The sequence below is a fragment of the Gossypium raimondii genome, chromosome 7, assembly GCF_025698545.1.
Source record: "Gossypium raimondii isolate GPD5lz chromosome 7, ASM2569854v1, whole genome shotgun sequence".
In the NCBI taxonomy this organism is placed as follows: Eukaryota; Viridiplantae; Streptophyta; class Magnoliopsida; order Malvales; family Malvaceae; genus Gossypium; species Gossypium raimondii.
Genome location: NC_068571.1, coordinates 36549799 through 36621887, shown reverse-complemented (window position 1 = coordinate 36621887; position 72089 = coordinate 36549799). Strand labels below are relative to the sequence as shown.

At 32.8% G+C, this 72089-nt stretch overlaps 6 protein-coding genes and 1 long non-coding RNA gene across 7 annotated transcripts; 1 reads left to right on the top strand and 6 right to left on the bottom strand.

Moving 5' to 3' along the window:
• Positions 1-1670: 1670 nt before the first annotated feature.
• Positions 1671-2644, bottom strand: LOC105793563 (fasciclin-like arabinogalactan protein 12). Its single transcript, XM_012622461.2, has one exon. The coding sequence runs from the start codon at positions 2580-2582 to the stop codon at positions 1863-1865; it is 720 nt and encodes a 239-aa protein (XP_012477915.1). The 5' UTR covers positions 2583-2644; the 3' UTR covers positions 1671-1862.
• A 20943-nt stretch (positions 2645-23587) lies between these two features.
• LOC105793589 (DNA polymerase II subunit B3-1) lies at positions 23588-26022 on the bottom strand. The gene is made up of 4 exons (XM_012622479.2): positions 25409-26022; positions 24893-24977; positions 24041-24082; positions 23588-23900 (listed from the first exon to the last, which is right to left on the bottom strand). The coding sequence occupies exons 1-4, from the start codon at positions 25937-25939 to the stop codon at positions 23827-23829; spliced, it is 732 nt and encodes a 243-aa protein (XP_012477933.1). The 5' UTR covers positions 25940-26022; the 3' UTR covers positions 23588-23826.
• A 98-nt stretch (positions 26023-26120) lies between these two features.
• Positions 26121-28021, bottom strand: LOC105793574 (pentatricopeptide repeat-containing protein At5g18475). The gene has a single exon (XM_012622467.2). The coding sequence runs from the start codon at positions 27782-27784 to the stop codon at positions 26213-26215; it is 1572 nt and encodes a 523-aa protein (XP_012477921.1). The 5' UTR covers positions 27785-28021; the 3' UTR covers positions 26121-26212.
• An 8960-nt stretch (positions 28022-36981) lies between these two features.
• Positions 36982-39499, bottom strand: LOC105762145 (carboxyl-terminal-processing peptidase 2, chloroplastic-like). Its single transcript, XM_052633920.1, has 9 exons — positions 39418-39499; positions 39264-39297; positions 39050-39118; positions 38679-38796; positions 38174-38214; positions 37977-38085; positions 37777-37874; positions 37583-37679; positions 36982-37509 (listed from the first exon to the last, which is right to left on the bottom strand). The coding sequence occupies exons 1-9, from the start codon at positions 39497-39499 to the stop codon at positions 37312-37314; spliced, it is 846 nt and encodes a 281-aa protein (XP_052489880.1). The 3' UTR covers positions 36982-37311.
• A 412-nt stretch (positions 39500-39911) lies between these two features.
• LOC105793600 (pentatricopeptide repeat-containing protein At1g62930, chloroplastic-like) lies at positions 39912-41943 on the bottom strand. Its single transcript, XM_052633237.1, has one exon. It carries the CDS (start codon positions 41386-41388, stop codon positions 40129-40131), a length of 1260 nt encoding a protein of 419 aa, XP_052489197.1. The 5' UTR covers positions 41389-41943; the 3' UTR covers positions 39912-40128.
• Positions 41944-45215: 3272 nt separating this feature from the next.
• Positions 45216-46315, top strand: LOC128042605 (uncharacterized). The gene is made up of 2 exons (XR_008198097.1): positions 45216-45452; positions 46041-46315. It is a non-coding gene; the product is annotated as an uncharacterized LOC128042605 (long non-coding RNA).
• A 19209-nt stretch (positions 46316-65524) lies between these two features.
• On the bottom strand, positions 65525-66796 carry LOC105793610 (uncharacterized). The gene is made up of 2 exons (XM_012622484.2): positions 66415-66796; positions 65525-66338 (listed from the first exon to the last, which is right to left on the bottom strand). The coding sequence occupies exons 1-2, from the start codon at positions 66728-66730 to the stop codon at positions 65617-65619; spliced, it is 1038 nt and encodes a 345-aa protein (XP_012477938.1). The 5' UTR covers positions 66731-66796; the 3' UTR covers positions 65525-65616.
• Positions 66797-72089: the final 5293 nt, after the last annotated feature.

Here is a 72089-nt window from a genome sequence, read left to right as displayed (position 1 = left end):
AAAAGGGAGAAACCGAAAGGTTTCTCTATTTTAGGTCGAATTTTGGATGAGATTTTGGGGGTTTTAACTCTATATTCGTGTTTTACGCGTTTAAATGATAAAAAAGACCATTTTTTGAAATTTATGGCCACCGAAGGTGGCGGTCGCCGTCGCTGAGGACCGGTGGCCATGGCGGAGCGCTGACGGCCTTGTGGTCGGACTTAGGGAGAGCCAAGAGAAAAAAATAGGGGGAAGAAGGGATTTTTAAAATTTTTTTTTTTTACTTATATAGGCATATCAAAACGACATCGTTTTAGCCTGGCTTCAGAAAACCCAAAACAACGTCGTTTTGGAACTCAACCGGAAAACTAACCCGTTTCCCCTAGGATCCACGAGTTTTTTAGGGGAAGGGATATTTGCAGCTTTGATCCTTTCGCTTTTTTTCATCTTTTTAATTTAGTCCTGTTCATTTTTATTCGTTTTAATTTTTGCCCCATAATTTAAATTCCTATGCAATTTAGTCCCCTGACCCACTGTGAACCCCTTGGGGAGTGACATCTGTCAATATGATGGGGATAATTGCCATTTGACCCCCTAAATTTTTCTATCTTATTTTAATTTAATCCTTTATATTTTGTTTCCTTGTAATTTAGGCACTAAATTTTGTTATATTTTAAATTTAGTCCTTTACTTCCCTTTTTCTTATTTATTTTTCAATTTATGCTTTAAGTTCTATTTAAATTTCAATTTAATCCTTCATTTATTTAATTACGCTTTTTATTTCTTGTTTTTATTATTTTATCCCTAAAATTTTATTATGGTTTTGATTTAATCTTTTTATTTAATTTTCAATATTTTAATTCCTTATTTATATTTTATCCTTTAATTTACATAACTTGCATTTTATCCTTAAGTTTCTTAATCATCTCATTTTACTTCTTTTTTGTGTTGTTTTTTTATGTTGATGTTATTATTAAATGATTATTTTTCCTAATTAATATTTTATTTTGTCATCATTAATACTACACAACCATGATCATAACATTATCATACCCTTTTTATTATTTCACCATTTTTGGTTATTACTAGTGTTTCATTTATTATTTTACTATTGTTACCATTATTAAATAGTATTATTAATCGGCTAAAATTATTCGGACTACCATATGTTATTATTTTGTTATCATTTTGTGACCACGTAAGTTATTCTATACTATTTTTGACATTTTCATATTATGCAACATGTTTAAATATTCGTTTATTTTTATACCAACACTTGAATAAATCAATCGCGTATTGCATTAAACGTCATATCTATTTTTTTACCCAATGCACAAAAAAGGAAAATTTTAAAACCGAGGCAACGTTCTTTATTTAGAGATTCGAGAAGTTATGCTCTAACTTACGGGGTTCAACTTTCTCTTTGAACCTAAATAACCTAACATCTTTTTTAAAACTAAAAACACATGAGATTTAAATAGTAATTAAATAATGAGCAATCTTATTTTCGAGGATCCGAGATGTCATACTCTAACTTACATGATATGACCTTTTCGTTTTGGTTACCTCAAGATGAGAAGATCCTAATTACAGTGTGGTTACATAGCCAAACAAGTTCAAGTAAATACAATTCTTTATAATTATAAGAGAATATAACTACTATATTAGTAATTTCATTTTCATACAATTACTTTGTATTGTCCAAGGAGACATTCAAATCAAATTAAATATAATAATAATAACAATAATGATTCACCAAAAAAAACAAGAAAACTTGCACGCACAAATCACAATCTTCAATAGCCCATGGAGAGAAGAGAACCATGGGCAATAAGAGGTCCCCGAATTTTCCATCACGAAATCCTATCAAAACCCTTTTATTGTCACAAAGAAAGTGCAAAAGCTATAACACTAACTACAAACAAAGCTAAGTTTTGCATGGCAAGGCTCGAAGCTTTGGATTTCCCATCAACGTCAGCAGCCTTCCTAGACATTCCCGGTGCCGGTGCCAGAGCTGAAGACCTAGCAGCGAAGACTTGCAAAGGTTGAAGCACCTGATCGACTCGATAAACAGCCAGCTGACCATCGGTATAAATGGTATCACTAACACTGGTTTTCGTCAGCCCTGTCTTTAGAACCACTGTGTTTCCCGAAGTGGTGACGTTGAGAGGAAACTCACCGTCGCCGCTATCTCCGGCTTGTGTTCTCATAGGGTTGCTAACTGTTTGGAATTGGGATAATGGGATATAACTTGGGATGACGTGAAATAGCACCAGCTGAACCCTTTGTTCATCGTTGAGTGAATTCAAGGCACCAGATTTGAGGGCGGAGAAAGCCTTATCAGTGGGGGCAAAAATGGTCTTCCCATCATCTGTGTCTTTGAGCTCGCCAATGAGACGGTCGGAGACTTGGGTGGATTTGAGAAGACGAACGAAGACGGAGTATTGGCCGGCTTTTTGCAGGATTTTGGTGACGTCTGGTGGACCAGGTGGTGCGGGAGACTGAGCGGGAGCTTGGGCTGAAGTTGTTGAGCAATGGAGCTGGAAAAACAAGAGAAATGAGATAGCGAAAAGCGGGATCAAATGTTGCTTCGTAATCGCCATTGTTGAAGGGGTTTTGGTATGTGTGGGAAATTGTTGATTTGGCAATGGAAGCAATGGAAAATGGAATGGAATATAAGGAGAAGAGGGAATGGATAAAACACTGTTAGAGCAAACCATTGATTGCTTGGAAAGAAAGTAAAAACAGAGGAGATTTGGAGTTTGATGTGTGAACCAATTAATATTAACAATGATGTAATGATTGTTTATGTTTTTGCTAACATTAAAATCCCAACGATCACAAATTTGTTAAAATGTAACTTTTTAAATAATTATATTGAATCTGTTAATAATAAAATTAAAATTAGAAAATATTAAAGGACTTAAAAATAAATATAATTAAATTTATTTATATAATTAAATATTGATTATAATTATTTTTTCTCTTGTAGGTGTTGGTGTTAGATTTTAGGTTTTAATTTCGAAATTTAGATGATTCGATATTTTTTATTTATGTTTAATATTTATTTTAAATATATTTTTATTTTTATTTTTATTACATAAGATGTATACACCAATGGTGTGTCAAACATTCTCCTTATATTAATACTAGTTTTCTATCCCATGCACAAACTACTATTTTATTTTATAAAATTATTATTTAAATAATATCATATTAATTAAAATATTAATGATATAATATTTAAAAGATATATACAACTTAAAAATATACTTTTAAATTATAAAATAATATTTAAAACAAAAAATGTATGCAAATAATTTTAGTTGATAATTTCAATAAATATAATTAAGAATCATTGTTTCTTTTAGCTTCGTCAATGTCACAAATAGAATTTAAAATTTATTGTTACAATATTAATATAAAATAGTATTCTAAAATCAATTTATTTTTGAATGTTTTAACTTAAATCCGAATTTATATTGTAAGAGGCTAAGAGGTAAATATTTTAAAAATAGTCATGAAAATATCACTATATATTACATAGTTTTCTTATCCGGCGTTACATGGATTTACGTGTGTAAATAATTCAAAATATAATATGTAGTTTTTAATCCGTGCAACGCACAAATAGTTCAAAGTTTTAACATATGTGAGTATTTTGTAGATATTAATATTTATTTTAAATTAATGTTTTTTAAAAGAAATATAATTAACAATTGTATTTAATTTGAGATATGATTACATGTCACCATGAGTTTTAACTAAAATTGAGTCAACATTACAAATAAAATGAGTAAAAAGTATGTTAAAAATGAAAACTTGAATCTACCAAAATTCTATTAAATTGGGTAGTCTTATGTGAGTTGAATAAAGAAATGGAACTCCTGATTCCTCCGTATATGTTGGGAGTTTAAAAGTTTGTAATATAATATAGAACACCTTTATTTTAAAAATATAATTCATAAAACAAATTGATCGAATAGTGTAATTTTGACAGCATATATGTGTCAAAAGTTTAATTAGGTTTCTAAAACCTTTATATATTGTAAATAAATTAAATATATATATGGGTAATATGCTAACTTTTGTTTTAATGTTTGAATATCGAATATATTAACATATATAAGTAACTATATTCTTTTTACTTGCAAATCAAAAATGTGTGTATTTGATTTGTAATTTTGATAAAAATGTTTTATGATAAATATGTATATATGCACGTCTATATGTTATGGGTCTCGGATCAAAGCTCGTAACTAATGTATGAGCATTCCGTTGAGGTTAACTGATTCAATAGGGCTCATTCGACCTACTTGAAATGACTCAATTCGTGAAATATGGAGAAACCCATCTACTTGAAACCTTGATGGCCCAGTGAAACACTTAAGCAAAATTAGGGCTACATTGGTAATCTTAGGGGATCATGTAAATCTCTTAAGGATCTCAAATTGTAGATTGACTTAATCTCGACCGTCAATGTAAAGTAAACTTTACCGTTGGATCTGGAGGAGCTCAACTATAAATAAAGGTATTCCCCACATTTATAATCATCCCATAGAATCTCGATATATTTTATTCAAACTTAGTGAATATACTTTGACATAGAGGTGCTCATGGGTTGGGTCGGGTTCAACAAAAATTTTAGGCCCGTTTGCTAGGCCCAAAAATGGGCCTAAAATTTTGCCAAGCTCGGGCCTGACCTGCCCGTATTTATTTTTTATATAATTTTTAAATATATAATATATAAAAAATACTAAAAACCCAAGCGGCCAGCCTATGAGCAGGTCTACTTTAAGAGCATTTTCTCAAACACCTTGTGGGTGTTGCTTTCTCTTTTGTCTTTGAGTTGTTTTTGCTTTATTTTCGGTGAATTAGATAATTTCTGTTGAGAATTTTCACTTTGCGAGAGTTAGGTTGATTTAGATGGATTTGAAATCAAAAAATCACTGCACAAATTGTGAAACTAAAGTTCTAGCCCCGTGACATATAGCTATATTTATTAGCTCTGTAACCTTTTTTTAAAATCTTATACTATGGTTCATAATTTTGCGTTCAAACAATCCACACATAGTGGCGGAGCCAAAAAAATTATTTTTGGGGTGCCGGAATTAAATTGTATATTTTTATGATAGTAAAAATACAATTTTACTATTTTAATAGTTTATATATTTATAATTTTTAAAGGACTAAATTATTTTTTTTCATTTGGAGGCCAAAATGTAATTTTATCATCATTAATTTAAAGTTTTATAAATTATAAATGACCTAAATGAAAATTTTTCCATTCTAGGGGCCAAGACCCTTATCAACCCCTAGCTCCGCCACTGTCCACACATTTATTAATAAATATTAATTAAATTTATTGTGCATTTTATTTAATTGTGTATTTATTTTTCAACTGTGTTTAATAATTAAAATTTCTGCAAAGAAAATAATAGATTTTGAATATTTATTATACATTTAAATATAGTTAAAATTGGATCACACGTGTATGCCCATGCAATGTGAAAATATTAGAAGATAAAATTATAATGAAAAGTGTAGGGAAATAAAGGTTACAATATACTGTTTTAAAATTGCATTAAGTAAGATTTGTTGAATACGAATTACATGTTATGAGAATGAATATTTGATTGGTGTGCAGTGATGTTCTCAAATGCGCATATATATATGAAAGTGAATAAATAAAAAATAAATGTAAAAATGGAGAGAACGTGAATTGGTGTAAATATAGGGTATCGATCTTGTTATATTATATATATGACATCAAAATATTAAAGCATTTTAATGAAATGAACTGAAATGATATTTTATATAACTTAAAAAGTCTAATCATTTAAATTATTAATAGAAATAAGGTACATGCAGGGATTGGATTGCTTGTAAATACTAAAATATGCGAGACCTTATAAAATGATAATATATTAAATTATAAGTAAATAAAATTATGTATTTTACCCATAACTTCCCATTATACAGTTTTACTTTCATAAAATTGGTAATGGGTAAGAACAATAGACATCCATTATTATAATAGAGGAAATAATAACTAATACATATGATCATATTTAAATTATGGTTGTTATGTATTCAATGGAGGTATATAAATATATGATCATTATAATAAAATTGTTATGATATCAATTTAAATTGTTAAATTATTAAATATTTTGAAGAGATAATTTGGTTAAAAATTATAAAATTATAGAAAAATTGAGATGCGCCACTTGTCATATAAGTGTGTAATAGTTAGAAATTTATATTAAAATTGAATAAAATGTGGATTAAGATAAAGGGTATGGGTTTTTGTAATATAATTTTAGAATTCAAAGATCTTATATATTGAATTTAGAATCAAATATTATTGATTTGATTGCACGCCACACCATAAAGAAGCAAGTTGGTCCTATGAAAATGGGTAGTGGTTTGGAAGGTGACACCATTGCCATCAATGTTAGCCCTTAAAATTTTGCTGCCCTTTCCCTTTCTTTGCGCTCTCTTTCCCTTTTCTTTTTATAAATACATACCTCATCATTATCATCTCTCAATAATACAAATATATACATATATTATGTATATTTTTGAAAATTATTTTCCACAAATGGAAAGTAAAAGAAATGCTGGTACAAAATTAACCTTTTTCTATTTGTGTTTAGGGTTTAATTTATTGGTCGCAAAGGAAAACACAGTCACCATTTGTTCTCTTATTCTTTCATCATTGTTGCTTTGTTCTAAATATACAAATTCTACCTTCTTTTAACAAGTCTTACATGTGTGCGTAAATATTATATTTTCTTTATTAAATATAATTTTATCGATATCAAATTTTAGTATTAAATATATGCAATATAAGATTTATACTTACAATATAATGTAGGAAAAAAAGTTAAAATTACATAATTTCACAATCTTAAGTTAATATGAGAAAATGAATTAAGTCAAATATTTGCTAATAATAAATATTATTAAAATACATTAATATTATTTTTATTTAATAAAGATAGTTTCGTAAAGTAGCATTGCATTACAGTACATTATTAGAAAAATATTGAATGTACCAAATATATTAATATAATTTTTTTAAAGATTTTAATCAATACTTTCCAATACATTCCAAATATAATAAAGTAATTTTGACATTTCAATCAGTCATATTTCAAAATTATATTCTATTGAAATTGCAGTATTAAAAAACACAAAACACCTCCTCCTAGTGTCAGGGACCGCAATTCAAAACTCGTGATCATCGCACCAAATGCATTTGATAGAAGTCTATTGTGTAGATGGGGGTCATTTGGCCCGCAAGAACTGGCCCAATTCGGTAAGCTGTTAGAGAAGCCTGTCAAGTTGAAGCCTAGTTGGCCCGATAATAAAGATTTGGCAACTTAAGTTATTTTGGTAATTAATCTTAAAAGATTGATAGAATCATATCTTGTAAAGATTTGATTTGATATGGCATATCTTGTAAATTCTTAAAATCAATGGATATAGTTAATCTCGTCTGTAGATGTAAATGTATCTTGACCATCGGTTTTGGGGGAGCTCAACTATAAATAAAGAGTCTCCCCTCATTTGTACTCACTCCATTCATTGTTTCATTTTTCTTTGTGAATAATAGAATATAAAGAGCATTTACTCAAGCACTTTGTGTGTATTTTTTCTGTTGTTCTTTCGTTGCATCTTTTGGCATAAATTATTTTCCGCTATACAAATTGGTGCCTTGAGGACTTTTAAAGGAATTCTCACTTGAGTAAAGGCTAACCTAGGCGAGTTTAGACGAACGAATCGCCTAAAACCACACGAATCGCATAGAAAAAATTTCAGTGTGTAACTGTGAGAATATGTGAGTTAAAATTTAGAAAGAGCAACAAACAACAATCATTAATAATGTGTTGTTCACCTTTTAACTCTTTCAATCTGTTACTTTTGCAGAAAAATGGAGACAACAACCACCAAACTCACATTTATTGCAAATTTTTTATATCTGAAGGGAAACTCTTTTTCATGAATCTTGTATCTGATCATGAAAGGAAACTCAGGCAATAAATCAAAAAAATAAAATGAAAATTTGCTTTTGTTACAGCTTTAGCCATTTTTTGTTCTCAAGGAGAAGGATTTTTTTTTCCATTTTTTCTTAGCTTTAGACTCTAATTAGATGAAGATTAAAAATAACAATAACGGTGAGAATAATTATTGTAGTAGTGAGAGTATTATTATAATGATGAAATTAAAAAGGTGATGAGATGTATGTTTTAATTTAATAATAGTGATAATGAGGTGAAAATAGAAAATGATCATCTATATCAATATTCAAATGTGTATACACAATAAAATTAAAATATTGTATCTATATTAAATAATAATTAAAAATATTAAAATCATATCTTTATAAAATTAAATTATTTATAATAATCCGTATATTAACTAATAATTAAAATTATATTTTTATAATAAAAATATATAAAAATAAAATGCCATTATATAACAACATGATTAATAATATCTTTTTATAATTATTATATTTATATTTATATTATATAATATTTAATTTTATAAAATCCACTTTCAAAAATAATTCATAAAACCCAACCCCAAAATTGGAATGAATAAAAACAAAAATTTTAAAAAGAAATTAAAGTGGTAAAAGCATTTTCACCTAAGTGGCTTTTTTCATTAGACTATAAACTTCCAGTAGAAAATAGGAGCTCCAATGGATTAAAACACACAAAAGTGAGTTGTAAATTAACCGAGCTTAATAAATACAATTATGTTTATTTTAAGTCTGCTCATGTTTATTAGAAATTTTAAAATTTTTGTTTGTGTTTGTTTATTTAAAATTATGTGTATTCGTATTCGTTTGTTTAAGTTAAATGAACAAGTTCGTGAACATTAAACAAACATATATAATTGAACATGTTCATGAACAATATTTATAAATAATAAATAAACATATATATTATTTTTAGATATAAAATAATCAAATATAAATATTAATAATTATATTATAAATAATAGCAAATAAGCACACAAACCATAATAATTTTATTAATATATACTAATGGAATAATAAACAAGTTTTAAGCAAACATAAACGAGCTTGTTCACGAACATGAATGAACTGAACAAGCTTTGTTTGTGTTCGGTTCGTTTAATAAACGAGCCTTAAAATCTTGTTTATATTCGTTTATTTAGCTTAATAAATAAACATAAACAAATAAAATCGATTTGTTCATAAACTATTCATCGAACGCTTTATTCATTTACATCTCTACACAAAAATAACCACGATTTGCTATCTAAACCGAAAACCAATACATTCCCCAATATTCTATCTTACCATGGGTTCTTTTGAATCTAAGTGGAGTCAGTCTTAAGAATTTTCTTTTGTTCCCAATTGAAGTGAAGGCGAACCAAAATATGTTTTGCACCCATTTTCATTTTCATTAATTCCTAATCGAAGGAGAAGGATAATGAATTTTTGAAGGTATTAGCTCTTCTTATTTTATCGTTATTTTTTTGGCTCAGCAATAAATTTATTTTATTAAACAAAAAGGAAAAAATTATAATACCCTAAACCCGACTTAAATGAAAAGGTTAAGTTTAGAATGTTACGACGTCTTACCAGAAAAAGTCATACGTAAAGCAAGACTTTCACCATCGTTATATAATAAAACAACCACTATCCAAAACACAGTCAAATCCTAGAAGTTAGAGACAATGCAAAACTAATCATAGGTTCACACACATATATAAGTCCTATAGGTGACCGAGTCCTACGCCTGTCGGCCGCTTATTCCTGAGAGTTCCCTGAAATTCATTCAAGCAGTTAGTGTGCTGCATTGTAAAACGTAATATAAACAGACTAAGCTATATACAAAAATTCAAATATTATTGATTATTCGGATAACAATTCGGTCTACTCAAATAGATCAATAACTTAATCGGATCCAAGCACAACAATCCTGATGCATAGCAGATTGATACAAATGCACGTATAACACCAATACAATTATGTGCACACGTCATACAATACAGATGCAGATGAAATTTCCTATTCCATCCGCTACACGCCATCTCCATCCACCTTACCCACCAACAGGTATATAATACACATCCATCCCTACACACTTCATAGTGTCGATATGACACGTTGCAATGTTTACAGTCTCACTACCAGATCAAATAGTATCGTGGGTGGTTTGACCACCAGTTCATTACAGAATACTTCCTTCAAACCATAACTCCCGCCCCATGCAAATGCATAACAGATAACAGATATCAATACGTATTTCAGATGTAGATAAAATTACACATTCCAAAATAACAGAGTATAAATAAAACCAGTTTATGGTCACAATAAAACAGATCATCCAGTTCAATACAGTGATGCCTATCTTATAATAGTCTACACTCGCCTCATACTATAATTACGGCATTACCGAAGTTGGTGATTTGGGATCATACGCCCAAATAGTGGTCCGTTTCACCCCATACAGCTTGGCACACGACCATGTGGTTACCTGTGTGCCCTAGTTATCAATTCAGTGAGTTACACAGCCTGGACACACGTCCGTGTGCTAGCCCGTGTACCTCACATGACTCGGCACATGCCCATGTCCCCTACCCGTGTGACTCCAAGTCTAAACTCAGGGAGTTACACAACCTAGACACACACCCGTGTGACTCCAAGTCTTAACTTAGGGAGTTACACGACCTGGATACACTCCCGTGTGACTTACCCGTATGACCTCAAATTCGAACTCAGAGAGTTACACGGTCTAGACACACACCCATGTTTCTTTCCCGTATGACCTACACGACCTGCACACACGCCCATGTGGCATCGACAACCTCATTTCTGAAGGAGAAAAAAGCAGAAAAAGCAAGGGTTTCAGTACCCACCTGTTACACATCGCTATAGAGGCACCAACTTGCAAATTCCAAGTCTAAAACAAGTTTCAAACATTCAATTCTACAAAACCTTCACAAAATACGTAAGTAACAGCAATCGAACTTCGTCGAAACTTTCAACTCACTACATGAAACTGTTGAAAGACTACTTACCGCGAATTCCCAGTACCCATTCAGTTCCTAAGTAAAACAAAAGGTGTTAGGCATCTATTGAATCTTTCTTAATGCATAGAAACACAACGCACAACAAGTTAACAAACCTCGAGATTTTTGAAGAGTCCTCAAATCGCACAATAACACAAAATGACAAACAATCGACTCAACTTACCTTGAAGCACACCAGAACAAGTGATAACACGATCTAATGTAGCAATTTACATAGGAAGAACAAGACAAAAGAGAATTAAGAAAGATGTAAACGGGAAAAAAATAGAAAAAAAAATTGGGGAAAAATAGAAAAAAGTGTCTATTAACAATATAATAAAGTATATTTAAAATTCAGATCAGTTTTATGGGAAAAAATGCAAAAAAAAAAAATACATCCTTGTTGCATACATAGTGACTCAAACACGAAACTAGAGAATAGATAGGTAATTGACCAGTGAACCAGCATGCTCATTCTTGACACAAAAATGCACAGAACTAAACTTAAACAAGGAATCCTAAGCTAAGGGTTCAAGTAAGGAACTTAACAAAATTCCAAAATTTATGTGACTCAAACCTCAGATCTCAAGTGAGCAAACAAAAAACACATTCATCGACACAACTTAGAAATAAAACTCAAATTTTGGGGCATTACAAAAATTCTGTCATACGAGATTGAAGCATCCAAAGAAGGAAACAAAACACCTTAAACAAGATGCAAGAGACGGACACCAAAACATATGGCAACACCGGCTTCACCCCTCAACGTCCCACAAAAAAAAAAGCATCACCAAGAACCTTTCATAATCAATACCTGCATCTTAAGCCCTTCCACCATACTCAAAATTCATAGCCATATTTCCAGCAAGACACCAAATGTAACAACCCATTTTTCAGTGGGGTCAGAAACAGTGGTTTCGGGGCCATCAAATCCGACAAGTAAGTTCGTAAATATTATTATTTAATATTTACGAGTCAAATATAGTTTTTAAAATATTTTTGATTTGATAAGTTATGCTATTTGAATGATTAATTAAGTTTAAGTGGTAAAACCCTAAGGTCAAGTAATTTTAAAAAATGGTGTATCGGGACCTCATTTCTATAAATCGAGCCGTTAATATTTTTATAAATATTTACAGAGTGTCATTAAGGTGGTATTAAAATTTTGTTGGAAAATTTTAACGTTTCGATAGTTAATTAATTAAAAGGACTAAATCATAAAAGATGTAAAATTTGATCACTATTAGATTTAAGTGATTAAATGGCTTAAGGAATAAAGATAAAAGGACTTAAATGGTAATTAAACTATGGTCAAATTTTCCAAGCGGTGGTGTCATGATTGAATCCACTAGATTTTGGATTGATTGTTCTTTTAGTCTTAATTAGTTTAGGATTAAATTGTAAATAAGTTTATTAAGTTAGAATTTAATTTAATTGAAGGACCAATTGTGAAATTAAACCTTCCTTTGATGGTAATTATGTCATATATTTATGCGATGGACAATTATGGTCAGGAAATTGGTGTTTTATTTGTTTATTAACCAAGGTTAAAATGGTAATTTGATAAATTAAATTAAAATAAAATAAAAACAAAAGGTTAATTTAATATAATCTTTTTTGTTTCTTCTTCAACAACCAAAAACACCATGGATGTTGAGATGAAGCTTTCGGCTATGTTTCATTTGATGCATGTAAGTCCGTTTTAGTCCCGTTTCTTTTAATTTTTATATTTTTGAGATCGTTGCAACTAGGTCCAACTTGCCCGTACCTTCGATTTTGAAACTGTTAAAGATTTTGAATGTTTCCATTGATGAACCTTGTGATTTTAGATATTAAATGATGAATTTAAAATGTTGGTTGATATTTAAAAGTATTTTATTAAGTAATTTTTGATGAATTTTTCAATTAGGGATTAAATTGTAATGTGAAATTTTTACATAAATGGGCTGTTTTGGATACCGTGAACATTCATCTAAGCTCAATTTTGGGTAAAATGGTTAATTTGCATGTTTTGGGCACAGGGATTAAATTGAATAAAAGTAAAACTTTAAGGGTAATTTTGTAAAAATGTCAAAAATGACTAAATTACATTAAATGAATTGTTTTTTGTCTAAATTAATATATCGAATGAAATTATTAATTTAAATCAAGGTCGAGTAGAAAATCGGGGAGAATGAAAAATTATCAAAATGCCCTATACTTTGACATTTATGCAATTTAGCTAGGTAAGTTCGTACGGTTAGAATTTAACATCAATATGAATTTTTTTGAGTAGATTAACATAGTACAACTTGTATATTTATTTTTAATTATTGATAATTAATTGTAATTTGAGATATAATATTGAATTTGATTACTCAGATTAGATTGAATGAAGGATAGAGTACAATCGAGATTTGGTGTGTTACAGGGTATTGGAGTGGAGATGATTATGGAGTGATGTATATTCCTATTACCCGAGTAAACTGAGGTTCAACATTTGTTGCGAACTCTCGTGTTATGTACTCTGTTTGGTGTGTTGGTTGGATAAGCTCTTATGAGCATTGGTGTGTTTGGTTGGACTGACGATGTACTCTTGTAATCACTGAATTTTTCCCGAGTAGGGTCTCGGGCCGGACTGGTCTCATATGGGCCCAACGATTGGGCCCATTAGGATTTAATTTTGGAATTGTCTTAGTCCATTTTTAATTTCTGTTTTAAATATTAATAATAAAGTAGTAATAAAAAATCTCAAAAAAATATAAAATGCAAAAAATAAAAATTACATTTTAACCCCTAATATTTTGTAAATTACATTCGAGCCTCTAAACTTTCTATAAATTACATTTTAACCCTATATTTTCTTGAAATTATATTTTTGCCCCAGAAACTTTGCACCCGTTACATTTTGGTCCTTCGGGCATGTCGACCACCCCAATCGGTGTTCTTGCGTGCCCCCTCCACCTCTCTGCCACCAAGACAAACAAAAAGAAGACAAAATTGAAAGATTAAAAGGAGAAAATTGAAGAGAAAGAGGGGGATTTTCGGATAGGAACTAAAGAAAAAAAGCAAAAAAGAAAAAAAAGCAGAAGAGCAAAGAAACTTCAAAAAAAATCTAGAATTCGGCTGATTCCTCCTGCAGCCACCGTCGTCGCAGCGCCACCGTGTCCACCGCCCCACACCACCATCGCCAACACCTAGCAAAACAAAGCAACAAGCAAAAAATATAAAAACAATAAAAAAAATAGCAGCCAAAAAGAAAGAAGAGAAGAAAGAAAAGAAAAAAGAGAAGAAAGAAAAGAGAGAGAGAAAGAGAAGCGGGCGCGTCGGCCACCGCACCATCGGGCGGAGGGAGCGTCGTTGACGGCGCAAAAGGGCAAGGTTCAGCCCGAAGAAGAAAAAGAAAAAAAGGAAAGAAGAAAAAAAAGGAAGAAAAAAGAAGAAAAATAGAAAAAATATCACAATCGGGTCAACCCGACCCGACCGACTCGACCCAGCTCGCAGAACTGACCCGACCCGTTGCAGCAGCCTAAAACAACAACAACAAAAAACAGCAGCAGCCCCCCAACAGCAGGCCAACAGCAGACCAGGCCCAATCCAGCAGGCCTAGCAGCCAGGCAGCCAACAGGCCAACCAGCAGCAGGCCCGTTCCAGCGCTAGCAGGCCCCAAGCCCGTTCCAGCAGCAGGCCAGCATCCAGCCCGACGGCCCAATCTGTAAAAAAAAAGAGAAAAAGAAAAAAAAAGAAAAAAGAAAAGGCCCAAAAATTTGAGAAGCCCATAACTTTGGGCTTTTGGTAAATTCTTAATCTTTTTTTAATTTAGTACATTTATTTAAATAGTATCCCATTTTAATTCAATTAGTATTTTATGGTGTTTTTGAAATATCATTTTGTCTATTTTATTTTATAGTTTTAAATTTAAATAATTTCATTTTTAGAATAGGAAAATTTATTTTAATGCATAAGGCAACGCACCGGTTTAATATCAAGTCATCGAATTCATCGCTATGTTGGGTGAATATCGATGGCTTGTGTTAAATACGGGACGGCCTTCTAAAAAAATATCGAAAATATTCAAAAATTCTCGTGTTTTAAAAAAAATTCTCGTGTTTTAATAAGATCACGATTAAATATTAAATTCAATCGGCTTGACACTAATTCTTCGATTTCATTGCCATGTCGGGGTGAATATCGTCGATTCGTGTTAAATACGGTATGTTTTTTAAAAATTCCCGTATTTTCACAAAATTCCAATTTTTAAAATTTTTCGTGTTTTCAGAAAATTCCCGTGTCGCCAAAAAAATTTTCGTGTTTTCTAAAAACTTCTGTGTTTCATAAATTTTCCTGTTCTCAAAATTTCCGATGATCAAAAATTTTTCGTGTTTTCTAAAAACTTCCGTGTTTCAAAAATTTTCGTGTTTTCCAAAATTTTCTTGATTTCAACAATTCTCGTGTTTCACAAATTTTCGCGTTTCAAAAAAAATCGTGTTTTCAAAAACTTTTCTCGTGTTTCAAAATTTTCGTGTTTTCAAAAATTTTCGTGTTTTTAAGAATTTTCGTGTCTCTAAAATTCTCGTGTTTTAAATTTTTTTGTGTTTTTTTAAAAAAATAATTGTCTCAAAAATCTTCGTGTTTTAAAAAAAATTCGCATTTTGATCGGATCGCGATTAACTATTAAATTGAACTTGTATTTTTGAAAATTAAGACGACACGCGTTTAACGAGATACCAATTTTGGGAGTCGCGAGGGTGCTAATACCTTCCTCGCGCGTAACCGACTCCCGAACTCTATTTTTCTCTGGATTTTCACGTAGACCTAAAATTACCTCTTTTTTAGAAAAATTTAAAAATAAATTTTTCTTCAAAAAAAGAGAATTCATTAGGTGTCCGATCACACCTAGAAAAAAGATCGGTGGCGACTCCTTTTTTCAAATAAAATCGAAACCCCGTTTTTAAATTTTCAACAACCACTTCGAGTAGCGCCCGTACTCAAAATTTTTAGGTCGCTACAATTCTTATCCATAAGTCTTTATTAGTATGGAAAATCTTGGTAAGATAATTTGTTTAATGAATTTTAAATATTTGTTATTTATTGAATATTAACCTGAACATAAATGAATTCATCAGTCGAGATTGTGGATGATGTTTAGGTTTGTGCTAAGTTTTTGGTTGCATTATATCATGTTTAATATTAATGATATACATTGAAATGATAATTGGCCAAATGTAAATATGCTTATGTTCATAAAAATGGTGGTACGATTCAAAAGGTGTAATTTCTTATAAAATGGTTTATCATGTGATTGACCCCAAATGAGTTATATACATAAATGCACTAACTTGTGTATTAATGATGGTGATTAGGCTTATGTCAAGCTTGAGATTATGATTGATGTATATGCTTATGTCTGGCATTATACAAATGAAACGGTAAGAAAAGGTAATGAAACAGTAAGTTCATAATTGAAATATGATATGATGAAAAAGGATTGATGAATTGAATAATGTACTTATATATGAGAAATTACGTATGTTATGGTTGAACTTACCTATGTTATGAATAAATATATTAACTAGTTAATTGATGTTGTTATTTAAGTTTATGCTTAGTAAATGGAATGGAAAGTAAGTAAAGGAAGTTAATCGTAGTTTTATGAAAAGGTTAGTGATGGTGTAAAATATTTTATAAAATCCTATTATGTTATAAATGAAAATATATATGAGTATATGATATTGATAGACTTACTCATTTATGAGTTGGTGGTTACGTGGTTGATAAATCTTGAGGCATTGGTATAGTTTTATATTTATCATATAAAGTTCATTATTGAATTAGAATATTATGTTTAAAGTTTGTACGAGCTTACTAAATATTCATTGCTTACGTAGTTGTTTATCCCTTACTTTACAGATTATCGGAGGCTCGATCGGTTTGGAAGCTCGTCAGAGAGATCTATCAAACTATCCAGTAATTATATCGGTTGATTTTGATGTCTTGGTTATGGTTATAATGGCATGTATAGGTGGACTTATATCTAAAGTTTAGTTGATGTTTATGGCTTGTAATGTTGCCTTAGATTTAAGGTACTTATGACGTTCTTGATGCCTTGTTGGTTGTGGTTGATATGGTCCATTTGATGTATGTTTAGAAATAACCAAATTTGGTATGTGTTAATGTATCTTTAAATGACCAAAGTGGTATGTGTTGTATCGACCTCAATATGGCCAAGACACTATATGCTTTGGAAAGGTCTTGAATAGATGTGCATGATTGAGATATGTTATGCCTAATATGATAAGGTTGATATGTGTCAATTATGTTATGTATTGGTATGGAAACAAGTCAGTTGGTAAATGGTATAAATGTTGTTAAATGTGGTGAAGTTATTTTTGATATGGCATGGAAATAGTATTGAGATAAGTTAGGTATGTATGGTTAAGGTTTGAACAAATATGCTCATGTATATATATAAGTTGATACTTGATGATTGAGGTGTCTTTTGGCATATTGGTTGTATGAACATTTGGTATGGAGATTAGTCATTCTTTGCATAATTTGAGTATGTTTAAAGGTCTTGTATACATGTAAAAATTTCTTGTAGGTTTATGCTTGAAAGGGTGAAAGAAATAGCTTGGAAGTGACCATTTTCTAGTCCACATCGGTGTGTGTCTCAGTCGTGTGTGGCTGAGGAGCAAAAGGAGGAATCCGCCCGAGGAGGTGCTCGCGTCTGGTTAGCTAGTTGGTGAGGCAATAGCTTACCAAGGCGATGATCAATAGCTAGTCTGAGAGGATGATCAGCCACACTGGGACTGAGACACGGCCCAGACTCCTGCGGGAGGCAGCAGTTGTAACAGCCTGATTTTGACCCTAATCAGACAAAGTGGTTTCGGGACCACAAATTCGAGTCAAAAAATATTTTAAAATTATTATTAGTATTTTTAGTATGTGAATTACAGTGTGTGAAAATTTCTTATGAAAATTTGATCGTTTGAGTGCTCAATTTGATAAAAAAAAGTTTAATCGCGTAAAATGAAAACTTAGGGATTTAATTTAAAAGCATCTATTTGTTGATGTCTTTTTAATTAGGAGGTTTAAAAGTGCAATTAAACCACTATATGGATAGTGGATGGTTATGGACAAGACTAACTTTAATGTTTATATATATTATATTTAGTGAATAAGGTTAGTTAAGTAAATAGCCTTATATTACATTATATGTTAATTAAAAATACATAAAATTAGGCTAGTTATCATCTTCTTCACCGAATTTAGAAAATAAAAACAAGGTTTGGAAGCTTGAAACATTCCGCCATTGTTGAGCTTAATTTAAGGTTAGTCTTTGTTCAGTTTTTGATAATTTTTACGTTTTTGATATCGTTGTTTTGTGTACTATAAGACCAATGCTTTAATTTTTGAATTTGGTGTTGATTTTGTGATATGCCATTGATGAATGCTTGAGCTTTGTGATAGTTGATGATGAATTATGAAAGATATGTGAAAGATTAAAATGTTTTGTCTTTGAATTTTTGGTGAAATTGAGTAATTAGGGCTAAATTGTGAAATTAAATTTTTGAGGGAATAAAATGTGAAATAAATGAAATATGTGGATTTGTATGAGCACTAGGGATATTCAGCCCTTGTATAGTGTAGACAAATTTTGTGTATTTTGTGTTTTATGCAATAGGGACTAAATTGTAAAAAGTGTAAATGTTAGGGGCAAAATAGTAATTTTCCCATTTATGTGTTTTTGGACTAAATTGAATCTGATAATATTTCAACTAGCTCATTTTGAATATATTTAGATCAAGAACCAAAGAAATCAGAGTTAGATCGAGGAAAAGCTAAAGTCGTCGACTAATCGTCCGGTTTCGATTTTACACTGTCTGAGGTAAGTCTATTAGCTATTTAATTTTATTAAATCAGTATATATGTATGTATATCAATTTTATTTTTATTGAGTTAAAATTAAAAGTATATAAATCGAATTGAAAGTATGAAATTATGTACATATATATATGTGTTAGGTTCAAATGACTATGAATATGCAAATATGCATATAAATGTCCTTGTAATAAATTTAGGTGTGAATATATATATATATATATATATATATATATATATATATATATATGTATAAATTATATTTGAATAAACATGTATATACATGTAAATTTTGTTGTATTGAATTTAGGTATGGAATTACATAGGTATGTGATATATTCAACATATGTATGTATATGTAAATAATATTTGAATTTAGTTAATGTTGTTTGTTATATATGTTTACAAGATGTCCGAATAGATATAAATATATGTGTATAAAATATTTGTATAAGTTGGATCGAATAAGCATGTATACTTATGAATAAATACTTATATTGAGTATAAATATGAAATTATACTTATATATATATATATGTTAAATTGAATATGTATGTGTATATAGGTATAAGTTCTTGTTTGAATATAAGTATAGAATTATATATATGTATATATATTTGTTAGGTTCGAATATGTATATATCTATATGTATAAGATCTTGTATTGAAATGGTATATGAAATTATATAGGTTATGTGGTATTCGAATGTTAAAGCTACATAGTATATTATAAATTAAATCTTACGATATTAGTAGTAGAATCTAAAGTATGAGGTTATATATAAATATGTTTTGGTTGAATTATTGAATTATCAAGTTAGATTTGGTGATTAAGATTTATATATCCATGTGTTTTAAAGATATAAGTTATGAATTTTGAGCGGAATCTTTATGCATGGATTTTATATACATATATAGTTCAAAAGTAAGATGATTCAGACTTTACATCTTGTAGGCTTGATGTCGGTGAAATGTTTCAGACTTTACGTCTAGCAGGCTTGATGCCGGTGAAATGTTTCAGACTTTACGTCTAGCAGGCTTGATGCCGGTGAAATGTTTCAGACTTTACGTCTAGCAGGCTTGATGCCGGTGAAATATTTCGAACTTTACGTCTAGCAGGTTGATGCCGGTGAAATGTTTCAGACTTTATGTCTAGCAGGCTTGATGCCGGTGAAATATTTCAGACTTTATGTCTAACAGGCTAATTGTTGGTGTACTGAATCAGGTTTTAAGCCTAGCAGGCTAAGCACCGATGAATCTGTTTAAATTATGTGAATGTTCAGATTCATGTGTTTGAAAAAGTTGTGCATATATTCGGCATAGGTGGTTGATAAATGTATATATATATGCATCTGTTATATGTAGTTGAAATGTATATATATATATATATATGTATGCATTTGGCATATGAAATTGATGAGTATCCATATACGCAATTGGGGATATATATATATATGTATATGTGTATAAACATTTGCTTATAAGTAAATGTTGAATAAGAATGCATTTGGTTATATGCATTATATATGAGTTAGGTTAAAAGTTTATGATTGGTATATATATATATTTACAGATACTGAAATGTGATTGGTATTTTGTATAGGTTTGATTATATGTACATGTTAAGTACATATATGCATTTGGATATATGCAGTGATAAATACATATATACATTTGGTTATAATATTTGTTAAGTATATGTATATATATGCATTCGCTATTCATGTTCAAAGTGTATATACATTTGGAGCTAATATCATTAAGCATATATGTATATAAGCATTCGGCTATTCATGTTTATAGTGAATATACATTCGGTTTTAAGAGTTGATAATTAAGTATGCATTTGACTATATGTAATAGTTAACATATATAGTATTTGTGAATTCATTAAGTGTATCGAAATTACATAATTATTTATATAAGTTTTGTTATGCTATAGACTCACTAAGCTAGAAAAGCTGACTTTTTTTGTTTATGTCTTTTTGTTTTATAGACTTAAAGATCAAGCTTCAAGCTCGGGGATCGTTAGCAAGTTCATCACTCTATCTACTGTCTCGGTATTAAACTGTTTAAAGTTTAACTATGGCATGTGCAGGCTAGATAAATGTTTTGGAAAGTCATACTTTGATATATTGTATATGAAATTAATAGCCATATGAAAATGGCTTATATTCTTATGCTTTAGCTCGATTGTAATATTTTTGTTTTGTTTTAAATGGTCAAAAAATAAGTTTAAAATTTTGCATGTTTAATATTAGACCTAGCTATTTATATGTAACAGTTAAAATTATTAAATTATACTGAATGTCTGTTCTAAGTTGTGTTTTGATTAGTAATGCCTCTTAACCCTAATTCGATGACGGATATAGGTTAGGGGTGTTACAGCAGTGGGGAATTTTTTGCAATGGGTGAAAGCCTGACGGAGCAATGCTGCGTGGAGTTAGAAGGCCCACGGGTCATGAACTTCTTTTCCCAGAGAAGAAGCAATGACGGTATCTAGAGAATAAGCATCAGTTATGACACGACCGTGTGTCCCCTGTAGTTTCTAAAGATTTCAAGTCAACCAGTTACATGACCTGGCACAAGGGTGTGTGACTTGGCCATGTGGCACAAGTCAGTGAGTAACACGGGCTAGAACACGGCCATGTGTCCCTATTTTGAATGTTACACGACCTGAAACACGGGCGTGTGTCTCAGCCATATGAGGCACACAGCCATGTAAACCCTACAGTTTGAAAAATTTTATCTTTTTTTATGAAATTCTAAATGTTTCTGATTTAGTCCCAAATCATTTCTAAAGTGATTCTAAGGCCCCGAAGGCTCGAATAAGGGACGTTATGCATGTGTTTGAATGAATTATGTTATGATATATGAAATTTTTAAGAATGAAAGTTTTTAAGTTATAATTTTCCCTGTAATACTCCGCAACCCTATTTTGGTGACAGATACAGGTTAGGGGTGTTACACCAAAGAACACCTTGAAATAAAAGTTAGTGTTGTGTGATGACCATTCATGTAGCATGCACATTTGGTGAACCCTCCAAGATTTGTGAACTCACAGTAAGTGGCGAGCTACCTTGTAACGCCCTCAACCCGACCTGATTCACTGGATCCGAATTTTGAGAGTTATCATATAAAACTTAACTGTTTAACAAAATCAGCTCACAATTTTTTACTTCTTTAAAACATTTCCTATGGCATTCCAATTGAAATTCTTAATATATGATGGCAAATAAAATGCCCTACCTTGTAACCGCTCGCAAGCTGCCACTTTATAATACCCCTTAGGCCTATTTTAGGAGGGGGAGCAGATTGTTTTACATCAGTAACTTGAGACCTGCACCCTAGAAAAGATCCAAGCCTTCGACCCATGACCCGGCCACGAGAGGACAACAAGGCGAACTAGATTACAAAGCAAGGCTACAAACCCAACTCACAAGAACCTTGCGCGAGCTCATAAGGTAGGATCCCAGGTACAGCTCGCAGAGCCAACTCACAAGAACCTTACGTGAGCTCATAAGGCAGGATCGCAGGCACAGCTCGTAAAGCCAACTCACAAGATAAGGTTACAAACCTAGCTCACAGAAACCTAGGGAAGGCCGCAGTCTCACCTCGCATGTATCCAAGGAACTCATAGGAAGTGCCACATGCTCCACAGGCCACCCACACACGCATCCAGTAGATACAGAGCTTGCCCTGAACGCCAGTCCCAGGAGCAGAAAAGACCGCGTGCTCCATAGACACGTGCCCAACAAACCTGGAGATGTCAATACTGGAGGCAGTAGAATCAAGATAAAATAATGAGGCCCTATCATGAGTTATAATAGTACCAGTAATAACATATATAAATACTCGGATACTCATATCAATAAGACACAAGCAAAATATTACTCAACAGTGTTGTTGTATAAATACAAAAATAGAGGCCAAAAAGGCCAATATCTATGCTTCATTACTTACACCGATTCAATGCGATCACTAAAGTTTGTACTGTTAAACGTGGAATATACTTTGATAATTGGCGTTATTATTATATAACTCAAAATGGACAAATGTCCTTACAAAGATCCAATTCGACCATTATAGTTTGTTGTTATATAAACAACCTTAAAAGAGATGGGCCTCAATTTGTGCGATTCACTTGATCAAGTTGGTAATGGGAATTATTGTTATGTAAACACATACACTAGGATCAATGCCCTTGCCTTCAGTTCCATCATTGTAGTTGAAAAGAATTCTCATAATATTTGTCATCATAGAGATCCATAAAATATACCCTTCCGTCTCATTAAATTTAACTTATTTTTCTTTAAAAGTTATTATAAACAAAACTTTCAATGAAATAATTTTAAATATTTTTTATAAAATCAAAATATTTAAATTTTCACTGAAAATTGTGACATATTTTATTGAAATAGAGGGACTTTGTATTCGTGTCATGTCAATTGGGCTGGGCATTGGCAGAAATGTAAAAGCTTTACTACTTCCTATACGGTTCAAGCACCGATATAATTCATTGGAAATCAAATTATAAGAAACTAGACAGTTTTTTCTTCGTTTTAGCACCAAGGGTTGGGGGGGCAAAAGACAATTTCTTTGTGATCAGATCTTTCATCACAATCTTATGATATAAAAGCAATATATTACGTGCATCCCAAAACTATGCTAGAACCAGGCAAAAATTATCATTTACGACTAACCCATCATATCTTCATCATTTTCATTTCACCATCTCAAAAAAGTACGGACATGCAGTAATTCATGTTAGCGAAACATTGGCATGCAGGCGAGCTCAGAGATCAAATCCCGTGTTACCGAAACAAGTTACAGTACAGCACCAATATCTTCTTCCAACTTACAACCATAAACAAGCCAATGATGTCCTAGTTTGCTTAAAAGCAGGCCAGTGCCTTGATCATCCAAGCTCCTATCCCTCCCCTGTCTCGGCTAAATTCATCACTTTTAATGCATCCTCAGCTTTTTTTTTCTGAGGGACATAATCTGGAAACACCAAAAAAATTTCCAGCAATTGTAAATAATCATGGAAAAAGCTGGGAGAAAGCTGGCAATGCGGATCAGCATATGTAAAGGGAACAAACGGGAGGAGACTGTAAACAAAAATAAATTACAATTAGCAATACCTGATAGAAAGTCATATCTCTTCTGTTCATGGACAACTGTTGCTGCAAAATAAAGAGAGGAGCATCTTAACACAACCGCAGTTGAATACATTTAAACCTTTTTGCAACAATAATAGTATTAATTTCTTTCAAATTTGTGCAATAAGAGCAGTATGGATTTGCCCAAGGTCCACTTTTCAAGAAATGAAGAGTATAATATCATTCAACTATATACTTCGTTTAAATTCAAGACGAAAAATGTATAACTGAAACGTCTTAATGAAACTTCAAGCACCCCATAACATGTACATTCAATCACAAGAAATGGAAGGAGATTATGTTGTGCAAGATATGTGTTATTCATACTGATGCAGAGAAATGAAACAATTCCATTTGAAAATCAATTGATTTCAGCTTACGTTCGCCTACATGAGCCATATTAAAATATCAGAAGAAAGAACCGAATCTAAACATCCAAAATTTTCAATTCAAATGAGAGAACAGCATAAGGTAGATTTTGATGCAATACAGGAATCACCAAAGTATAACCCTAAGCCACATAAACCAATTTTAAACTAATGTTTCTATAAACTCATCTATAGAAGCTTTCATTCTGCTGACCAAACCATGAGAATCCATTGGCAGTATCACATTCCATAAGAATCCGACTTTTTTAGCTCAGAAACATTATTGTAACAATAGATATTAACCGAAAATGCATCCCAAGCTTCAATCCTGGCAATAGTTAGTGTTGTTTGAGCAAATATGTGTAAGGTCGAGTAAGTCAAGGCTCATGCTAATATTCTACAGTAATGTCAGATAGAACCGGCAAAGGAAACAACATATACAAGGAGGATTCAAAAAGGAACGTACATAGGTGCTTGTAACTAAGTGATTTCTTGCGATCTTTAATGGAGCATTTGTATCCATCTTCGCAGAACTTTTCAAGAAACAATTCCTGCAAAAAAACAAAAATACATTTAGACAATAAACAATATGAAACAGAGTGATAATTACCTTTGGATCAAACAATGCTCATACCATACCAATTCCACAGAGAAGAAGAAACAACATGCAAAACACCAATTTTTTTTAAAATTAAAAAAACAACAACAATTTTGAGCAGAATTAAAGCAATGATTTAAGACCAACAATTTCAAGATCCCAACTTTTCAAAATACATTTAAGGCATGCATTCAACCAAACATAGACCCCATAAATGACAGCAAACGATTATCAAGTTTTAACCTTGGAGGATAAACACATTGGGAAAAAAAACCCCACTTTATGACTTTAAAGACTAAAAAAAAGGAAGGAAAAGATTCAAAGGAAACCCTAAAGGCATTCAGGAAAATAACCCCAAAAAAGGGGGAAAGAAAAAGGAATTACCGCGGCTTTGTTAACAAGAAAAACAACATCTTGAGAAACAGCCATATGTGAATCTTCAGTCTTGATTATCCTCTTGATTCTGTTCATTGGAAATCTACACACCTTTGCTTCTTCTTCTTCCTCGTCTACTTCTTCCTTTCGCTTCCTTTTGCTGTTGGGTTTAACGTTCTTGTGGGAGTTGTTTCTGTTTTCTTGGGGTTCTGATTCAGAGCTTGAAGATGGGTCGGCAATAACCTGGGACTTGACCGGGATTCCATTGCTGCTCTTGTTTTTGCTTTTGTCTGGCTTTGATTCGGGATTTGGCTTTGATTTGGTAGGTGTTTTGGAGGCACTTGCTTTCTTCTCTGGTTTTTTAATGGATTTTTTTGTGTCTTTGTCAGCGGTTCTGTTGCTCTTCTCCTTATTCTTCTTCTTCTTGTTCTCTTCTTTGGGTTTCTTGGAAGAGGAGGCCATTGCGCTCTCTCTCTCTCTCTCTCTCAGATTCCGGAAAATCTCAACTCCGAACTCCATGGATCTGATATCTAAGGCCATTATGTAGATTGGGTTCTCTCATGGGCTTAACTTTAAATGGGCTACGAAACCAATTCGTGAGTGACAAAAAGTTGGATTCCCTTTTAAAAGAAGTCTTAAAAATCCAATTAACTGCAACACAATTCAGATGGGCCCAGCTTCAATATATTGTACTCTGAATTTTAGACAAAAAAAAAATCTATAAATCGGTAATAGTTAAGTATCACCGAGAAAAAACATGGACGTATCACTAAATCAAATGCTCAACAATGATAGTTTTACAAGCACATGACGCTAAGCAAAAGTAGCACCAACATGAAGATTATGAGTACATTCTTTTATTACTAACTCATCAAGTAGTTCAAAAACAGGCAGCAATTTCCTATCTCTGCAGTTCATTTCAATCAGAAACTCCCAACAATGTGGTTCTGGTTTAAACCCCGTTTCAGCCAATCCAAACAATGCTGTAACTGCATCATCTACCATTCCGGCTTTACAAAGCTGAATCAACACCTCATTCGACGTTGCATAATGTGGGAAAAACCCCCTATCCAACATCAGACCCAACAGCTTAGCTGCCTTTTCCATTTCATCTTTCTGGCATAATGCATTCAATACAATTCTGTAACTTGCTTTGTTCAAGTAAACACCTTCGTATGGCAGCTTCTCGAGCATCTGAAGCACCTCATGGAACCTACTTTCTCGGCATAACCCACCAAGTAATACATTTAAAGTAACAACATCGGCTTCACATTTGTTTTCCTTCATTTCCTTAAGCAATGACATCGCCTCATCGATTCTACTAGCCCTACAAAGGCAATTCATCAATGTAGTATAAACAATTGTATCAGGTTTCAGACCTGTGCTCTTCATCTCAACAAAAAGTTGTTTGGCTTCTTCCCAACTTCCCTCCTTGCATAAGCCATTCATCAAAGCAGAGTAATTGAATAAATTAGGGCTGCATCCATTGTTTTTCATAAACTCTATTATCTTTCTCGCCCGATCGACTTTTCCTTCACGACAGAAGCCATTAATTAACAAATTATAGGTTAAAGCATCAGGCAATATCTGATCCTTACCAACCATTTCCTCAAACAATTCGATGGCTTCCTTAAGTCGTCTACTTTCACAGAGACCGCCTATCAAGGTTGAGTAAGTAATCAGACTGGGATAAGAAACCTTAGATTTTTTCATCTCCTTTACAACTTCAGACGCAGATTCAAGGTCTCCATTATTACAATGATGTTTAACCAAGATGTTAAAAATGCAGGTATTGGGTCTCAACCTGAGAGATTTCTTGGAGTTCAACAGAAAATCTCGAGCCAAATCAACCTGGTTCGATTCAATCAGGAGATTAAGACAGGTACTAATAGCTTTCAGTGAAGGTTTTTCACGAACAATGGGCTGAATTGCATTGAACATCTCAAGTACCTTATCATGTAAAGAAAACCTGGAAAAATGCTTCATGAGATTGAGGAATATACCTTCATGAAATCTACAAGTTTCATAGCTCATTTGACGAAGTAATGAGTCAACGGCCTGAAACTTCTTCGATTGAGCAAGCTTGTGAAGGATGGTTCCATAGGTGGCACTGTTATGAGTAAAGCCTTTCTGCCGCGACACCTTGTTAAATATTTGTAAGGCCCGTTGTGGATCTTTCTCACGCTTGATCAAGTTGATGGCAGTCTCGTGAGAGATAAATTTGGGTTTCCTTTGAGACTCAGTAGAGGCAAGTGAGGGTTGTGGAGGAGGATCTGGTTTTTGGAAGTTGGGTTTTAGGAGTTGTAGGGGGGAGATCCATGGAAGTGGAGATGAAGAGGAAGAGAAGCAGCGCTGCTTACAGAATGAAACTCTAACCAAATTCATGACAAAATGCCTCCACCTTTACAAGTCTTCATCATCCGGGGAACACAACATTCGAAAAGAGAAACACGGCGGTGGAAGAACTCAGAAGAGAAGAAAAAACCAGAAGGAGGAAAGGAAAAAGAAGGCGATGGCGGCAATCGTCGACGATTTCGTACAAAGAAGTTACGGGTGGAGGAAAGGATAGAGGGGAAAGCCACAACGGCGTGAATGGAGAAGAAGAGCAAAGAGCATGGTGGAGTTGTGGGTTTCAATTCATTAAATGAGATGCTTGGTCCAGTCCATTACAAATTTACAAAGGGCCCAATAAAACCCAACCGAACCTTAAAATAAAGAACAAATGCTGCTTCCATGAAGTGATTAATTTCATAAATAATTTTTATTTTTATGGTGTAAAAATCAATATTTTTTATTTAAATTAATGAAAGCAATTTAAAAGTTTTATATAAAAAACATTTAAATACCATATAAAATTTAATTATTTTAATTTACTTGAAAAATATTTTTTAGAAATATTTATAAAAGACTTTGAAACTATACAAAATTATTGTAAAAGGTATAATCAAACTAATTTTATCAAAATAAATTACAAAATAAAAATTAATATGGAAATATTGAGGGCCAAAAAATGAACTGTTTAAAAATTCAAAATATTTGGTTGAATTAAAATGATCTCACCCCTAATACTTGCGGTGTTTATCACCTCAAGTGTAACTTAAGTTTAAATCTTATTAATCGCATTACTGTTAGAATTTTATATTTCTCTTATAATTCACTAAAAAAATAATATCTTCCAATATCAATAATGAAAATTCTCAAACATATTGCCACAATTTTATAATTTAGCAATTCAACCAAAAAAACTGAAATATACTATTTGATTCTTTTCCAATACTCTTTTCAGTTTTCACTAATATATAATATATTACAAAAAGCAAATAATTTTAGGGTTTTCGTTACAAAATTTAAGAAAACACTTGAAACGATTTGTATAATAAAGCTATTTGTGGCAATACAATGAGTTCGATAATGACGTAAATAAAGTAAATAATTGGGGAAAGATAAATGTGAAAATTGAACTTCGATAATGACAATGTAGAAAGATCGCAAAGAAAAAGAAAGAAAAAAATAGAAAATGCAAATTTTACGTGGAAACTCTTTCAGGAAAAATCATGGGCAAAGGAGAAGAAAATTCACTAATGTCGAATTCGGATGATACAAGAGAAGTTTCGACTACATCTATTTATAGATTGAAAAAGCCTAATTCTATTTAATGTAAAATATATTATGCTAATAAATGCTAAATATATTATACTACTAAATCTTCTAGAAATAAAATATATTTTGTTTAACTTGACTTGCAAGCAATCTCTTAGATTTTGTTTAACTTGACTTGCAAGGAATGTCTTAAAATTTGGGTCAAACAACTTTAACAATCTTCACCTTAACACGAATTATTAATGAGCAAGTTCTCCACCTCTTCCATGAAATCCTTTAAGGGTTTTATCTTCAACGATGAATACCAATCAAGTCTAAAAAATGCTCAAACTTGGTTATAGAAAGTGACTTAGTCATCATATCTGCAGGATTATCATGAGTACTAATTTTGCTCACAACAATATCACCACTAGCAATAATATCACGAACAAAATGATATCGAACATCAATATGCTTTGTTCTCTCATGAAATATTTGATCTTTTGCAAGGAAGATGGCACTTTGACTGTCACAAAATACTGTACTGATTTGAAGGTCTTCATTGAGTTTACTAAAGAGTTCATTCAACCAAATAGCTTCTTTACAATCGGAGGTATTCATTGAGTTCACTCAGCTTCAGTGGTAGAGAAAGCGACTATAGTTTGCCAAGTGGCTTTCCAACTGATTGCACAACCTCCAATTGTAAAGACATAACCTGTGAGAGATTTTCTTTTATTAAGATCTCCAGCAAAATTAGCATCAACATACCCAATGACTCAATCTCTAGTTCTTCCAAATTGTAAGCAAACATCAGTAGTACCTCATAAGTATCTCAAAATCCACTAAACTGCTTTCTAGTGTTCTTTACCAGAATTTGTCATGTACCTACTAATTGCACTGACTGCATATGATAAATCTAGACGTGAACAAACCATAGCATACATAAGAGATCCCACTGCACTAAAATATGGAACATGTGACATGTAGTCAATCTCATCATCTAATTGTGGAGACAAAGTCGATGAAAGTCTGAAATGGGCTGCTAATGGAGTACTAACAGGCTTAGCACTCTGCATATAGAACATGCAAAGAACTTTATCAATGTACCATTTCTGACTTACATACAATTTACTTGCTTTTCTATCTTTGAGAATCTCCATACCAAGTATCTTCTTTGCTGCTCCCAAATCCTACATTTCAAATTCTTCACTAAGCTGAGTTTTAACCTTTCTTATCTCTCATTTATCTTTCATTACTATCAATATGTCATCAATACTATTTTTCTTAAAATAAACATAACTATAAAAGCTACTTCTTTTGAAATCATGAGTAGTCATAAAAAAATCAAACCTTTTATACCACTACTTCGGTGACTGTTTCAAACCATAAAGGGACTTTTTTAGCAAGCAAACATAGTTCTCTTTTTCTGATACTGTAAAGCCCTCTAGTTGTTGCATGTAAATGTCCTCCTCAAGTTCTCCATACAAGAATGTTATTTTTACATTTAACTGTTCGAGCTCCAAATCATACATAGCCACAATACCAAGAAAGGCTCAAATTGAACTGTGCTTCACAATAGGAGAAAACACATCTGTGAAGTTCACACCTGGAATCTGACTGTAACTATTTGCAACAAGTCTTGTTTTATATCTGGATTCTTCAACTCTTGGAGTCTCTTTCTTTTCTCATGAACACCCATTTACAACGAACAACCTTCTCACCTTTAAGAAGCTTCACAAGATCCTATGTTCTACTCTTGTGGAGTGATTCTATCTCTTCTTGCATGGCAAACATCCATTTTTCTGAGTCTTCATAGCTAGCTGCCTCAGAATAAGTTATGACTCTTGATTTGCATCTATATCTTCAACCACATTTAAAGCGTAAGCAACTAGATCAACCTCGGCATACCTCTTTGGAGGTTTAATTTCTCTTCTAGTTCTGTTTTTGGCAATAGAATATTGTGGTGAACAAATGACTTTGTTCTGAATTTCTGTACTAACTTGAGGAGTCAACTCTGTTGTAGATATTGGATCAATTTGAAGCTCCACCTGCTTTTGTTGTTCTTTATTTGAAGAGTCTTTAAGAGATAAGTTAGGCAGCATAGCAGTTTCATAACAAAATAACATATATGCTAATCATAACTTTTCTATTTTTAAGACACCATAGCTTATACCCTTTTACATCAGCCTTATAACCAAGAAAAACACATTTAATTTATCTCGGTTCCAATTTTCCATTATCAACATGAGAATACACAGGACATCCAAAAATCTTTAAATAATAATAATCAGTAGGATTACTAGACTATACCTCTTGTGGAGTCTTTTTCTCAATGGCAACGGATAGAGATCAGTTGATCAAAAAATATGCAATAGAGGTTGTTTCAGCCCAAAACTACTTCGGTAAATTAGCATTTAACAACATACATCGAACCTTCTCTATGATCGTTCTGTTCCTTCATTCTGCAACGTCGTTTTTTTGTGGAGTATGATGAACTATCAAGTGTCTCACGATCTCTTCTAATTTGTATAATTCGTTAAACTCATTAGAACAAAACCTTAAGCCATTATCTGTGCAAAGGTGTTTTATCTATTTTCCTGTCTATTTTTCAACCATAGTTTTCTAGGACTTGAATGCGGAAAACACATCGATAAGTGTTAGCATATAATTAGCTCCACCTCTCGAAGACACTTTAAATGGTCCCCGAAGATCAGAATGAATATAATCCAATGTTCCCTTCGTGTTATGGATTTCTTTGGTGAATCGAACTCTCTTTTTGCTTCCCAAAAACGCAGTGCTCACAGAACTTCATTTTGTAAATTTCGTGCCCATCAAGAAGTCTTTTTTGCTCAATTCTGTCATGCATTTCTCACTCATATGCCTTAAACGCATATGCCAAAGTCTAGTAATATCATCATCTAACAAGGAAGAGGAAGTGACGGGTGCATCACTAGTAAGCTGCTTAATAAAGAATGATGGGAAAATGGTTCGAGAAGGAGAGGGTCTGTTTGATGTTGTGAATGAGTATTTCACAGATTTATTCACATCACAATGAGGAATCCGAGCCATATTTTGGAGGGGGTATGCACATGTATTAATGATGAGATGAATGCTTCCCTTACTGCAAGGTATACATGGGAGAAAATTTATACTACTTTAAAAGCAATGGCCCTGACAAAGGGTTTGGGTTCGGATGGGCTTCCCGCTATGTTTTACTAGAGCTATTGGCATATCGTGGGACAATATATTGAAGATTATTATCTTGGAATTTTGAATGAAGGTATGTTCCTAGTCGATATTAATAAAACGTACATTGTTCTTATTCCTAAAGTTACAAACCCTATGAGCATGCAACAGTTTCGTCCTATTAGTTTATGCTCGTTCTATATAAAATTATTTCAAAAAATGTGGTTAATAGATTTGAAAAAGTGTTGAATTTGTGTGTGGATGAGGCGCAAATTGCATTTGTTCTCGGTAGGCTGATTACGAATAATATCCTACTTGCGTATGAAATTCTTAATGCGTATAGAAGGAAGAAGAAGGGAAAGAAATGACACTTTGCTCTAAAGTTGGATATGAGTAAGACCTATGACAGGGTGGAGTGGAGTTTCTTGGAAAGAATTATGTTAAGAATGAGTTTTCTAGAACATGGGTGGATTTTAACATTCACTATATTAGTTTTGTCTCCTACTTTGTGGTTTTGAATGGTGAGGTGAGTCATAATTTTTCTCCTAGAAGGAAGATTAAACAAGGAGATCCCATTAGCTCGTATCTTTTTCTTATATGTTGTGAAGGGTTTTCTTTCCTTATGCGAATGACAATCTAAGATGATTTAGTAAGGGTCAGCGAAAATTAGTTGAGGGGGACCACAAGTTTCTCACTTATTTTTTGTTGACGCTTATATATTGTTTCGAAAGGCCACAGTTGGGAGAACTTTGGTGTTAAAACAAAATTTGGAGGAGTGTGAGAGTTTCTTAGGGCAATTTGTTAATTTCAATAAATCAGTTATTTATTTTAGCTCAAATGTTGATGAGATTAATAAGGAACGAATATCGAATTATTTGGGTGTTATGACCTCTTCTGAGCCCGAGTGATACATAGGGCTGGCTAATATGGTGGGGTGAAACAAAACAAGATCTTTTCAAATATTGAAGGATTGTATAAGGTATCGAATTGAGAGCTGGTGTGTTCGGCCTTTATCACAAGGGCTTTTTGTTACTAGCCTCTTTTTGCTCTGAACTGAAGAGTACTATTAGTCGATTTTGGTGGAAAAATCATGAGGGTTGAAGGGGATTTCATTGGTGTGAGTGGGCAAAATTATGTGATTTTAAAGAAAATGGGGGTTTGGGGTTTAGAAGTTTGGCAAAGTTTAATGTCACTCTATTAGCAAAACAATGATGGAGGTTGATAAAAAAAATCCGAATTCGTTGTTAGCGCAAGCTCTTAAAGCAAAATATTATTCATATACAGACTTTATGAGTGTGAGTTTAAGAGCTTACCCATATTATACCTGGAAGAGTATCTGTGCTGCGAAGGGATTACTTAATTTGGGCCTGAGTTGGTGTGTGGAATTTAATCCAATATAAGGATTTGAGAGGATGTTTGGATGCCAGGGATGCCAGAACGAATAATACAAAATAATGAGGAAAAATCATCCATTATGTTTGTATCGGAGCTGATTAACCACCAGAATAGGCAACGGGATGAACAGGAAATTACTTGTGTACAAGCCCATTTTTGCCCGGGGCCCAAAACCCACACATTAAACCCAACTACCCCCAAACCCAACAGCAGCCCAACACCAAATCAAAGAAAAAGAAAAAACCCTAGCCACCTAGTTCTTCAGCCTCCAGCGCCGCAAGTCACGGCCACCTGCCCTTCTGACACCACCCACCGCCACCAACTCGCCTACTTGCGTGTCAATCACCTGCAAAATGGAGCAAACACGCAAGAACAACAGAAAACGCAAGAGAAATAGTAAAAATAACATGTAACTTGGGCTATAAAAAAAAGCCAAATGTCTTCATTGTGGAGGGGGTTTTTTCATTCTATTTTCCTTTTCTTTTTGTAACGTTTTTCACAGAAATAAGAAACAAAAAAATCAAAGGTGATTTCCGACCCTTTTCGTTTTTACATATTTTACCATTTTTATTTTACTTTTTCTTTTTTTGTTCATCTATTTATATACATATAATATAAATAATAATAAAAAGAGAGAAACTCACCGGGAGAGGCGATTCGTGAAAAAGGAAACTTTTGGTCTCCCGTCATGCACATCTGCAGCGTGCCTTGGCCAACCCACGGCGGTGTGATTGATCGATGGCGGACCTCGACCGGCTTCGGAAAAGGAGAAAGACTTGAGAGAAATTTTTGGTTTTTCTAGAGAAGAAGAGAAGAATGAAAATTTTGAAAAAATTAGTTTAAATAGCCTTCCAAAGCGACGTCGTTTTGGGCGACTACTCGAGCACCAAAAGCAGCGCTGTTTTGACTGACCTTATTGACCCGACCCGATCCGGGAGATCCGCGTGTTTTTGACGGAAGGGCTAATTTCACGTTTAGCCCTTCTGATTTTTAATGCTTTTAAAATTAGGTTCTTTTAGTCTTTTGAATTTTACCCGGAAATATTTTGCGTTTTCAATTTAATCCTTACCCGAACTACGTCATTTTAATGGAAGGGCAATTTGCTTTACTAGTCCCTCCATGTTTTATGAATGTTTAGAGTAGTCCCCCCGCTTTTGTTTATTTGCGTTTTGAGCCCCGAATCTTGTTTTAATGTTTAATTTAGTCCTTTTGTTATTTTGTTTGTTTTCTTAATAAATTTCATATTATTACTATTATTATTATTAGTTTTATTTTTCTTTTATTTATTCGTTATTATTGTGATAATATTAATTAGTTTTATACTATTTTAGTTTTAATTTTATTTCATATATATATATATATACATTTAGGTATTATGCCCGTACATATATATTTTATTATATAGTATTTTCACATACCTGCATATATGTTTATATATATATATTTCATTTTCATAAATATACATATATATACTTACATAAACTTTTATATCTAATAACTTTACAACATATATATATTTTCATATTTTTATAATCTTATGTATATACATACATATATATTTCCTTATATGTACAAACATATTTTCATATTTTATGATTTTATCTATTTTCCTTTATTGTTATTATTATTTATTTTATTTTATTTTATTTTATTTTACTTTATGTTCATTTATTTATTTATTTATTTATTTATATGTCCATTTTTTATGTTTTAGTTTATTTATTTATTTATTTATTTGTTGTTGTATATACATGATGGATTCTTTTTATTTATTGTTCGTTTTTGCTCATATTATTTTTAGTCGATTACTTTATTTATTATTCCATTATGCTCATAAATACCATATTTCAAAAAAAAGAAAATTTTTCTAAATGAGGCAATATTTAGCTTTTGGAAATTCGAGAAAACATGCCCTAAGGTGCTGGGTGTCGATTTTTCTCGTTCAACCAAATTGCTTAATATTCTTTTAAAAAAATTTTCAAAATAAGGCAATGTTTTGCGTTTGGAAATTCGAGGAACGTGCCCTAAGGTGCTGGGTGTCGAGATTTCTCGTTCAACCAAATAGCTAAATATCCTTTCAAAAATTACAAAATAAGGCAATGTTTTGCGTTTGGAAATTCGAGGAACGTGCCCTAAGGTGCTGGGTTTCGATTTCTCGTTTAACCAAATTGCCAAATATCCTATTGAATTTAAATCCATGCCATTCGAGTTTTTTTTTTGGGGATCGTATTTTAAATTCCTTTAAAGTTTTCAATCTTCGACACTAAGACATTAAGTAATCAACTAGGTACCAATTTTGGGCGTATCGAGGGTGCTAATCCTTCCTCGTGCGTAACCGACTCCCGAACCAATTTTTCTGAATTTCGTGGACCAAAACTTGTTGTTTTAATAAAATTAAATCGTTTATTAAAAACAACCACTTTTCGAGGTGATCCGATCACACCTTATCAAAAAGGATCGGTGGCGACTCCCATTTTAATTTTCATTTTCAAAACCCAAGTTGACCCCGTTTTCCATCCAAAAAATGGTGTCAACAACTTGGTTACTGGGCAGTGAAATTGCAGATAAGGTGTTGTGTTTTCCCCTTGCTTAGAACTCACATGAAGATTCGGTGGTTTAGGGGAATGAAGCTTCAAGTGACTTTACCGTTCGGATGGTTACATGTTACTTATTACATTTGCTTCAATTGGGAATAATGGAAATTAGAAACTTTTTCACAATAAATTATGGAAACTTAAGCTACCTGAGAAAAAAAAATTACAGCTTGGAAGATTTTCCATAATTTTATTCCTAGTTTCTATAACCTGTTCAACAAGAAATTGTGGAATTCAACAGTGTGTCCCACGTGTTTGGTTGGTATTGAAACTTTGGAGCATATTTTCCGAGCTTGCCCATCTGTGAGTGATATCCGGAAAGAATTGCATATTGTACGGCGTAGTGATTTTTCAGATGCTCTTTTACAAAATTGGCTAATACATATTTTGGAGGTGTCTCCTTTAAATATTTACAAAAAGGTAGTGTGCTCATTGTGGCTCATATGGAATGCAAAGAATAGAAGGGTTCATGATGATGTTATTGTCTCAATCCAGGATACAATATACAAGGTAGAGTCCTATCTCAAAGAATTGGATGCAGTGCAAGAAAAGTTACCTCTTCGACAGATAATGTGTGTCACGTTACTAATTAAAAATACGACAAAGGTAAGCACACCTATTGATAAATAGTATAGCTATAGTAAGTAGAGATATTATATCCATGAGGACTAAAAGTATTAGTAATTATCGTTTTCTTACTATTTAGCCAACAAATTGGAGTGATGGGTTTTGAGCTAAAATTACTAAACTAATTTAATTAAGAACTCAACAAAGAATAAATCAAGAAAATAATCGAATAATAACCAATAAGAGAGACAATACCCAAGAACGAATCCACCTAGACCTCATCTATTATTATGAATCAATTAAACGATTTATTTACTTGGTATCTTGATCTGTATAAATCACTAAATTATGCTAATCTCTCTTTTGAGAGTAAGAGTAATTGACTTTAGGCTGATTAATTGAAATTTCTTTCTATTTAGAACCTCTATTATCGTATTAACTTGATCTATGGATTTCCCTATTAGATTTGACTCTAATCCGGTAGATTTATGTCATCCTATTTTTAGGATTGCATGCAACTTCACTTAATTATGCTAGATCTACTCTTAAACAGAGACTTTTGCTCTTCTGATTAAGTACATTAAACATGAATTAATATCCCGAAAATATTAAAATAAGAAATAAGCACATATAATTGAGAACAAGAATCAAGTATTTATTGCGTAAAACATAAATTAAATAATAGAATTCATCATAGCAAGCATATGCAGGGTCTTGAAGGCAGCCACAAAAACTGTCATCATCCTTCGGAAATGAGTTTGGTAGAGGATGGTCCGGGATCAGACCAACCTACATGGAAGAACAGATGAAACAAGGGTCATGAGGAAAGAGCTAGAGAGACACACAGAGATCAAAAGTAAACCTTGTTGCTATCGTTGTGTGCAGGTGTCTCATAATGAGCTACGGTAACAGCCAATCCGGAGCCATCAGATAGCTGAAAAACCGATTGGATCTTGTTGCTGCAGGTGTGGAATGGATCACTCTAGTTAGGATCTACAAGGATATAGGAAGATGATATGCTTGTATATAAACTGTAGTAAACGAAGTGTAAATTACCCTTTCCCGTATGTCGGTTCTCCGAACAATACTGCACGTTTATTATCTTTCAACGCACCAGTTAAAATTTCACTCGCACTTGCAGTACCCATGTTCACCTAATGAAAATTCGGGTAACGGAAACCATGATCTGACATACAGAAAGAGATTTGACATTGTAACAGTAAGAAATAAAGTCCTTTTGTTTAAACCGAGCTTACCAGTACAGCTAGGGGTTCTGAAGCTGCTATTGCTGAGCTTCCATCCGTGTCATATATATCTCGAACTCCATGATTATCACAAATATACTCAATCACACCCTTCTCTAACCTGTTCCACAAAAACAAATGATGATAACTTGTGCTATGAAACTTGACATGGATAAAAGAAATTTTTAATTTCAATGGCTTTAACTTACCAAATCTTGGGGTTTCGATTCCTTTGGGTGAAAGCCCACCACTGCAGCAAATTGAATCTTTTAGAAAAACCTGTCTTAAGGGCGAGTTTAAAACGGATCATATCAAAAGCTAATCACCTATTATCACGAAGGTCCAACACAAAGGCATTAACGCTATTACTCCTTAAAGTATAGATCACTTCCTTGACAGCAGCTACAGTAAATGCAATTTTTTAGGATAATACCCTATATATAAACTAAAGAAGGATGGGAAGGGTATCTCCGAGAAGTCCCCCTCGGAAAGATGCTAACAAGGCTAAAAAGAGGCACAACCGAACTAGAAAGAGGAAGACAAAAATGCACAAAAAGAAGAAGAAAACAAAAGGAGGTTGTTTATACAAAGAGAGAAATTCAAGAGTTTATTGTGTGAATGGACTCCTAAGAAACTATAGGATATACGATTTCATGGCTTAGTCCATATCTTCAACAAATAGAAAGAGTATTTGCAGTCAATATCTCCACTTACCAGAAGCCTTTGGTTGAATGATGTTAGCTTAATATAACTGATTTTGGGGTAGTTCTTTTCCGAACCAGGAACTTCGCATAGCCTTGATTTTACAGAATTCAGTGAAATCTTTTCTCGCCTAGAAAGTTGCAATCGCAGATGGGTCAATCTTAAATCTCTCACAAAAGAGGTATAAAAGAATGACAAAATACATATTCTCATATTCTACCTCACCTATTCTCATATTCTACCTCACCCAATTTGGAATGCATAATAACAATAGCATATTTTCAAATGCTGAATTAATTAATATTGGTAGAACTTCGGATATAGTTACTAATATATCAAGTTCAAATACATCATAAGATATTCAAATGAAACACTTAACTTACGTGAGAGCTAAGTGCTTTATTTCGGGTCTGGTTTGAACTGTTAATTCCACAGAACTTCCTTCTGGTCCCCTGTAGTTTAGTCAAAAAGACGAGCATAACAGTAGACAACTGAAAAAGAATGTATAAACCGACGCATTAGCAAAGAAAACGGAATGAAAGATCTATGTACGGCTCTGCTGAATAGATATATCTTCACCGATAGTAACACGCTTACTGCAATCTGTCCGCTGCATCATAGACATAATCATCTAATGATCAAAGGTTTCCATCATTTCAAAATGGCAATAATGGTTCATTGCATAGGAAGAGAGCAAAATGTGTGGAAGAAGAAAGGTTGCCTGCAGATAAACCGAATAATCACAACAAACAAGCAGGGACCTCTAGAGGAGAAGAAGACTTGTGCTCGTCAGCTGAGTCTTCAGTATTGAAGAGGCAAAGTATTAGCCGCATGTCATTCTCTGTTCCCCAGTCTTGTTCTTCGTCCGATGGCAGGCCTATGCTGGAGTGTGAATCGTCTGATATGAAGCGATCGTGAGAAGCTGCAAAGTTCGATATACTTGTGGTTCTTGCTGTTTATCTGTCTGATACATTGGATTAAGGCAGCCAGCAAAGTTAAGCCTTCGACGTAGAGCCTGGGGTGTCACGAAATATGCTCACTATAGATAGATATATAAGTTGAAATAATGTGTTTTAAAGTAGATGAGCATTACAAATCATGGGATGATATATTAATCAGCCATTACCAACAACAATATGTAGTTTTCTGCAATAAATGAGCAAAACTTAGACTATATTTGTATGAAATTTGAGGCTTGATTTCAAATGAAAAAGATTATGTCCCAAAATAGCTTTTCCATGCGTCTGAGAAGTGAAACACGGTGTATAAGATTTGTTTCATTCATCCTTAATCTTCAAAGTACATCATCAACTAAACTGATTATATACAAGTGTTTATGAACAAACTGATTCAAATTTACAAGTGACAATCATGTGAAACATTTCAGATCAAGATAGATTCACCAGATTGTAAGATGTGATCCAAAAATAAGTTGGAAGTGTACAAATCTGCCGAAAAGCCCTTACCGACCATTTCCGTAAGAAGTTGTGGTATAGTCATTTCGAAAAAATCCCCGGATCATTACATTATAACAGCAACTGTTAGGCAAACAATCATTATCTCCCATGCTCTTAAACAACCGGTATGCTTCATCTGGCAATCCCTCTTTACACACTCCATTAATCATTATGCAATATGTGTAAACGCTGGGTTCTAGACCACTGACTGAGAGTTGACAAAATAATTCCTTTGCAACTTCGATATGCCCAGCTTTGCACAAGCCATCAATTAGGATGGTATAAAAGATGGTATCGAGTTGCAACCCACTATTCCGCATATCTTGAAAAACTTTCAATGCCATTTCGAGTTTCCCATTTTTGCATAAACCATCCAGCAAAATCAAATAGGTCACCAGATTTGGAACTTGTCCAGAAGCAAGCATCTTTCTCCAAAGTTCATATGCATTTGAAACTCTCCTTAACTGAAACATACCTTGCATCAGAGTGTTGTATGTGACAACATCAGGCTCAATGCCTTGCTTTCTCATTCTGCCAAAAATATCTTCAGCTTCAGAAACCATACTATTCTTGCAAAGTGAATCCATCAATATATTATACGTGATAACATTAGGTTCAGCGCCTTGCTTTCTCATCGTGCCAACAATAAATTCAGCTTCAGAAACCATACCATTCTTGCAAAGCGAATCTATCAATGTACTATACATGACAACATTAGGTTTGATGCCTTGCTTTCTCATCACGTCAACAACAACTTCGGCTTTAGAAACCTCCCCCATCTTGCAAAGAGTATCGATGAATATACCATATGTGACAACATTAGGCTTAATGCCTTGCTTTGTCATTATGCCAACAATATCTTCGGCTTTAGATATCATTCCTTGCTTGCAAAGCGCATCGATCAATATACTATATGTGACGACATTAGGCTTAATGCCTTGCTTTATCATTTCGAAGAAGAGATCATGAGCCTCCTTTAGCAAGCCCTTCTTACAAAGACAGTCAAGGACAGTGCTATATGCTACAACATCAGGTTCGAAACCTCTTTCTTCCATCATCCTTAGATACCTAATAGCTCCATCAGTATTCCCAGTTTTACACACCCCATCCAGTACTGTAGTGTAAACAATTAAATCAGGTTGATACCCTTTCTCAATCATTTCATCAAACAAACTCACAGCCTCAAAAATCTTACTTCGATTACAAAGTCCCCTAATCAAAGTGGAAAAAGTAACAACATTAGGTTTAACACCTAGCTTCAACATTTTGCCCACAACAGAAAACCCAGAATCAATTCGATCAAGTCGACAAAAGCAATTAATCAAGATGTTGAAAGAATAATCATTCCAACAATGGCTCTTAATAATTTAGTGAATTCAACAATGGAAGGCTTCGGGTGCTCCACAATCATCTTGTGAAACAAAGTCAGAGCATCATCAACATTATTGAAGCGAGGATAGGATTTTCGATTTCCCCTCACAGACATTGAATTCTCACTTAAAGCTTCTATGCGGGTAGAAATGTAATTAAAATAAGGAGAAAAAGACGAGTGGAGCTTAGAAAGGTTCCTTCCACCATTAACAGCTGAAGCAAGAAGCAGACCCATATCTTGCAATTAGAGGGAAAACAAGAGCTAAGCTTTGAAAAGAAACCCCATAAATGGCGGCGGCGGCTGAACTAGCAGAAGAATACTATACTCCGTTTAAAGGCTCCAAAATTGTTTGTTTGTTTGTGCACCAAAAGTGGAGGGAGAGTAGGGTGGGTTTTGTTTGTGCTCCTTACTCGCTGATCTTATTTGCATAAGTTTTCATATATTATTTGTTTTTTTTTTTCAAAATTAAATATTTATATTTGGATTTTAAGTTATTATCCAGAATTTAAAATTTTTAATTTTGATATGTAAGTGAAGGCAGCAATGGCAGTGGCAGTAAGAGAAGCGGAAGATAAATTCTCACAATCAAATTGATATTTGAAGGTTAATTTTTTAAAATTATGATTAAATTGATCTCATGTGTAAATGTTAAAAAGGTTAAATTTTAAATGTCACACGAGTAAATTTTGAGGGAAACTAATGTGGGTAGGGAAACTAATGTGTAAATATTAAGGATTAAATTTTGAATGTCACACCACCCTCTCAGGTGAGCGGTTGATCAAACCGAGTGAAAATATTTTGAGCATAAGCCCTTTTATGTGTGAGAGAGCAAAATTTGAGGGAAACTAATGTGGGTAGGATATTTAAATAATTTCACCATTATCTGTGCTTCGGGGTTTTGTTTGTTTGTTCTACTAAGTTTACTTATTTAACGAAATTAGGTCACGGATCTTATTTGTAGAAGCCTTAATATATTATTTGTTATCTATTTTTTTCCTCCATTTTTTTATTGAGAGAATTTTTTACTCTAATTAAATATTTTATTTAGTTTTTAGATGCTATCCTGAATTTAATTTTTTTATATGATCTAATGAAATTATTGATAATAAGCAAAGTCAGATCACTGATCTTATTTGTAGAAGCCTTAATATATTATTACTTTTATCCATAATTTAAATTTTCTTTTAATTTTGAGGTGAAAGTGAAGGCAACAATGGTAGTGGCGGTAGGAGAAGCAGAAGATAAATTTTGATGATCAAATTGAGATTATTTCTAAATTTTAATAGTTAAATTTATAAAATTATGATTAAATTGATATCAAATATAAATGTTAAAGGCTAAATTTTTATTATACCTATTTTTTAAATGTCACATCACCCTTTCATATAAGGGTGAACGTTTGATTGAATAGAGTGAAAAATTTTTTAGAATAAGCCCTTTATGTGTGAGAGAGTAGTGTGGGTAGGATATTTAAGTAATTTCACCATTATATGTGCTTTGAGGTTTCGTTTATTTGTTTGTTATGCTAAATTTACTTATTTAGTGAAATCAGGTCACTATTATTATTTATGAAGCCTTAATATTTTATTTGTCATATATATATTTTCTCTATTTTTCTATTGAGAGAATTTTTACTCCAATTAAATATTTATATTTGGTTTTTTTTATTATCCGAATTTATTTTTTATATGATGTAATGAAATTATTGATAATAAGAAAAATCAGGTAACTAATTTAAACAAAATGATTAGTAAGCATCCTTTAATTTTATTTTTATTTGACAAGAAATTTGTAATATCAAGTGACATGTAGGTCTTTATTTTGATGGATTCAAAATATGTGGACAACAAAGTTTATTGGACTTTAAAGAAGAAAATTTAAGTTCAAATTTTAAAAATGATATTGTTAAGAGAGTCAGTCACAACTTCCAAAATATTCAATTGTCATAAATAGTAAAATGAATATAAATGATACTTTCATCATAATAATATATAGGTTTATAGGTATAAAAATACCCTTGAGAAATAAAAAATAAAATAAATCAATTAAGCTCCTCGACTTAATTCGCATCCAATATTGAGCCTTTGTTGTTAACATAAAAGTTAATCAAGTCCCTCCATTAAAAGTTTCTCTCTTTGACCATGTTAACTATTAAAATTAATTAATGGACCAATTAGATGGCAAACCCTATGTAATCTTTCATTTTTTCAAAAAAAATGAAAATATCATTAAAATTATAAAAATATTAAAATTTTATAAAAATATTAAAATTATGTTTAAGTATTTCAAAAGGTCCCTATACTCTTTTGAAATTTAAAATTTAATCTCTCTACTTTAATTTTGAGACATTGAGTCATTGGAATTTTATTATTTAAAAATATTGATCCTCCATTTAATTTTATTATTAAAGCTCTATTCAACCAGTCCGTACATGTTTACAAGTCAACTGATTTTAAAATTAAATTTTTTAACCTTCAACATTATAGTTTCTTTTTCTCAATTTGGTCCTCACCCTTTAAAATTATGTAATTTTTTAAGGGACAAAATCTCAAAATTATGTGCAAGTTGATACATGAACTTTGATTTAATGCAATTATACACATGAAACTTTGATTATGGTTTAAATATATACATGTGATCTGTTGTATTTTGCTACGTCAAATTAGGCTTTCCATTACGTTGAAAAATTAGGTTTGGAAAATGCAACGGAAAATATATTTGAGGAAAAATAAGAGTTTTAATTTTTTTTCCAAAACTAGAACTTGATTGTGTTATTTAAAGTAATAAACACTTAATTAAAATCATATATTTTTTATTCGTCTAGGATGAACACTTCGATCGAGTATTCTTCTCCGCTATCCTCAAGCTCACGTCTATCGAGTGTGGGCTCGCTTCAAATTAGAAAAATTTTCACAAAATTACTAGTGGGGAAATTTTTTAATTTCTCTAAATTTTTGGAGTCAAGTTGTAAATATGAAAAGTATCTATAGAATTTTTTTAAAATAATTTCTTCAGATAATTTTCTTTAACTTTCTTGTGTGAAAAATAATAACCCAAAGCTCTCTTTATAAAGTTAAAGAGCTCAATTATGATTAAACTTAATTACTTTAATATTAAAATAATTATCAAGATAAATATTAAATCTATTAAATTAATATGCTTATGTGGAAGACTATTGGTAGGTTGTTAAGTCTCACAGTTTAAGGCATTTTTGTTCAGTCCCTTGTTCCTCAAACAAGTAAGCATTGATCTCTCTTTTATTAGTTTTCACTTTCTATAATCTTTTTCATAACTTTAAATTGCCTTCAGAGATTTAAATAGCAGTCGAGTAGCGGAATACCGGCCGTTATATAGCAATAGCAGCGCCATCCGAAATTGTTATTATCGAAAATAGCAGTGTAAAGCGGAATCACACCAATAGCAGTGAATCACGGACGCAATTTAACAGGTAATGGCCAATTGCAGCAATAACGGCCGTTGTTCCCGTTATTGTTCCATTACAGTAAAATTAAAAAAAATCCAACTCCTTAAAAAAATCAACAGAAATATAATTAGACAAAGCCACAAGGGAATATATTCTTCATTTGCAAAATCAAATAATTTTCAATCAAAAAAAAGAAAAAGCAGTCCAAAATCAATAGAAAAAAGTAGTCCAAAAGCAATAGAAATATATGAATCAGTACAAGAAATTTGTTCAAAAAACAGAAAAAGCATTCAAAACTCTAAACAAAAAAATATGAACCGTGATAGGAGAGCCAGTGGAGACGGTGGTTAGATGCGTGTTTGAGTCCGGGCTTGGTGGCGTTTGGTATGTCCGATGAACTTGATGGATTTGAAGAAGACTAGAGAATGGCTGGATGGTAACTGGATGATTTCGATGGGCATTTGGTCTCTTGTTTCACTGATGCAAAGAAGGTGTTGATTGTTTTGCTTTTGAAGGAAGGGGTTTTAGGCCTGGTTTGTTATTTGTTTTTATGTTTTATGCTTTTGTTTGCTTCATTTTCTGGTTTTGTTTTCTGTTTTGTGCATTTTCTTTTTTATTTTGATTATGTGCTTTTCAAGGCACCATTTGGGTGACCAATAAGGGATGGTGTAGTGCCCCGAAATCTTTAACTTTTGTTTTGGTTCAATTTTGTCAATAGTCGGTATCTAGTTTAGTGGGTAAGTGTTTTTAATGTGGGTTGAAGGTCATTGGTTTGAGTCTTTGCGTGGGAAGGGGGTGTTTTTATTTTGTTAAATATGGGGCTGCTTAGTTCGAGTCTCTGTTGTTTTGATTTTCACAATTTGTTCTTTGTTTCTTCTTTTTTTATGTTTTGTTTTATTTTTCTTCCAAGTCCCCACGCCGCCATTCTTCTCTAGACTTGTTCTTGGATTTTCTTTGTTTCTTTTTGTTCTTTCATTCTTTCTTTTCACAACATCGCTCCCAGTCCTTTTGTTGTGCATTTCGTTCTCGACGTCAGTGGCTCGTGTAGGTGCTCTTGAATCTTGTTTTTGTATTGTAAGTGGGGTTTATGCTTGCTGTTTTCTTTTCTTGTTTAATTTTAGGTTGGAAGCATTTTGCGTGTTAATCAATTGCGTTTTGGGTGAGGTTGGAGAGGCGATTGATCCCTTGGCGATTTAGAATTGTTGATGAACTGCTGTTTTCTAGAAGATGAGAAGTGCATTTGAGGTTTAATGTCAGATATTGATGTTAGTACGTTGAAGTTAATTTTGAAAACCGACTCTCTGTTTGACTAGTATTTTTAAGTAATTCTCAGACTTAAGCTGATTGGTGTAATCGGGAGCTCAGTTAATGTCATAATCTATTTGTTTTATTTAAATTTTGGTATTTGGGTTCTGTAAATTTTGGACTCTCTGGACTTTTTTTTTACTGTTTAGATTTAAAACTTTGTTTTCGTATTTTTCTTAATACTGTTCAAACATTTTAGTCAACAAAATTTGCTTTTTCTGCAAAATGAAAGATTTTCAAACAACGAACTGTGTTTTACAAATATCACTTTTTAAGAAATTTACGTTGCAAAAATTATAAGTTTTTAGAAAATACAAACAACGTTTTTAATAAAATAGTTAGATAATATTTAATTTTTGAATAAATCCAGTATTTTGAGAGTTTATGATGATTTTTCAGATACTTGAAAACTAAATTTTCAATCATATTACGTAACAACTTCAGATTTAGCCATAACGTCTAAGCTGAGTTTGAGGTGTTATAGATGAATAGGTAGGGTCAAGGTAATTAAGGCCTGTAACCATTTTGATTTCTCTTTTTGAATAATAGCATCAGTTGTTATTTTCAAAAAATAAATAAATTATGAATTATGCAATAAATTTAATTTTTCAATGTTAGTGATGTTTATTTTTTTTTTTGGTATTATATTGTTGATAATATAAGTAATGAATTGCTTATATTTCTAAATATAATTTTATGTTTCTTGTATATAAACAAAAATAAAGCATGCCACCACATAAAGAGTTCCTGACTAAAGGACTGGAGGGTGCACCTAGTAATGATATAGGTTGACACTTTGGAACTCCAGTGCCAAATACGAAAGTAAATGTCGTATGTAAATTTTGTGGTAAAGTTGTGAAAGAAGGAATAACACGATTTAAAGAGTACATTGCTCATAAAACCGACAATGTTGCACCATGCCCTAATGTTACTGGTATGAAGAAGTATACACAAGGGAAACAAATACTTCGACCCTCTCTTACTCGATTTGCAACTGATTTCATTCAACTTGAAGAGATAACAAGGCAAAAGTAAGGTTTGAGTGAAATGTTTAATTCAAAGGTCATTATTTTATAATTAGTTAATATAATTACTTAAATATAGCAACCTTTAATGATTTTATTAGTTCCAAATAATTTAAATTATATTATTTTACAATTTTTCTTATGAATATATAGGAATTTAAAGAATCAAAATGGGGACTAAAAAAGTCAGGGCCTGCTTATGAAGTCAAAAAAATTGTTTTCGGAAAAGATTTTTGGAAAAAAGCCAATGACCTCATAAAAGTTTACGAACCCCTAGTAAAAGTATTGAGACTTCTGGATGGTGATGAAAAACCAACAATGAGCTTTATTTATGAGGCTGTTGATAGAGCTAAACGAGCAACTAAGCAAGATTTTCAATATTTCACCGAGTACGAAAAGATTATTGACAATAGATGGAATTTTATGCATTTTGACTTGCATTCAAGTGGTAAGATAAAATGTTTCATATAATTAAGAACTATTTTTATATTTTATTATTTTAAGCTTTAAATTATTATTATTTGATAATATTCTTATAAATTATGCTTAGGTTATTTTCTCAATCCTCAATTTCAATTTGGAGTGGAGCATTCGAGAATCTACTAATAGAAACATTAGAAGGTACAATATTAGTAATTGAAAGATTAGAACCTTATCTTGATACTCAAGTCGAATGATTAATTAGGTTAGATTCAAGTATCATTATTTGTAACTTAGTTACATAATTTGAAATGAAATTATTTTTTCATTTTACTCTATCTTTTATTTATGCAGTTGTTACTATTTAGGGATAAATATGAAACATCCGATACTCATAAGCACAAATAGCTTGGAAGAAAATGAATTCGGGTAAATAGTTAATTTAATTTAATTTAATTTAATTATATTGTACATTTTGAAGTTATTTTGAAATTTAAATAATATTATGCAACTGAGTGGTGGATAATATATGGCACATGTGTTCTTGAGTTACAAAAATTAGCAACTAAAGTGCTTAGTCAAACAACTTCTGCATCAAATTGCGAACGAAATTGGAGCACATTTAATTATATTCACACCAAGGCAAGAAATAGGTTGAAGTATAAAAAACTTGAGAAACTAGTGTTTACCTACTATAATATGAGGCTTTAGATAAGACATAAAAAAAAGAATGAGCATTGATAATATAAATGCTAGTTTTAATCCTATCAGCCTTGATCACATCTTTGAAGATGTTGATCCACTATCAAAATGGCTTCAAAAGAAAGAGAATCCATTGTTAGATGGTGAAAATACCGGTGTGTTGCCTGTGGATACCTCTGATGATGAAATGAATGTTGATCAATCTCAACAACAAAATTTGTCTTATTCAAGTTCTAGTGCAACGCCAAGCCAGAATGGCGATGGACACGATGGGGGTGGTTTAAGTCCAATTGATGACAATGATGGGCATAGTGGTGATAGAGGTGAAATTAGGTCTTCTAGTCAGTATGGAGGAGAATATGGGGTGTAACACCCCAAAACTCGGCCTATATGTTATAGCCGAATCTAGAAATGTTATGTAAAACAGTTAAAAATTCCAACTTTCGCTTTTTGAAAAACATCGTGTATCTTTGTTACTTAAAAAGCCCGCTTTTATTGAAAACGTGTTAGTTATACTTATTTAATTATAACCGTTATTTGTTTGCATTTTCCAAATAAACCAAATATTTTGCAGCAGAATTTCATTAAACATTGTATATTGAAAAACCGAGTTTGTTTCATAAAAACGTTTTATCGAGTGTCATGCCCAAAAATCCAAGATAAACCCAAAACTAGAAAAAAAAATCCCAAATGTCCAGAGAATCCAAAAATTACAAAACTCTCAAATCAGAATTTTAAATAAGTTAAATTTAAGAAAAAGGCGTTTATGAAAACGTGGACATAACCGAGCTCCCGTTGCACCGACCTGCCTAAGTCTGAGGGTTACCTGAAATTATCAAACAAACAGAGAGTGAGTTTTTATAACTTAGTGTGTAACTCATAAGGAAAGATAATTTCGGATTTAATTACATGACAGAACACATATAGATATTCCTCTCATACAGAATCAGAATCATATCAGAGTAGTATAGATGCAGATATATATAATCCTACCCCCATCCTCTACACACCAGCTCCGACCATCCTAACACACCTTGTGGGGTATAAAACACCCACCCAGCCCTACACACCACTTAGTGTCCTTACGACACTTTTCAAAATAATCGCAGCAGTGCTGCCAATATAATGATGAGTTATCGCCTCATACAGAACACTTCCTCTATATAATATATGTCCCACCCTATAATCAGACATAAATAGAAATAACAGAAACAACAAATATATCAGATACCGTAATTTACTTATCACACATGCTCGTTTAGCAAATGTAAAACATGCTTTATACATGACATATCATACATATCTCATCACAATACATGAAATTAAACGTTATTAGATCTAGTTTCATACTAACAAATTAATAGAATTCATGATTTATAATTTATCTAACCACATACTGACCCCACGGAAGGCCTACAGTTGATCGAGACGACATGTACAACCTTAGGGAAAAAATTGAATTTTGGTCCCAGATGCCCGTGGGGCCTAGAAGACCTAAAATGGCCTTGCCCGTGTGGCCTACATGGCCTGGCACACAACCCATACACGCCCGTGTGGTCCATAAAGCTTAAAGTGCCCTAAATTGTGTGTTAGACACAGTTGTGTGCCGCACATGGCCTACCACACCACTTGGCACATGACTGTATAGCGTCGACAGTGCCCAATCTTGGCTTTCACCGTTCGCTATTTTCTAGGTTTCTCGTTACACACCTGGGTGTTTCCTGATGCTGATTCAAACACGAGAAATCCAAAACCTAAATACATTAATTAAATCATCGATTCACACAATTTCTCACACCCCAAACACAAAACGAAAAAATCATCAACCATGTTTTCAAGAAAGAAATTCTATCCATCCTTTAATAGAAACCTTTCCTTTAAGAAACGGCAACCCACGAAATTAATTCGCTGGTGATTCATCGAATGATTCACACCCCTCTTCTATTAGTACAAAATAAACCATAATCACCATCCTACGTAACTCGAAAGACTCTTATACATAAACCAAAGATGAAAACTAAAGCTTTTATCACTGAACATTCAAAGCTAACGCCCAAAAATACTTATGTTCAAAACTAGTGAACCCACATAGTGCTCAACATTGATGAACAGAAATGAAATCCCAAATCAAAAAGCAAAGCAATTGAAATTCGAAGATATTCAAAGAAAAAAAAAAAGAAAAAAGGAATAGCGGCGTCAAAATGGCAAAAGAAAGAAACCAACGTGAAAAGGGGTGCAGTTCTTTGGAAACCAAATTAAAAGTTTGAAAAATAAAAAAAATAAAATCCACTTCCCTATAATTAAGCCACCTTAATCCCAAACCAAAACTAACACTTAACAACCCAATTTCATCCACTTACTATTTTTTTTCTGAATTTTAAACCCAATCCAACACCACCAACAAACAACCCATTAAAAAGTAACAAAAATAAATTCAATTGCTCACACTAAGACTCGAAGACCAAATGCCAAACTAACCCTCAAACTCCTAACCATTAAGACAGACACTTAATTGTGTCAATTTAATAACAATTCATATTCTTTGGGATGTTACATGAGGTTGGTACCACTAGTGGACATTTCCATAATAGATCAGAATTTGATGGAAATATGTTTCCTGAACCTAGGAGAGATAGAAGTGAACCTAGAGCTCCATCAAAAGGAAAATGCAATAAGCATACTTCTGTAGGCTCTTCATCTGGTAAAAGATCAAGCTCTAGTAACCTTGGGTATAGTGATTCATCTACTAGCACTAAAGGTTTTTATCCATCAGAACAACCTTCATATTTTCAACCTTCACATGGTTATCTACAACTATGTGGTTATTATCCACCATTTCCTAATTATGGTGTGCCATATCAGCTTCAAATGCATCCTCCACCACCAATGCATCACCCACCTCCACCTCTCATGTATCCTCCTCCTTAAATATATCCTCCATGTCAATTATATGAAAACCAAAGTGAAAATGTTACTTTTTTCAATATATTTTCAGATAAAGGCCAAGAGAATCAAGCCAAGAACACTCTCAAAATGAAGGTGAAGGAAATATGTTTCCTGAACCTAGGAGAGATAGAAGTGAACCTAGAGCTCCATCAAAAGGAAAAAGGCAAGAAGCATACCTCTGTAGGCTTTTCATCTGGTAAAAGATCAAGCTCTAGTAACCTTGGGTATAGTGATTCATCTACTAGCACTAAAGGTTTTTATCCATCAGAACAACCTTCATATTTTCAACCTTCACATGGTTATCCACAACTATGTGGTTATTATCCACCATTTCCTAATTATGGTGTGCCATATCAGCTTCAAATGCATCCTCCACCACCAATGCATTACCCACCTCCACCTCTCATGTATCCTCCTCCTCAAATATATCTTCCATGTCAATTATATGAAAACCAAGGTGAAAATGTTACTTTTTTTTATATATTTTCAGATAAAGGCCAAGAGAATCAAGCCAAGAATGCTCTCAAAGTGAAGGTGAAGGATCTGATCCTCCTCGTCATTCTACTAATTGGTGAAAACTAAATTGTAGCACTACCACTATTTGTAAGGTATGTTTTTTTTAAAAGAAAACTTTTGTTAATGTTTTTAATTTTAATGATATTAAAACATTTAAAATATATCTTTAGATAAATGAATGGAGTATATTTTATGAAAAGATAATTAAGAATTGAAGCATGTTAAACTATATATGAAAGTAGAATAAGAGTGAGAATAAGTGGTAGGAAATAGAAATAATTAATGAAAATCTATACATTTATCTATTCCTTTTTCCTTTTGCAACATAGAATGTTTTGATATCTTCACTATCTTCAAACTGTCAAGAAATATTGAAGACCTCTCTCATGCATGAATTTTCAATTATTTTATCTATAGAAACTTTCAAACTTATTAAATAAGATCAATGTTTAATATTTCCTATTTTTACTTTGTTATTAGTTAATATAATATTCTTAGAAAATTCGTAAATAAATATAAAAATAATTAATGATTGTAAAAATTGTGTTATCATATTAATAAAAGTTCATAAGTGTTAGAAAATACGCTAAAAATCATTAAAAGTGACTTTTTATAATTATAGTTATAATGCTTTAAAATAAGTTGCACAAGTTTTAAAAAAATCACGACTGCGATACTTGTAGTGACCGCAATAGCATCCGTTATGTCCTCAATCGCGATAAACACAACGCGACTAAAAACACGGCCGCAACCGCAATATAAATTCCTGATTGCCTTTACTATATTTAAATGTTTTGTTTTGTTCTTTCCCCCTTAATGTTTGTTTCAAAACTCTAATGAAGAGAGAAAAGGTGTCATCTTCTTCTTCGTTGGGAAGAGAAGAGATCCAAGGGAGTCAGTCGAGTCGTTCGAGTTCTGGGACATGTTTTGTTTCTTCCTCTTTTTATTCTTTTTCTTTGAAAGTGAAATCGATTGTGTTTTCTTCTTGTCGTCCTTGCAACGGTGAAGGTGTGGAATAGATCACTCTAGTTACGATCTACAAGGATATAGGAAGATGATGTGCTTGTATACAAAAAGGTAGTAAACGTAGCGTAAATTACCCTTTCTCGTATGTCGATTCTCCGAACAATATTGCATGTTTATTATCTTTTAATGCACCAGCTAAAATTTCATTCGCACTTGCAGTACCCATGTTCACCTAATGGAAGTTTGGGTAATGGAAACCATGATCTGACATACAGAAATAGATTTGACATTGTAATAGTAAAAACTGAAGTCCTTTTATTTAAACCGAGCTTACTAGTACAGCTAGGGGTTTTGAAGCTGTTATTGCTGAGCTTCCATCCGTGTCGTATATATCTCGAACTCCATGATTATAAAAAATATACACAATACTCCTTTGTCTAACTTGTTCCACAAAAAACAAATGATGATAACTTGTGCTATGAAACTTGACATGGATAAAAGGAATTTTTAGTTTCAATGGATTAAACTTACCAAATTTTGGCGGTTTCGATTCCTTTGGGTGAAAGCCCCCGCTGTAGCAAATTGAATCTTTTAGAGAAACCTATCTTAAGGGCGAGTTTAAAATGGATCATGTTGAAAGCTAATCACCTATTGCCACAAAATTCCAACGCAAAGGCATTAATGCTATTACTCTTTAAAGTATCGATCGCTTCCTTGACAGCAACTACAGTAAATAAATTTTTTTAGGATAATACCCTATATATAAACTAGAGAAGGATGGGAAGGGTATCTCCAAGAAGTCCCCTTCGAAAAGATGCCAACGAGGGTAAAAAGAGGCACAACCAAACTATAAAGAGGAAAACAAAAATACACCAAAAGATTAAGAAAACAAAAGGGGGTTGTTTATACAAAGGGACGAATTCAAATTTTATCGTGTGAATGGACTCCTAAGAAACTATAGGATATATGATTTCATGGCTTAGTCCAAATCTTCGACAAAAAAAGACAGAGTATTTGCAGTCAATATCTCCACTTACCAGAAGCCTTTTGGTTGAATGATGTTAGCTTAATATAACTAATTTTGGGGTAGTTCTTTTCCAAACTAGGAACTTCGCATAGCCCTTTCACCTTACAGTGATCAATATTCCATTGAACCTTTTTTCTGAGACTGTTGTTGCACCTTTGAAGAATACAAGACTATTGTATCATTAAAGGGAACTTCTGAACTATGTTCTCGTTAAGATTCTTCTTAAGTCATCATTGATTATTCAAGATTTACCATAGGTAATGGTTGCATAAGTAAAATATGACTCCGTACAGCAGCATAAGAATCATTCAAGCCTATCAAAAACTGAAACAATCTCTATTGTTGAACATCTAAAAATATTTGGGACATTTCATAGGTACATGAATAAACTTGCACTAAGGCATCATACTCGTCCCGAAGCAATTTCAACTGAGTAAATAAAACAAAGATGGAGCTAGTACCTTAAGCATGCAAAGTAATCTCCCAGCGAAAAAAGAAGATACGTGACCCATTGAACTTATCGTAGCGTTCCTTAAGGTCTTTCTATACTTGGGCTATTGAAAAATGTGCCCATATTGTAGTAAACATGTAACTATTTTCTATCTATTTAATTTAACTACGAATAAATAAATAAAGTTAATTTCACATTTCACTATTGTCTCTTGTATTTTCTGTCTTTTATATTTTGCATGCATAGCGAAAGTGTAACAAGCAAATATTAACTCATTGATTGTTTAAAGTTCAAACTGAAGATAAGTAGCATTGTAAAGGATGTTTACATTGCGAGAAAGACAATTTACTTCAGTAGATAATCTAAATGAGTTCGTAATCCCGTAAAAGATTCAAAGTGAGCATTTGATTCAAATACTAAGAATGATTATTATGTTTTCTACAATTCCAATTGAGGAGATGGCTAGTCTTGGCTATCAGAGCAGTTGACTCCATGAGTAAAGATATAAATGTATTCATTGGTAGAATGATGCATTGGACTGGACCTAAGATGAATTAATTCTGAATCCGTTTGTGAATTAATTCACTTGTGACATTAATGATGTGATTTACCTAAATCCTGAGTTAGTTATTGACCATGCGTATGCAACTCATGTGCTTTGATATAAGTGGAGGCTTATGCTCTAAAGATGATCAAGCCCATAGCCAGTAAGTTGGGTATGGGACTTGTGTATGGCATGGCTTTACTAGCAACAGTGGAATTCATAGCTCAATTAAAGAGTTAATGATATCCTCTCATTGGCACTGTGTGGATTGATAAATATGGAACGTGGCAACGGGTTACTTGTTCTCGAATCAGCAATTTATCATAGTCATTTGTTGACAGTGATCATATTAATCATTAAGAAGACACAATGGTGACAATAAGATAAAATAGGATTGTATTTATAACAGCTCGATTTTGGGCCTAGTCGGAACAGTGGTTTCGGGACCACAAATTCGACGAGGGAAAATATGATTATCATTATATTTTTATGGTCTAAAATTTCACGGAGAAATTTTTTGAAAATTTCGTTCGAAAATTTCGACGTTTGGGCACTTAATTTAGTCAAAAGGACGAAATTGTAAAAAGTGCAAAAGTTGAGTTCTACATGTTAGAAGTGCCTAATTGTTATGAAATTATAAATTGGGGGCCTTATATGGTAATTATACTATTAGTTAATTGATGGACAAAAATAGACATTAGAAATGAGTGAAATAGATTTTTTTTAAATGGGGGCATTTTAGTCATTTGGAAATAAAAAGAATAAAAAGTGAAAAAAATGGCAAAAAATCATCATCTTCTTCATAGCTTGCTGCCAAATTTAGAAGGACTCCATAGCTAGGGTTTCTTCACTTTCTCAAGCTCATAGTAAGTGCATCCTAGCCCCGTTTTTAATGTTTTTCGCATTTTTGAAATCCTCGTAGCTCGGTTTAGCTTATTCTACCATTAATTCATGTTAGGGTTCATATTTGGAAAAATACCCATAGGTGAAATGTGTTTATTTTGCTGTTTTATGGTAGAATATGAAGCTAGGAATTATGTTAAACAACTTTTGCTAAGCGATTTTAAGTGAAAACGGGTAAAATGACATAATCGATAAAAATAATTAATGTTCAAAAGTGTGTGTTAGAGTGAGAATTTGATGTTGCCATAGAAGGGAAAAATTTTCAGCATGTCATAAAACATAAGAATAAGAGATGAAGTTTAATTTCCGAGCTTAGGGACAAAAGTGTAAATATGCAAAAGTTTGGGAGCAAAATTGTAATTTTTCAAAAAAATTGGGTGGAGGACTATTTTATTAAATGTGAACATTAAATGAGTTAAATTTGCTATTATAGATCAAGAAAGACGAGAAGACTACCTCAAACGGGGAAAAGAGAAGATAGTGGAGTAAATTGCAAAATTACGATATTTTGCACCGAGGTAAGTAAACATGTGAATTAATGTATTATTTTGATATTATCTAATATATGTTAAGATTTAATTGAACATAGAATAAATACTTGGTATAGAAACTAAAAATGTGGTTAAGTTGGGAAAGGTGGTAAAGTGATAGAAAACGAGGTTTCCGGTTGAACACTCGGAATAAGCTGGAGTATATTGAATATAAAAGGGGTTGCTAAGTGCTAATTTCCTGATTCATTGGTGGTTGCTAAGTGCTAATTCCACCATATCTTGGAATATAAAGGGGGTTGCTAAGTGCTGATTCCCCGATTCATTGGTGGTTGCTAAGTGCTGATTCCACCGTATCTTAAATGTGAAAGGGGTTGCTAAGTGCTGATTCCCCGAATCACTGGTGGTTGCTAAGTGCTGAATCCACCGATAACGGATAACATTCCGAGTGTTCAACAGGGAAATTGGAAAGATGAATATATATATATATATATATATATATATATATATATATATATATATATATATATATGGTGGATAAGATTATATGAGCAATTTTGGGTTTGATACTTAATCAACCCATATGTGAGATGGAAGGAAATATCAAGACTACAAAAGAGCAAATTTAAATACAAAACTGTTGTGAAAACAACAGTTAGGCAACTTTGAAAAATCACTATAAATGGTGGAAAATGAATTAGAAGTTAAGTAATATATGAAATTGAAGCTGAATGAGTCTTTTTTTCATATGAAAGAAAAAAGGGAAGCAAAAGAGTTGTATATTTGGGGATATTTGAATTTTATTGAGACAGAGTTGAATTGATTTCGAAATCCCCTATTCCAACTTTGGAAAATCACCAAAAATTGTACAAAAATAATTATGGCTTGAAATTTAATGCTTGAATTCCTTAATGAGTTTATTTTTAAGAGAAATAAATGAGAACATTGTTTGAATTTTGTACAGGGAGATAAGTAAATTTTAGTAAGGAGAGGTCAGAACTGTCGGGCAGTGAAATAGGGGGAGATTTAAAGAATAAACTGTACTAATTGGCTAAACCAAAAATTCTGAAAATTTTATGGTGGAAATTTATATGAGTCTAGTTTAGGAGAAAATTTACGGAACTTGGTTTGGAGCCTTGTAGCTCCATATAAAAATAAATTGGTTTCTGTGACACGGAAAAATAGCTTGCTGGAAGTTGAGCAAACAATGAAATTTGTGGGTGGTTAAAATTATGTTACTTTGTAATCATGTGAGAAATTTATTTATTTGTCATGTGTTTACTTACTAAGCTATATGCTTACTCTTCTTTATTTTCCCTTGGTTATAGTGATCGATCAGCCCAGAAATTGGACGAATTCAGAACATCATCCACACTATCATCATCTTTTGGGTATTTTGTAACCAACACTTTTGAAACATGGCATGTATAGATGACTTACTGTGATGTGGTATGAGTATGTATATAAAATATTGTTCGGTTTAAAATGTTGGTGTTTATTATTGGATAGATTGTGTATGCACATATATAACTGTATTTGGTTGAAATGTTGAAATCGTTTGAAATTGTGATTTGAAAATTTGCAGGGGGGTTTTATGTAAAAATAAGTAGAAATGCTACCGAAATTTTATAAAAAAAAATTTAGTAATACCTTATACTCTATTCCGTCAAGGAATACGGGTGAGGGGTGTTACAATATTGAATGAATGTATTTAACTCAAAGGAATCAAAAATATCATATAAGGGTAACACACACATGACGAAGTCATTGAACAAAGCAGTTGGATGAATTGTTTTTGTAAAGAGTATACAGTAAGGAGTTTTCAATCATGGTACTTCTTGTGGACTGACTCTATGATTAAGTAATTGCGAATTATCGGAACTATGCTTCTGGACATAGTTGCAATCACTAGAGTCTAATTGTATATGTCTGATTGGTCCCTCCGCTAGCTCAACAAAAGCTCGATCGGACTACATTTGAATTAGAAGAAAATTTTACAACTTTGGGAATAATTTAATTGAGTAGATTTATTCGATATGGAATTAAATTAGGTGGTCGTGAGAATTGTTCAATTAGAGAGTTTGTTTAAAGAATTTTCTTGAAAATTTAATTTGGAAATCTAAGTGACTTTTGGAAAAATTAATTTTGATAAAGTAAAATTAAATTAATCAAATGAATCAATATTAATATGATATTTTTAGAAGTTAATTTTCAAGCCAGACAATTGGCCCAATGGGTATTTGAACTTGAAAATTGGACCCGAGATCGTAAATTGGGCCAGAGATCCCATAATCAAGACCAAGACCCAAAAACTGGTCGAACCTGACCCGATATATGAAACGGGGCCAATGTTCCAACCAGTGGCTATACCAAGCCGGTCGGGTCATCATTGACCAGGACTGAACCGACTCGGGGTGTCGTAAGAGTGTCGCACCTACATCACCAGACACGGCGGTGCCGGTGGCATCCCGGTGGCCGGAGGCGGTTGGTCATCAATGGTTGAGTAGTGGAAGAGTTACACTCCTACTGAGACTTTACCAGAGAATTTGATTTCAGATTAATTATTCTAAATATAATATTATTTTAATAGTTTAATATTAATATTAATTTAATACTTATCTTAGTAGTATTTTATTAATTTAATATTAAAGTGATTATCTTAATATTAAATTAAATTTAATATTTATCTTGTAGATAAACATTCTAGTATTTTAATCATAGTTGAACTCTCTAAACTCTCCCTATATAAAGAGAACATTGGGTCATTTTTTATACACACTTGAATTCAAGAGAAAGTTGTAGAGAGAAAATTCTCTGAAGAGATTATTCTAAAAAAAATTTAGAGATATTTTTCTGATTTACAACTTGCCCAAAAGTTTAGGAAAATTGTAAAATTACCCCAATGGTAATTTTTTGTGAAATTTTTTTTGATTCAAAGCGAGCCCACACTCGGCAGACGTGAGCTTGAGGATAGTAGAGAAGACTACTCAGTCGAAGTGCTCATCCTAGACAAATCGAAAATGTACAATTTTGATTAAGTGTTTATTACTTTAGATATTACAAACAAGATCTTGTTTTGGAAAAATTTTAAAACTCTAAATTTTCCCTAAATTTATTTTCCACTGTATTTTCCAAACCCGTTTTTTCCAACATGAGCAGCATTGGTTCCAAACAGGAATCCAGCGAATAGATTGATATTAACATTGTTCAAGATCCATGAAAGAACAATTGCATTACAATAACCACATTGTGACTAAAAGATTTATTGCACTGACTATCTTGAGCAAGATTCATCAACAAAACAAGCTTATTATTGGCCAGCAAAGCAATTCACATGGATAGGCTCCAAACAACATAATTTTTCTAACTCATTAATTGATGCAAAACTAACTGAGTGCCTGGTGTGTCTGAAGGATACAAATACATTGGATAATTGAAATCCATGGTGACGGACTCTCCACCTCTTCCATTGCAATCTGTAATGGTCATTGCAATAGAGAAATCCAAGAAATGCATAACAAAGTAGAGAAGAAACCAAGAAAACTTGAAGCAGAAAGCAAGAAAACCGAAGCAAACTGAAGTAGAAATAAAAAAACACAAACTGAAGCAGAGAAAATCCATAAAGCAAGAAAGTTGATCAATCGACAGCCTCCTCTACTATCACTGTCGTGAAGGAAAAGCACAACAATCTATTGATAAAAAAAAATCAATTGAAACTAAGAACAAATGATTGAAACCAAGAACAATTGATTAAAACCAAGAGTAAAAAGATTTTTTTTTAATTGTATATCATTCCACAATAAGCTTACAATAGTTGACTTATGTACATATTCTACTAACAACTTATTAAACAAACTTAAGAACTACTAAACAAACTTAATAACTGCCTAGCCATATTTATAACTTCTGCATGTTATGGGCCAACAAACTGAGTTAAGAAAATGGGTGTGTTTTGACGATTTGAAATTTAAGTGGAAACGTTGCGTTTTGGTGTGCAAACTATGGTAACCTAATTCTAAACTATTTGTTTTATTTTATTTTTAAAGTGTTGTAAGAAGAAAAAAGGACAGTATTCTGCTAAGCACAAATTCTCTATTCTCCTAATTACTATCTTTCTCTTATCTTATTCCTTACTCTTCTCTACTTTCCATTTTCTTATTCTGTTATTGTGATTTTCTAGTTCAATTCTTATCAGAGGTGTTAGAGCTTCAATAATTGCTATGGCCAGAAGTGGAATCACAACGCGTTTGCAGAAGGAAGTGAATGTACTGCAATAAGAGATGATGAAGATTTAGGAAGAACTATCTCACCTAGATGCTAAGCTGGAAGCTAAGATTAATGTCATGTTGCAAGGGTTCAAAGATGAGATAAAAGGAGAGGTACGGTCTGAACTTTATAGCTTATTTGAATAATCTTTTGGGAATACGGTTTCCTCTAATAATGCTATTGATCAGGCTAAATGTAAAGGTGTATTGGGGGGCACCTCCTAAGTTTTTCCCCAAGGAACCTTTGGAGGCACAACAAACTCTTTTGGGGTCTAGTTTCGAGGGAATAACCCCGTTTTGCTCAGGGTCATCGTAATATCAAACTTATAGGTTAGAGTATCGTTATTTCGACATTCAAATTTTAGGGGCTAGTGGTCCAAATTAGAATAGTACTTCATAGCTAAAGGGGTACCAAATGGGGAAAAAGTTTGAACGGTGATGTTCATGAAGCACGAAGCTTCATGTATGCGAGTCATACGTACTAAGTATAAGATTACTGAAGATTGCTCACAAAGCATAATATGAAATGATTGCTCTTTTGTTTGGCAGTCGCTATCACAGGTTTGGGATTTGGTTCTTGATAGTGTATGTTGGTGGTTTGGTGATAGTAACTCAGTTCGTTTCTGGGTTGATGTTTAGGTTCTGAAACTTAGCCCTCTTTGGAGAAATCGTACAAGTTTAGACACCGATGATATTTCATTATTAATGTCGAGTTTTGTTGATAATAATGGCAATTGGGTTGGAACGATTTTGCTAATTGCTTGTCGCATGAGGCTATCATGTATATTGTTGGAACTAAACCTGTAACACCCCAAACTCGACCTAGACGATATGGCCGATTCTGGAAAAGTTACATCAATTCGTTTGAAAAACTAAAATCTAGCTTAAAAATTGTGTGATCTGGAAATTTAGCTAAGCTCATACGAGTTTCAGGAAATTCTCAAGTTTGAAAACACTTATTTTCACATCATGATCTCTTAAACATTTAATTATAAAAACATCATAAACTTTCAAAAATTTCACTCTAACTTTAGTAATCACGTGATTGAAAATATTAATTTTTGGAAAAACTCTTACATTGTTATTTAGAAAAACTCATGCACAAAACTTACTTATTTTACGGAAAAGCATTTAGTTTAACACTTAACTTTGCAGTAGATATTTCCAAAGTTTTTAAGTTTTGAAAACTGAATTCCAATTTGTCAAATTCATATGATTTTGCAGTTTTACTTTTAAGAACACTCAAAAACCAACAAATAGATCAAAAAGCTTAATTAAAATAATTCGTTTTGTCTTATGTGGAAAACTAATCTAAGCTCTCGCACGTCGTCCGATCCTAAACTTGTTGATTACCTAAGAGGATAACATACAAAGAGTGAGCTTTACAAGCTCAATGTGTAACGCATATCAAGAAACAAATCAGATATACATAAATAAATATATACGTTTTCAGATACAGATTCAAACATGTTCACATATACAAATTTAGATGTATTTTCATAATCAAATACAGAGGCGTATTCAGATTCAAATACAAATGCAGTCACAAATCCTACACCCGTCCTCTACACACCAACTCCATCCAACCAATCACACCAATTAGGACTATAAGAGTCCATCCATCCAATCATACCAAGTCGTGGTGGTATGCCACTCATAAAGGTGCAAATAAGCTGCTAAGATATTGCGGTTTAACTGCCAAAATTGTACTAATACTGCCAGAATACACTTCCTCTATCACATATCAAACCTATCCTGATACACATGCATAAATTAACTAACACATAGATCCATAAACAAATGTCATGCATACTTTTCATATGTAATCATGCTTTCCGAGTTATTAGAACACAAATCGTACATATATTTTTTTCACATACCTTACCTATATCACATACAGGCACAAATCAACAGATGTCACATTTCAAGTCTTATTTAAGCCAAACGGACCCATGAAAGGTATAATTATGAATTTCGAAGTCAACAAGTTTAGGTGAAATTTTTTAAACAATGGGCCCACACAGCCCAACTGGCCCAGCCTATGTGGCTCACATGGCCTAACATATGTTCGTGTGACCCATATAGGCTGGCCAACCACACGACCATGTAACCTACATGGTCTGGCACACGACCAACCACACGACTGTATGACCACCATTGTCTGTTACACGGCCTACCACACGGCCGTGTGACCCATATGGTCTGCCACACAACTGTATGGTGTCGACAGAAAGCTTTTCAGCTTTACGTCATTCACTATTTTCACAGAATCGAGTCACACAGTTGATCAATTTTTTATACCGATTCAACACTCACAATTCCAGAACCTAAACTCAACATTTATATAACTAATTTTAGTAACAACACACGAAACTTAATCAAGATTCAGAACACTTACCCAAAAGAAACATCAATTAGAACGAATTCCTCAGTTTGTTGGAGGGTTAATCGAAAGCAAACCTTTACCTAAAGATAAATTCACATTGTGAAAACTATAATTACACACTACAAATAAAAAATCGTATCCCAAATGTAACAATCCCTAAAACTAAATTCGAAACTTAGAACCACAACCTTACCACAAATGACCCACACCGGTGTAGAAGAAACAAAGGAGGAGAAATCCCAAAAGCAGAGAAAAGTGTAAAAGAGGAAGCCACAGGAGAAAAATCTTATTACTAAACTTGAATTGAAAAGAAAAGGAAAGAAACAAAACAAAAATTTGCAGGAAAGAATAAGCTGACGTGAAAGTGGAGGGGCAAAAGAGAGTGGACGATTTGAGGGAGAGAAATTTTTGGGATTATGCCAAATATTACTATTCTTTTAGAAAAAATTAACAAAACAAAGATAATAACAATAATAAAAATTAAAGAATAAACACTTAACTATCCAAATCCTATCATACTTCTAAGATTTGAATTAAATTCAAAATTTGACTACACGGCCGCACGAACAAAGAATAGCAAAAGTATTTTCTCTCCACATACATAAAATTCAAACACGAGACCTTTGGGTAAGCTGAAGCCTTATCATTGAACCAGTAGGCTCATCCTTGTAATTAATAGATGCACATTGTGAAAACTATAATTACACACTATAATTAAAAAATCGTATCCCAAATGTAACAATCCCTAAAACTAAATTCGAAACTTAGAACCACAACCTTACCACAAATGACCCACACCGGTGTAGAAGAAACAAAGGAGGAGAAATCCCAAAAGCAGAGAAAAGTGTAAAAGAGGAAGCCACAGGAGAAAAATCTTATTACTAAACTTGAATTGAAAAGAAAAGGAAAGAAACAAAACAAAAATTTGCAGGAAAGACTAAGCTGACGTGAAAGTGGAGGGGCAAAAGAGAGTGGACGATTTGAGGGAGAGAAATTTTTGGGATTATGCCAAATATTACTATTCTTTTAGAAAAAATTAACAAAACAAAGATAATAACAATAATAAAAATTAAAGAATAAACACTTAACTATCCAAATCCTATCATACTTCTAAGATTTGAATTAAATTCAAAATTTGACTACACGGCCGCACGAACAAAGAATAGCAAAAGTATTTTCTCTCCACATACATAAAATTCAAACACGAGACCTTTGGGTAAGCTGAAGCCTTATCATTGAACCAGTAGGCTCATCCTTGTAATTAATAGATGCACAAAAATAATTTATAAATTAAATGTTCAAAGATAGGGGTTGACAAAAATAAAAAAAGTTTAAGGAAAGGGATTTGAACACAAAATCTCTCACACACAAATACAACACTTAACCACTAAACCAAATCAAATCATTTATCAAAATTTTCACAATCTAAACTCAAAAACAAAACATGATCACTCTTGGTTTCACTAACCTGATTTCTACTAACCCGGCCGGTTTTTGGGACGTGACAAAACCACCATGTATTCAAGCTAATCCAGATATTTGTGGGTGGAGATGGACTCAAGATGGTCGAGCCTCGGTAGCAAGTGCCCATAATTATTTATCTTGTAATTCTTGGGGCCCAAAATCTCAAGATTGGCAGGACATTTGGCACTTAAAGGCCCCTCGACGTGTTCGAAATTTCTTGTGGTTGCTGTTTCAAGAGAAGATTTTAACCAACTATGAAAGGTGGAGACACAAACTTACAGATGATGCCTCATGTCTGGTATGTAGAAGATGTTTTGAATCTAGTAGACATGTCATGAGAGATTCCCCAGTCACTAGCACCCTTTGGAAAAAATAGTACGACATAATGTGTAGGTTCAATTCTTCTCTTGACCTCTTAAAGATTAGTTACTGTTTAATATTCATAATGATAATCTGTTACCTAGTGATGCTTGCGATAGTTCGTCTATTTTTGGAACTTTGTGCTGGAGAATTTGGAAGCAGCGCAATCCTGTAGTGTTTCAAGAGCAACATTTTTTCTCTGAAGATATTTTGATGCAAAGCGTAAGCTGGGCTGCAGCTTATAGACAGGGTAGTCAGAATCCCAACAAAAGGATACATAGGCAATTGTTGCAAGTTGGGTGGAAACTTCCGCCTATGGGCTGGGTAAAGCTCAATACGGATGCAACTGTGGAACGAAGTAGTCTAAGAGCTTCAATTGGTGGGTTGCTGCGTGGCAATTATGGCTCGTGGATTGTCGGGTTCTGCAAGAATGTGGGTGTTTGTTCTGTTCAAAAGGCAGAACTTTGGAGTATCATGGAAGGTTTGCAATTAGCTTGGTCTAAAGGGATCAGAAGGCTTATAGTTGAGAATGATAACAAAACCATTATACATATGTTGAATGGCAATGAGACCTCGACCAATCCCTGTGGGACCGTTCGAGGTATCGGTGAGGTTTGTCGACGCAAGTGGGAGATCAAGTTCGAGCATATATACCGAGAAGCCATCAAGGCTGCTGATTTCTTGTCCAAGTTGTCTTAAGGAACTGATTTTGGCCTACAAAGGGGTTGCTATGTTTTTGTTATGTGATTCAGCAGGAACCACTTTGCTAAGAATCGTTTTGTTTAAGCTGCTACCTTTGTCTTTGACTACTCATTTTATTACCAAGAATAGAAAAAATGACTCCAACTGAAAAATACGTACTTTTATTATACCAAAGAACATCATGTATGTTATTTTTTATTTTAGTTATTTGAGATGGACATTAGTCCTTAAATGCTTGCAAAATCGACTTGTCCTTTGAATTTGCAAGCTTTGCAGACAGGAGAATACAGCGATGGCGTTTGGTAATTGTCTTCTCCGCCCATCATCGGCATCGGAACGCCTCTTTTCACCGGGCTGATATAGTCCGGTTGGTAGGTTTTCCCCAACACTCCTTCAACGAGATCGGTCAGGTTGGTGAACTTGAACTGCGTTTCCAAATGCGCAAACGCATCGTTCGCCGGTAACTGGTAATTATGAACCTTGTTTTCTTCTTCTCCAATGGCTCTAACTTTCACGTTCAGCTCCACCAACCCCGCCACCGTCACTTTAACGCCGTTGGTTTCGTCGGTTCTTTCGATCACCACTTCTCGTTCATTGGAATCGGTCGCCCTCCATTCGGCGTCGCCGTCGGTGGGGACATTAACTTCCTCGCCGTCCCATCGTACGATGAGTGCTTCGAAGCTGTCGTCCCATTGAGAGACTCTCTTGGCAGCGAGGACGAGTGTGTGACGGTCGAACATAACTGCTAGGGCTTGCACCCATGTGTAGTCCCGAGTCCTTCCTTGGGGGCGGGTTCCAATAAAGTGCGCATTGATTTGAAGGTTATCGTCCGAAACAATGGCGAAGTTCCCTCCCTTGGCTCCGTGGAAGTAAAACATAACTCCATCACCACCCACAAACCTTGGATCGTAGCAGAGAGATCCATATCCATTACAGTGCGGTTTCCTCCCTGAAAAGCGACTTAAAACCATCAGCAATCATCAATCAGCACATATACACACATGCAGTTAGATCGAGAGACTTACATTTGCAAGTGACTTCACATTTGCTACTGCAATCAACGAAGCAGCCTTTGTTCTTCTTGTTCTTCTTGGGTTTCCTCTCGGGGCATTGACTCGGACATGTCAGGTGCTTTCCATTACAAGCTCCTCGTGCAAGGCATAGAAATTTTTCTTGTCCTTTCTTGCTGGGTTTCAAAACCTCGTAATGTGTCGAAGCAGCGTCATAGGGTGCCTTCTTGTTGTTGCCAGCTTTGCCTTGACCTTGAGCCAAGCTGGCTCCCATGGAAATGAAAACCAGAGCAAGGGCAACCAAAAGGAACGAATATCTTCTTCCATCCATGCTTGAATTTTGCAAGCTTTTTTGTGTTTTATCAGTTTGTTTTTCGTATATATTCGGAATGATTTTCAAGTTTTGCAGAAAAAAGGACTATATAAAGGCCAGTGGGGGCAAGAAATTTGGCTTGAAATTTGGTTAAATCCATGTGAGATTTCTTCAATGTGAACAAGCAATTGGGAGATTTAGCATTTCATTATGATTAAGAAATGTCATTGCTTGAGATCGGAACTTCGGGAAACTGCTATGCTCTAATAAATTTGATGCTTCAAGCTCAAGCACTAACATCTGCTAGCTAGTTAAGCAAGACGATAGCCAAGACCAGCTGAGCAGCCGTGGGTGCCAAAAAAAGGTTTTTCTTTTACAGGATTAACCTACACTGTTTACTCTTTGTCTAGAAAACACGGGACAGTAAAGTTTGTAAAATACTTTACGCTGCCAAAATGCGTATAACATTTTACTAAAAAATACGATTACCGGTAGTGAATCCACTAAAAAAATACCTAAATTTTAGTTGACTTATAAAATATTTTAGGTTGACTAAATTTATTTTAAAAAAAAATATTATTTTACACGAAACAAACCCATCCTAGATTTATTTCATTCTAAGAGTCGTGGAAGATAGTCATAATACAGCTTTATGCCTTTAATGCAATACCAAGATCTGCCTCCACCACACCCACCTTTCCTTCATTAAATTATACTTAAAAAGAAAAAAAAAACTAAATATCAGAAAAATGCCGAAAAAATAAATTACATGTTTAGGTCATTTTCTCGAAAAATGATGGGAATAGATCAATTTTACAAAAACGCTTTCAACTAGTAGCGTTTCTAGGTGAATACAAAAAATCACATCCACGTGAAAGCGTTTTGCAACATATGTGTTGAAAAACGCTTCCAATTGAAAGCGTCTTTCTGCATTTCACCTAACAACCCTGTCAGGTGGAAGCGTTTTCCATGTGTAACATTTTATTTTTTAAAATTAGGTTATGTTTAGGGTTTTTGGATTGTAGGGTTTAGGGTTTGTTTTTTTATATATTATAGTTTTTTTTATATTTTTTATATATTATAGTTTTTATATATTATTTTTTATATTAATTCTTTTACACTTTTTATAATTTTTGGAGATGTAATGTTAATAATTATTTAATTTGATTTTTAGAGACATCCTATTTACACCAATCATTTATTCTAATTATTTGAATTACAAAATTTAATTCACATCATAATCGAAACTTGAACTACTCGGTTTGATTAAATATTCTAGTGTATTATTTTCGAATACTAATATAGGTTCAGAAAATATATCCTGGGAATCCTAGGATATACGATGGTTGAGTGGCTAAAAGTTTGGGTTGAAATTCTTAGAGAGAAAGTGTTCCACATAAGACACTTTTTTAGTGCATGTCAGAGAAAAGCATTGAAAGTGCCTCCAATTGGACGCCTTTTTAGCTGATGTGGCAGGGAAACGCGTTCTGCCGGAGGTGTTTTCAGTGCTTTTCACTGACATGTACTGAAAAAGGGCCCTACATGGAGTGCGTCTCTCTAAGAAAACTCCTACTAATCCCGGAAAATTTTCTAAATCAATTGGTAGTCACCCTTGGGTCTATAAAAGCAAGTTATTTCTAGGTTGATTGCCATAAGGTATTTACGAGTAAAGAAAATTGAATGAAGATCAGAAGAAGAGAAGTTTGCAGATTAGGGGTAATTTAGAGCTACTACGCAATTTGCATAAAGTAAGGATATTTCTTGTTATTCATATTTAATTACAAGTGTAAAAGAGTAATTAAACTTTTTTTTTTGTCATTTGTATTTGGAAATTGTTATATAGCCTTGCATCTTGAATACTAAAAAAAACAAGAGGGAAAAAGCCTCTCCTTTATAGGAATTTATTTTCTCATGGCAAATTCTTTTTATCTTATTTGAGTTCTTTGTATAGTGTTTGTTTTGGGGAGTTATTATAATTTTGTTTTTCATGTTTGAGGTATAATGTTTATTTCGCTCCTTTTACATATTCATTTCTATTATTTAAATTGCTTATATGGAAAGATTTGAATCAGCTGGATAAGAAAGAAAATGTGTATTAGAAGGCTGATGGTGGAACAGGCAAGTTCCATGGCTCTCGAATGAACAAATTTAAGTTGGAATCCAATATAGACGGACTTCATAATTTATTTGATAAAAAACTGTACAATATTAACAAATTGTTTAATAATCCTTTACTTATCCATTTGATCATGAATGTTATAGGTTGGAGTTGTGGTTTGTGTGAGGGAATGTTATTTTTGATCATTTAAATATGCATCTATTAATTAGGAAATGAGTTTCAACAGAATTAAATGTGACAAATAAGAAAGAAATTATACAAAAATAAAACCCTTCCAAAATGTTTCAATTATGATCACATTATATTTTATCTTTAAAAATTAAATTACAAATTTCAAGATGCAATTTTAAAATATAAGAGTAAAAATTTAAAATTATTTTGAATTCCTAAATAATTTTATTAATTTACTTCACTTTTAAAATAAATATAAATAAAGCGAAAGAAAATATTTCATAGAAGAAGAGAAACGACACCATAAAATAACTTTTTCTTCCAAATTTTCCTCGGTTTCATACCATTGTAAAAATTTTATATTTTACGCATTAATTTTATTTCTCTCAATTTTGAGATAAATATCAAAACTATAATAAACTTTGATCCAATGTGCAATTTGATACATAATATTTGATTTTGTGCAATTATACACATTAAACTTTGATTTTGATTCAATTGTACACATTTAAAGAAATGAATACATCAATTTATTTTTATGTTAAACTAGATTTATGGTTTAGAATTTTGAATTTTAAGGATTATGCTTTTAGGAAAATGGTTAAATTAAGGTTGGGTTAAGATTTAAGAAGGGATAAGTTTAGGATTTAATATTTAGAGTATAAAATTTAGTGTTTAGGAGGATTTTAGGAGTTTTACAATTTTATTAAAAATAAATTTATTTTATTAAATCTCAATATTAAAAATCACACCAAAAAAATATAAAGTTAAAATTTAGTAGTAACTTCTCTTGGGGACTTATGGGCGATGAGGGTAGCCAAATCCTTTTGAGTATTTGATTTTATTTGTTTGTTTATTAGAACTGAAATATAATAATAAGAGTTAATTTATTATTGTTTGATATATTATATTATTTTTGAACATTAATCTTATTATAGGGTCTTATCATATATGCTATTGTTGATATAATGCTTAGAACTACTAATAGCACCTTCTCAACCCTTAAATAGGAGGATAATGCACTATAACCCACTCGAAACCACGTCCTCTTGCACTGAAAACAATGTAAATCCCAATCGTGCATCAAACCTCAATCTTAAATCTTCTCAGGTATTTGATTTTCTTTATTTGTTTGTTTCTTAATGCATTATATTATTCATATGGTGTTATATTCATAGTAATAGAGTTAATTTGTCGTTTCTTAATGTATTATATTATTTATATACTCTAAAATAATATGATGTGTTATATTATTATCGGAATTTTAAGACATTTTAATCTAAATTATACTGTTTTTTTTATTTGATTTCATTAATTTGACGCTGGTTTAGATCATAAATACTTACTTTTGTTTGATATCACCATATTATTAATCTTGACAATCAATTAAAATAATTATTATAATTTTAAAATTTAAAAGTTATTATTTATAACTCTGATGATGACTTTGTTAATTGCATAAAATGTAAATATATAATAATTTAATATATAAATTTTTTATATTTAAAAATAAATAATTTAAAATATTAAATTATTTAAAATTGGTTCCCAATTGAATTGAAAAAATAGTAAATATTCATTCTTTTAATGAAGTTTATATTTGAAGTTATATTTTATAAATGATGAACAGTAAAGTGTAGACTCTGCTACTCGCTTAAATTCTTCGCACGCTTTGACATGTGATTAAACCTTCTAACAACGGTGCCTTGGATTCCATCCCAAAGTTGTCAACTAAAATTTAATACATATTAATTGCAACTTTTCAAAACATTTCATCAAATATTGAATTAGAAGTTAAAAAATTAACCATCATTCATGATCTTAATGTACACTATGTAACATTTTATACTTGACTCAGACGATAAGGTTCAAGTATGGAGAGTTATAACGAACGATAATCAATCACATTCTACAATTCATAATAACACACCTTTAAAATCTGATAAAGTTTTAACAAAGACAAACCAGTGTCTCGAGATTATCTTCCTACTAACTGAAACTACGAAAATAATTAACATGGTTCATAATACTAAACGATATAAACACATAATCGAGCTCCCCATCCGCCAACCCGATCAAGTATGTGATTTACCTGAAATTCATTCAGCAATAGCTGAATTAATATACTAGAAAGGACCCATTTATTTACATATTCAATAGACTATCGGTAAAACCAAGATATCAAAGTGTAGATGCTAATCCAGAATAAAAAAAAAACAATTCATTCAGTTACAGATCAGAGTCATACAGACGGATAACAGATCGGGCTATAATTAGATGTAGAGTAAAACATAATAGATGCAGTTACATAATACCAACTGCTACACACCATCTCCAACCAACCCAACACACCAAATAAGGTATTCATTACCCAGCCAACCCTACGCACCATTCAGTGTCAGTTTGACACATTTAAGAGATTGTAGGCTAGCTGCTAGATTAGTACATAGATACCAGAGATTTAACCACCGGTTCAGTACATAATACTTCCTCCTTATTCAATTCCCATCCAATGCATATGGATACTTCACATAACAGTTATCACAGGGTTTTATACAAATATTCAAATACAACTCATACTTGTATACAGTAGATCAATTCTAGTAAAATTAGTTAAACACAATACGCACACATTGATAAATAATATTCAAGTTCCAGATCACATAATATCAGTTTATACAGTTAAATTCGATTTAAACGACCTCACAGAATCCTTTTATTCAGTCCGAGCGATGCTCAAAATATGGTGAAATTTCGTAAACTAGCCTACATGCCCATGTGGTCCCACACGACCTAGGTAGCTAACCCATGCGGCCCTACACGACCTGACACATGCCCGTGTCCTTGGCCCGTGTGATCATTATCTTATAATTAGTGAGTTACACGACCTAGATACACGCTTGTGTCCTTAGCCCGTGAGATCCTTATCTTGTAATCAGTGAGTTACATGGCCTGAACACACGTCTGTCTCCTTGGCCCGTGTGAACCCTGCACTAACATGGCCACACATGGCCTGGACACACGCTCGTGTTCCTTGCCTGTGTGGCTCTTACTTGGTAGATAGTGAGTTACACGACCTACCACACG

Excerpts from the sequence above, each read along its gene's own strand:
- LOC105793574 (XM_012622467.2), bottom strand. The coding sequence starts at position 27,784 with ATGAATTTGGTTAGAGTTTCATTCTGTAAGCAGCGCTGCTTCTCTTCC.
- LOC105793610 (XM_012622484.2), bottom strand. The coding sequence starts at position 66,730 with ATGGATGGAAGAAGATATTCGTTCCTTTTGGTTGCCCTTGCTCTGGTT. Across the intron at positions 66,339-66,414 it reads ATGTGAAGTCACTTGCAAAT|GGAGGAAACCGCACTGTAAT; the intron begins GTAAGTCTCTCG and ends GTCGCTTTTCAG.
- LOC105762145 (XM_052633920.1), bottom strand. The coding sequence starts at position 39,499 with ATGCGGCTAATACTTTGCCTCTTCAATACTGAAGACTCAGCTGACGAG. Across the intron at positions 39,119-39,263 it reads GATGCAGCGGACAGATTGCA|GGGACCAGAAGGAAGTTCTG; the intron begins GTAAGCGTGTTA and ends ACTAAACTACAG. Across the intron at positions 37,875-37,976 it reads CAGAACCCCTAGCTGTACTG|GTGAACATGGGTACTGCAAG; the intron begins GTAAGCTCGGTT and ends AATTTTCATTAG.
- LOC105793600 (XM_052633237.1), bottom strand. The coding sequence starts at position 41,388 with ATGTTGAAGCTAGGTGTTAAACCTAATGTTGTTACTTTTTCCACTTTG.
- LOC105793589 (XM_012622479.2), bottom strand. The coding sequence starts at position 25,939 with ATGGCCTTAGATATCAGATCCATGGAGTTCGGAGTTGAGATTTTCCGG. Across the intron at positions 24,083-24,892 it reads ACTTAGTTACAAGCACCTAT|CAACAGTTGTCCATGAACAG; the intron begins GTACGTTCCTTT and ends TTTATTTTGCAG. Across the intron at positions 23,901-24,040 it reads GAGATATGACTTTCTATCAG|ATTATGTCCCTCAGAAAAAA; the intron begins GTATTGCTAATT and ends TGGTGTTTCCAG.
- LOC105793563 (XM_012622461.2), bottom strand. The coding sequence starts at position 2,582 with ATGGCGATTACGAAGCAACATTTGATCCCGCTTTTCGCTATCTCATTT.